This window comes from Ceratotherium simum, chromosome 2 (assembly GCF_057802395.1).
Source record: "Ceratotherium simum simum isolate JZ-2026a chromosome 2, ASM5780239v1, whole genome shotgun sequence".
In the NCBI taxonomy this organism is placed as follows: domain Eukaryota; kingdom Metazoa; phylum Chordata; class Mammalia; order Perissodactyla; family Rhinocerotidae; genus Ceratotherium; species Ceratotherium simum.
This window is the reverse complement of record NC_141901.1, coordinates 60,167,978-60,240,066: the sequence shown is the minus strand read 5'-3', so window position 1 is coordinate 60,240,066 and position 72,089 is coordinate 60,167,978. Positions and strand designations below refer to the sequence as shown.

General features: G+C 36.8%; 1 pseudogene; it reads right to left on the bottom strand.

The window, feature by feature from the left end:
- Window positions 1-20,486: 20,486 nt before the first annotated feature.
- LOC101409121 (BRISC complex subunit Abraxas 2 pseudogene) lies at window positions 20,487-44,925 on the bottom strand (annotated as a pseudogene).
- Window positions 44,926-72,089: the final 27,164 nt, after the last annotated feature.

The window sequence follows — 72,089 nt, the reverse complement described above, 5'->3', positions numbered from 1 at the left end:
TGGGATCCTGGGCACGCACCAATGCACCACTTGTCAAGCCATGCTGTGGCGGCGTCCCATATAAAGTGGAGGAAGATGGGCATGGATGTTAGCCCAGGGCCAGTCTTCCTCAGCAAAAAAGAGGAGGATTGGCAGATGTTAGCTCAGGGCTGATCTTCCTCACCAAAAAAAAAATTGGGTGAAGAATCAGGGTTGAATCCAATTCACTGGATAAACAACAGTAAGAGCAATAATAAAAATATGCTTTGACAGAATGGTTGCCATGGATCAGGCTCAGTCTCTGTGTGGATTGTATCATTTTCTCCCCACAGCAACCACTTGATGTAAATATACTTTACTTCTGTGGAAACTGAGTTTCAGAAATCTTAAGTAAACCGCCCAAAGTCACTTCCTCTTCCACTCGTACTTCACTGGGCTAGTGAGCCCCAGTTTTTAAAACAGTTAGCAAAATCCTGGCACTTTATACTTTATTTTGTGATGTTCTGTCTCTTCCCAACCCCACTTCCATCTCTCTGTCCGTCCCTAAACTGTAAAGTAATATGCGACACATCATATGTTTGTCTTTTAAAAATAGTTAGAGGTTTTTGTTTTGTGGTTTTTCTTTTAAATAACCCTGGAGCTCTAAAGAAGAAAAGAAATTCACTGGGAAATAGAAAAATCAGGGTGGGAAATGAACAGGAATAACTTTGCATATGTTGGATATGAAGAGAGTCAAATAAGTATTGTTCCATATTTGGTCTCAAATATCAGCCAAAGGGAACAAATGTATGCATTGGATGTCATGGGTAGCCCCATTAGTTTGACCCATTTTGTCTTGTCTTAAAATGCTTTATAGTCGCTATTGGTGATTATTACATAGTTAGATTTGGGATTTTTTGTGTTGTTCATTTTGTTATGTGTGTATTCTTAGTGAATGGTAAGTGGATACAGTAACCCTATGTTCTGATCTAGCAATTTCCCTGCATTTTTCATTTTGTAATAAAGTACTATTGTTAATAGTTGCAACGAAATAAGCCAGCATAGATCTGGAAGACCACCCCCCCCATTTTATTTTTCCTTCTGCTAGCATGATCACATCTGCTGGTTTGCAAAGTTTATACGTAGTAAATAGAAATCACACTTTAACACATGGTTAAACCTGAAAGATAACCAGAGATTACTGATTTTTCTTTCCCAGCTCTCTTTTGGGGCAATGTAACTAACACTACCTTTTCAAGGTAAGCATGCAGTGTACTCTCTGATAAAATGAAGTGCTCTCGCACACCAATGGCTAAGAGCAGCAAATTCTTTCCAGTCTTGGATAGAGGTTGAGAAGTAGTCTACGCTGCTACCCTTATGAGACATTTGGCGAAGCAGCTGTTGTGCAGGGGCTCATATAGTGACTTAAGAGATGTATGAAGCTACCAGACTCTCAGTTGGTCTGTAGTGTGCTGGATAGTAAAGACATGACAGTCATCAAAGTATACATCATAGAACAATGATCTCCTCAAATCTCTATGCGATCATTATTCCAGTGTTGGGAGAAGGTCACAACTACTGAGTCGAGGTCTCTAGTATTCTAACCATCTAAATAGACCCGTTCTCTCAGATAATGCTTCTCACTCTCAGTAACACCATTTATTGTGCCCATTGGTAACAAGAGATTGGGGTTCAGCTTCAATCTCCATCGTAAATGCCTCTGCTTGTAATGACCCAGGCCTCTCCTAGGCTAGAAGTATGACTGTGACATTCTTGCAGTCATCCTTCTCAAAAGGTGGAGCTCTTCGTGATCATACCTCCTGAACATGAAAGGCACACTCATGATGACTTCTCAGTGTTGACTCACACTCCATTTTTATTTTTGTGCTCTGAAGTCCTGGAGAGAACTTTGCCTTATTTTGAAGCCCCCAGTGTTTGTCTAAACTTTTTTTTTTTTTTTTGTGGGGAGATCAGCCCTGTGCTAACATCCGCCAATCCTCCTCTTTTTTTGCTGAGGAAGACGGCCCTGGGCTAACATCCGTGCCCATCTTCCTCCACTTTATATGGGACGCCGCCACAGCATGGCTTGCCAGCAGTGCGTCGGTGCGCGCCCGGGATCCGAACCAGTGAACCCCGAGCCGCCGCAGCGGAGCGCGCGCACTCAACTGCTTGCGCCACCGGGCCGGCCCCTGTCTAAACTTTGAGTAAAGATTGCTGCAAACTTTGGCCTACAGTAACTAGATTTTGCTAGATTTTAACAGATTCTCTAGCGTTCGGTTTGCTCTACCAGACAAATCTGTATTACCTCAAGATAAGAAATGTGAGGGAAAGAATAAAGCAGAGAAGAGATACAACATTCAGTTTTAGATGAAGTAGTCACAGAAGGTTTCACTGAAAAGATAATGTTAAAGAAAAAGCCTAACAGAAATGAGAAAGATACTAAGTAATGTTGGGGGAAGGAACCTTCCAGACTGAAGGAAGATTAAAATGCAAAGGCCCTGCAGCAAGAGCATGCCTGCTGAGTTCAAAGGAGAGCAGTGTGGTAAGAAATGGTGATGAAGGAGCAGGGGAGAAGGTCAGAAAGATAATGGAGAATAGATTGTTGACAGCACAACTGTCCAGTAGAAATATAATGTGAATCACATAGTAATTTTTAATTTTCCAGTAGCCATATTATAAAGTTAAAAATGGAACATGTGAAATTAATTTTAATAAGGTTATTTATTCCAATATATAAAAAGTATTATCATTTTAACCTGTAATCAATTAAAAAATATTGACATATTTTTGTACAGAGTTTTGAAATCTGATGTGTATTTTCTACTTAGAGCACATCTCAATTTGGACTCCACTTCTGGTGTGCTCAGCAGCCACGTGCGGTGGATGGCTACTGTGTGGACAGTGCAGACTAGAGTCTTGAAACTTTTCTAAGGCCTTTGGATTTTACTCTGAGATAGAAAGCTTTGTTGTTAGTGCCTTCGAATCGATTCCAACTCTTAGCGATGCTTTGTACAGCAGGGGGGAGCCATGCCCAGTCTTTTTCCTTCGTCCTCTCATCTCTGGTGCTATATCAGACAATGCTCAGCTGCTATTCATAGGGTTTTCATGGCCAGCTTTTTCAAAAATAGATGATCAAGTACTTCTTTTTGGTCTGGAAGCCCTGCTGAAACCTGTCCACCATGGGTGACCCTGCTGGTATTTGCAATACCAGTGGCATAGCTTTCAGCATCACAGCAACATGCAGCTGCCACAGTATGACAACTGACAGACAGGTGGTGTGGTTCTCTGACAGAGAAACAAACTGAGGTGGCGGAGGTGAGAATGCTGGATCTTAACCACTAGACCACCAGGGCTGGCTGGATAGAAAGCTACTGGAAGATTTTTAGAACAAAAAGTAGGCATGATTTAACTCCACATTTTACCAAGATCACTCTGACTACTGTATTAAAAGACTGAAGAGTGGAGACCATTGCAATATCCCACGTGAGATATGATAGTAGCTGAGGTGTCAATTGTGGAGGCTGTGAGGAGTGGTTGTGTCCTGGATATATTTTGAAAGTAGAGCTGACATAACTTGCTGGCAGATTGGTTGTCAGATGTGAAAGAAAATAGTCAAAATATAAATTGGGCCAGATACGTATATTTTTGAAAGCTTCTCTGATAATTCCAAAGTGCAATATTTGGTCAAGAATCTTTGGTCTGGTGGCAGCTCCTGTTTCTCTATACTGGTGTGATCCCCATTGCTTTGCTTTCTTGATGAATCTCTAGGCCTACAAAGGTATTTCTTTTGGATAGGGAAGTAGTGGGATTTGGAGCTGGAAAAATAGGTAAGGACTTCCAAGTACCTGAGAAGTCAGGCCATGGGTAATCAGTGAGTGTCTAGAAGCAGAGAGATTCTGTAGTTAGAACTATGATTTAGAGAATGTCAGTGAAGAGAAGCAGGAAGGCTGCTTTGGAGTCTATTTCAATGGCCCAGGTAAGAGGTTCCAAAGGCTTGAGCCATGGGGCTTTTGGGGTACTGATTATTTCTGTTTCTTGATCAGGATTCTGGTTACATGGGTATTGTCAGTGTCTGAAATTTATGGAGCTATACAATTATCATATATATAAAATTTCAATAAAAAGAAAAAAAAAAAAAGAAGTTGACTGATCTCTGTAAAATGTACCAGCATTCACCGAGCTCATAATGTAAAACCTAGAAGGCCAATGTTTTGAGTTACTATAATGAAATTGATGACTTATGTCATTGAGTCCTGATAGTGTAATTCACCCATCCTCACTACAGAGACACAAATCTTGAAGATTCAGGGTTCAGAGCTGGGCACTATTTTCTATGGAGATTGCTGAAAACTGTTATGACACAACTTTTTGTTGTAGTTTCCTTGAAATGTTTTAACACCTTAATAAAGTCTTGGCAATAAGGTTATTTTAAGATTACTTTTTAGGTCCTATTCTAGAATACCTATATTATAATTTTACTAAGAAAAAAAAAACCTTCTCAGCTTTTTGAGGAAAGCCACATTGCTATTCTCATGTAAAACTCACAGCATCTTGGTGAGATGCCGGATGCAGCACTTAGAGGATGTTGAAAAGTCGAAGATGACCTGGAAGATCCACACCTCGGAAGAATATTACATTCTTCCATTAACTGAAACAAATATGCAGGAGGAGGAATAGGACTGGGGAGGATAGTCATAGGTGCACTTTGAACATGTCAAGTTTGAGGTGATTCAGCCAACTGAGTTCACTCTGTATCTTAGAAGTCCTAGAGGATAAGACAGTCTGAGATATAAATATGCGGACCATTTCCCCTGGAGGGAGACTAAAACTGTGAACATCATTGAAAGCAACAAAGGAACAAGGAGGAGGAAAGAAGAAGACTGGATCAGGCAGGACCTTGTGGAGTATGATTGTTTAGAGAAGGAAAGAAGAAGAAGACAGTCTGAAGATGCAGAGAAGAAAAAATGTCCAAAGATCTAGAAAGACAGTCGGGAGAAAGTTTGAAAGAGTGTGTAACTAGCATTATAAAAATAATGCCAAACTATCCAAAATATTAAGACTGAGATTTGGAAACTTTATTTCTCTAATTTAAAGATCCTGAGGAATCTATTCAATAAATGAATGATTCACAAAGCCCGGCCCCATACCTCACTGCAAACTTGATGTGAGTAGGTAAAGTGAGGAGTTGATAAAAAAATGATACTTTGGGGGCCGGCCTGGTGGTGTAGTGGTTAAGTTCACATGCTCTACTTCAGTGGCCTGGGGTTCGAGGGTTCAGATCCCGGGTGTGGACCTACACACTGCTCATCAAGCCATGCTATGGCGGCATCCCATATACAAAATAGAGGAAGATTGGCACAGATGTTAGCTCAGCAACAATCTTCCTCAAGCAAAAAGAGGAATACTGGCAACAGATGTTAGCTCAGGGCCAATCTTCCTCACCAAAAATAAAAATTAAAAAAAAGATACTTTGTCCCATTGCTTTGATTTACATTAAGTCATAATATTAGTATATGCTTTATTCTGAGATAATATTAGAAGTGAGTGAAGGCTTGCAATAGAGAAATAACCATCTTCATCCTAGACATTCGAAGAAAAAATGAGTGAAGAAACATCAAAAGATGGAGAAGAGCAAGATTTGAGGAATCACTGCCAGATGGTCTTAACATTTTCAGTGATGTGATATGTAATGCCTGTTATTAAGGCCGTAGGTTGACATAGTAGCTTAGGGTTTTGAGACAGTTTGAAAAGATTTATAACTGCCTCAAAAGAGACTACAGGTGTATACAGGGATTGCTGAGCCATTTCTAAAGAATCCATAGAAAGTTAGACTGCAAAAATATATAGTGGAGTTTATTTTTTTTTAATATACTTTACTCTTTAGAGCAGCTTTGGGTTCACAGCAAAATTAAGTGGAAGTTACAGAGATTTCCCATATACCCTTTGCCCATAGAGGAGCCTTTTAACACACTTAAATGAGTTTGTTCTAGCATCACTCAACAACTATGGCTGGATAATATTTTACAAATAAAAGGAAATAAGGAATATAAAGGCCAAGCAATATAATTTCTAAGTTGAATTCCTTAGAAAGAAAATTCAGGATTCTAGTCTTGAAAGCGATATGGTTTGGTTTGGTTTGGTTTGGTTTGGTTTTGCTTTGTTTTGTTTTGTTGTTTGATAATGAGCTAGAAGGTATTAGTGAGTTGCTGAAGCAAAATGCTGGAAAAGTTAATGGAATTTAAGAGATTAGGTAACCAAGAGTCCAGGACTTTGGAAAAGATACTGATAGGGATTTTTTAAGTGATCAAAGATAACCACATAGAAGATGAATATATCTGCATACTATGTGCTTCAAAGAAGCTAGGGTATTATTCTGCAGATGAGTGTTGAAAACAGAAACAAAGATTGGGGAAGGTTGTGGAGCAAAGACTTCGAAGAGTGAGAGAGAGTAACAAACAAAACAAAAACCTTTCAGAGAAGCGAGAAGAATACCACCTAACTTCTTGCATTCAGAATTCTGGAGGTAGCATCTCCACCCCTATTGGAAAGGTTTTAAAGGAAAATGTCTCAACAAATTTGTTATATTTTAATAAAGACTATAATGGCTGAAGACGTATTTGGAGAATTTCTGTTGCCATCTCATTAGATATTTTTCTGAACTGTTTATTTGTAGGTTCCAAAGGTGAGTTTTAATGAATTTTTACATTCCACTTTCAATTCAGACAGGAAAGCCACATGTTGATAAACTTACTGACACTCAATCTGCTTATCACTGTTTATCTTCAAACCCCAAATTGCATATAAACAGAAAAACTAATCAACTGAAGCAGAAACACAGAATCAATTAGGTTAGTGCCTGGAAACTGAAAAAAGAGCAAACAAAATTAATTTCCATCAGTTTGGTAATAAAAAATCAAAAATATGTAATAACTCAAGATGACTATGCCAGAAAGTAGCTATGATTTGGCAAAGGATTTTTATATAAATGTTTAGAATCCTTCAAAACCATATTCATAGATGTATCTTGTTATCATTTTTAAATTATGTTTAGAATCACTGTTAAGATAGTTAAGACTATATGAAACAGGAAATTGAGCTTTTCAAACATACATCTATTTCTCTTTTGTGGCTGCAATCACATGTTGTAGATATTTCAAAACTTAAGGGCCGGCTCCGTGGCTTAGCGGTTAAGTGCGCGCGCTCTGATGCTGGCGGCCCGGGTTCGGATCCCGGGCACGCCCCAAGGCACCACTTCTCCGTCCAACCCGAGGCCGAGTCCCACGTATAGCAACTAGAAGGAGGCGAACCTATGACATACAACTATCTACTGGGGCTTTGGGGGGAAAAAATGAATAAATAAAATCTTAAAAAAAAAAAAACTTAAAAAAGAGAACAATAATAAAAATAGACGTTTATTGAGCATTTATTGTGTACTTTGTATACTTAAAAAAAAATCATTATAGTAGTCATTCAAAGCATGATGGACTTCACTGTATTAAACGACCTGCAGGTAAGAGAATCCTAGTGGTGGAGGGTTCTTCAAATTACTTTCAAAAGTGCCCTAAGGTAAAAGAGGAGATTGAAGACCTTAGCAAGCGAAGAGAGTACCAACACTTGATAACCTGGATAGAGCCAGTTGAGTAGGATTCTCAGGAGGTATTACATGCCACTTTCTGGGTGGGAGAGGAGAAACAGAAGCACAGATTCTAGGCAGGGAAAATAGGGAGATAATGGCCATGCCCCCTTCTGCCTGGCCACACAACTGGCAATGGGACGAAGCTATGGTTGGAGAAGCCTTGAATAAAGTTGGAAATTTTGATAATTACCTGGAACGGAACATATTAATTACTGAATCGATACTTTTTACTAGAATTTATTATTTAAAAGTGTCCAGAAAATTTATTGTGATTTTTCTTAAACTGCATCCCACAGATATAAGGGTACCAACAAAGTGGGCTCGCAAAGGCATTTAAAAAAAAGATGCAGCTGTGTTTTTATTTTAACCTATGCGTCTCCTGCGTTCAACACGACAGTTAAGTCTAGTCACTTAACATAGCATGCAAGGCCTATAAAAACTAGGCCCTGCTTGCCTCTCCCACGTCATGCATTTGCCAAACTATTCTTCTCTCCTATATTTTAGACGTATGTACAACTCCTAGATGCCAGGCAATTTTATGAGTCTGTCCTGTGTTCAAGATGATTGTTCTAATGAAAGTTTCCATATGGCATTGCTAAAATATAATTTTCAAAAAGCTAAAGACAAGACTCAAGTGCAAATATAAAATGGACACCTTAGAAAAGATTTCAACTCATTAATTAATGAGGGAACCAGTAAGATGTCAATACCATCTGAAAAGAAATAGGAAGAAAAGATATATCTCTCTCTTTATACATATGGATATATATGTATACATATATAGATATATAAAATGGACACTGGGCCTACACACACACACATACACACACACTCACACAATGCTTATTCAAGAAGCTGGAATAAGTTTGTATATATTCAAGTCTAATATCTCATCCCATAGGGCGACAAAATGCAATGTTTAGGGTTATCATTTGTACTGGATAGAAATAAATTCTATCTTTACTGAAAAAAATTCATCTTCATTCCTATAAATATGAATCATTTGTGTGACTCTTAGTTTTCTAAAAGTTAACTCTTAGCCCTTCAGAGTTGAAAATAGCTTAGTCAATAGGAAGTCAACCAAAGGTGGACAGCCTTGACCCACTAAACATCACTCAGCATTCCCCTGAAAGGACAACCAACAATTTCTTTTGCCCATTTCCATGTCTTGGACAATTTTTCTGAAACCACTAATTTTCTAGTAAACAGTAACTCATCTGTCAAGACACAGCCCAATTGCTGTCTCCTCTATGAAAATGTTTTGAATGCCTCCAGGAAAACTCTCAGTCCCATTTTACCCTCTGTGATTCCTCTATTACCTACATTGTACTTTAGATTGACAGGGTAGTCATTTTATGTCTTGTCTCTCTGCTCAATGACTAATAGTATTCCTGGCATATAGAACCCTAGTCAAGTGGCACTGTAATTAAGAAGTCCTGGTTTGAAGCCTGTTCCATCATTTAGTAACTGTATAACCTCAGGCCTGTTATTTAGCTGGTCAGAGTTTTATTGATCTCATCTTTTAAACGAGAATAATGTCTAACACAAAGTTTTATTGCGAGGAGTAAATGAGGTAAAATATATAAAACGTTGATTAAAATAGTCTCTCAATAAATAATACAGCAACGGTAGTAAAGATATCAAGAACATAGCAATTGGTGGAGGGAAGTGAAATTTAGATACACAAGGTTAAACTCATGAGCTCTGAGAATTTCTCAGAATGTGTGTTTTATGTGTGATTTGATATATTTCACTAGCCCATGGGAAGATCCTTAAATCTGAGTCAAAAATGTGACAGTTTCAAGTCCTACTGAATGCAGATGGGGAAAAAATACAAATCATTTACTTTATCAAATTATGTTCATCATAGTAATTCACAAAGCAATTCAAGTTATTTAAAAAATTTAGCTCCAAAACAATTTTCTATGTTTTTTGTTGTTGTTGTCGTCGTTACTTTAGCTTATAAACTACACAAAATAAATTTCCTGGAATTGTATAATTTTCAGACCATTCTACCCAGATATTATTAAATTTTTCAAAAGAAAAAACTCATAAAAATTTAATAATTACCTTTAGGAAAACATGGCTTAATCAGTGAGAACTTTTTATTTTAATGATTGTATGGAAAACACAATCTAGGCACGAGAAATGATGCAGGAGAAATGAGAAACACTCTGTTTCCCAGCAGGGTACTTATATTCATGTGAGTGTTCACACAGAAGAAAATACAGCACTGCTTGATCCAGAAAACCTGCTCTATTCATTTTCTTCCAAACCATCAGCCTTCTCATTTTGGAGGGAGAATGAACAAAAAAATAAGGAAGGTTTTTTTTTTTTCTTTTCAATTTTTTTAAACAATTTCCTTTTTTTTTTTTTTTTTTTGTGAGGAAGATCAGCCCTGAGCTAACATCCATGCCAATCCTCCTCTTTTTGCTGAGGAAGACCAGTCCTGAGCTAACATTTATTGCCAATCCTCCTCCTTTTTTCCCCCAAAGCCCCAGTAGATAGTTGTAAGTCATAGTTGCACATCCTGCTAGTTGCTGTATGTGGGACACGGCCTCAGCATGGCCGGACAAGCAGTGCGTTGGTACACGCGTGGGATCCGAACAGGCCGCCAGCAGCGGAGCGCGAGCACTTAACCGCTAAGCCACAGGGCCAACCCCTAAGTGTGTTTTAAAGACAGAAAAAATGGGAGCCTGAAATAAGACAACAAATCACCTGAATTCTTCACGGAGCTTTATCTTCAACCCAGCAGAACAACCACCACCAAAACAAGTGAAAAAATAACCTAAATATGTCCTCAAAAGAGGTGTGTCACTTCCACACAATAGTTCGATTCCTGAAAAGTTTTTTCTAAGTTGGATTTTTGTAAGTTGAGTCATGTTTTAAAAGCATTGGAACGACCAATGACTCAAAGGAATCCTTAGTTCAATCTGTTTTTATAATGCAAAAATTCAATGGCTTTTCCCTTTTTTCTATTTTATGAACTTGTATTTCATAGAACAGAACCAGGAGTTAGTTGATTAGGCTATTCGTTCTTTTAATATTGTACATTCTGACACCAGATTTGGAAGGTCAGTATATGACCATGAATTGTGTTATCACGAATAATAAATACATCTAACACATTGAGTACTTGCTTTGTGTCAGACAGTGTCCCAAGTGCTTTGTATAGATTGTCTCATTTGATCCTAGCAATTCAAAATGAGGTGCATCTTTTTATTACCTTGATTTTACAGAAAAAGAAGCAAAGATGAGGTAATTTGCCCAAATGAAGTGGTTGAGCCTGGATCAGATACAGTCAGTTTGATGCCAAAGCCAAAATCCTTAGCAGCTTTACCATCCAGCTTTCTCTATTTTAAAGAGTCTGCGAGAGCAGTCACTTGAATACATGAAAAAAATAATTTGTTCTTTAAATATCCAAAGACAAAGTTTCTCATTTTCATTGGCCCAGTATGAATAAGCTTAAGAAAAAAAGAACTATTTATTTCTCCTATAATCTTAAGAGGAATTTTAAATACCCTTCTTCGAGAGTGTGGAGGAAGTAATGCTTACTTTATTTTTAGTTTTTCATGAAAGGATTTGGGTTGGTTTGACTCTGAAAAGAAAATTGTTAAATCTATTAAATTCACCTACTACTGGTGGGTCCAATTTTCAGGCATACTACAACATTCCAGAGAGTAAATGATGAGATGAACATGTGCTTTCTCCAATAAAACTAACAAGTCACATAAAGGGGCCAGCTTGGTAGAGTTGTAGGATGCCTTATCAGGATGGCCCTGGTTTGTATCTCGTTTATTTCTCTCATCAGAATACTGCATAATTATACATTATCTAGTCAAAGGAATAAATTAGAAATCCTAAGGGGAACAAACTTCTTTCTTTAAAAATAATGACTAATTAACATAATCATCTCAGTATATCAATTAATAATCAAGAAATTTTGTTGAACCCAAAGGGGTTGCAAGAATGAGGTCAGATACCAGAAGAGGTGTGGGTGGGTAAGTAGCTTTTGGTGATTGTATGCAAATCCTTCCCAGCTGTTTAATTTCTCCCTTTACTAGCCCTTCTATGACATAGTAAGCAGGAGGCATATGACTGTCAGCATTGCTTTGACAACAGGTCTGTAATCTAGCAGAAGACAGTGAGAAATTATTGCAAGATGGATTGTAGTTATTGGAAGGATCAATTTGTTGTCTTGAAGAAGATCAGTGAAATTTAATCTTCCAGAATCCATATTTTAGGTGTTTTTTTACAGCTTAAAAGCGAAATGACTCACTTGTGGTTCCTAAGCCTATAGGTTATAACCTCTGACATTTTTAAACTTTGTGAAAAAAGTGAAAAGAAAAATGAAGCTAATAAGAGGACTTATAAATGGAATGGAACAATGAATAATATAAAGAATTTAAACGCCTGCTAAAAGACAGCGATTAATAGCATTAGTATGTGACTGAGTCTACCACGTGTAATGACCAAGCATTTTAAACTTCGGAGGATTAACATATTAAAATAAGAGCTAATCTAGCTATTTTAATTGCCTTGTCAATTATCCAATTATTTAAACTGGATAATTTATAAATCAGAGTTAGAACTAAACCCTTCTTTCAGAGTTGATCCAGGAATCTAAGATTAGTGGTTTAACTCAAGCAGTTCTGTTTGGCTGCTTTTGAAAATGTGGAATCTTCCAAACCACAAACTGCTTTTGTTGTCTAATAATTAGAACAGGTAAAAAGACTGTGTGTATGTAACTATGTGAGAAACCATTCTACTCCTCATTTCTCCAAAAAGAGATGAAACCTAAACAATTCCACAGCCTTTTTGTCATCTTAATTTACTCATTGACAATAAGTGCATTTTCTGTCTTCTTGCTAAATGTAATTCTCAAGCCTTAGAAACTAGCTTCTTTTCTCATGGCACAAAAGGCCATGTCACTTAGAAGACAATCATTAAGAGCAGAGTGGATGTTGCCCCTGCCCCCCAAGATTGATGAATCACAGTGAAGATGGCTTCACTGTAATCCATTATCTCCAACATAGCCCACAACATAACAAAAGCAAAAAGGAAAAACTAATGTCCTTTTCATGGATAAAATATTACCAGGTGAATCATCTTTTTTTTTCCTACATTACACATTCCAAAAAGAAAAGTGAAATTGGAGTGACATTGTATTCCAAAGTAATGCTAATGTATCTGCAATCAAGAAAGAAAAAAAGAAACAAGATTTTTTTTGTTATAATTACGGCCAATGCACATTGGGATTCTCAAGTTGGAATGTGCATTGTGGCATAATAAAATAAAAGTATTTTCTTTCATCATCACCATCAAAGTACATACAGCTAAGAAATCTGCCATTAGATAAAAGATTAGTAGTGAGGCTGATTTCACTGTTTACATGATTAAGTGCCCTTGTGTGGTCTAATGTATGTTGGAAGATGCATCAGTCTCTGAAGGTCAGACATTGAGAATACAAAGTAACAGAGAGGAAAAAGATAAAAGCTTGCCTGTGGCAATAACATTTCACAGGAAAAAAAAACATCTAGAAGTGACTATCATATTTATGGGACTAGAATCTATCCCTAAGTACCTTGTGAAAACTCACAGACAAAATGCAGTTATTAAAATGAAGAATGTCTTCAAATCTTTACAGAGAATATATTCTCTACATGACACAAAACAATTGTCAGTTAATTTTTATATAACCTAGAAGTATGTCATTGATCAGAAACAACAAGAAAAATACAATAGTGTATTGGTATCCCATTGCTTTTGTAACAAATTACCACAAACTTAGTGGCATGAAACAATGCAAATTTATTCTATTATAGTCTGGAGGTCTAAAGTTCAAAATCAGTGTGTCATCTGGTCTGTGTTCCTTCTAGAGGCCTTAGAGAGAAATATGTTTCCTTGCCTTTTTTAGCTTCTAGATGCTGCCTGCATTTCTTGGCCTGTGACCCCTTCCTCACATAACTCCAACTTCTTGAATCACTCCAACTTCTGTCTTTTGTCATCACATCTCCTATTCCCCATTCACCCTCTTGTCTCTTTCTCATAAGGACCATTATGATTATATTTAAGGCCCATCTAGATAACAGAGGGTAATCTCCCCATCTCAAAATCCTCCATTGAATCACATCTACAAAGTCCCATTTGATGTATCAAGTAACATATTCACAGGTTCCAGGGATTAAGATGTAGTCATCTGGAGGAGGGGAGGAGTAATATTTAGCCTACCACAGTGTACCCTCTGGCCTCCAAATATTCACATCCATCCCAAATGCAAAGTAAATTTACTCCATCCCAAAGTCCCCCAAACTGTCAAATCATTGCAGCATCAACTCAAGTCCAAAATCTCATTGTCTTATCAGTTCAAAAATCCCAAATCTCACCATTTAAGTCATCTAAATTAGGTTTGTGTGAGAGTCTAGGTTTAATACATCCTGGGACAAAATTTCTCTCCATCTGTGGACCTGTGAAACTAAAAATCAAATTATCTGCTCCCAAGCTACAATGGTGACAGGCATAGGGTAACCATTACAGATATTCTCACTCAAAAAGAGAGAAAACGAAAGGAAAAAAAGGAGTCATCAGTCCCAAACAATTTCAAAATCCAACTGGGTAAACCCATTGGGTTTCAAGGCCTGAGAATGATCTTCGCCGGCTGGGGACTCTGCTTTCTGGGCTAAAGACTCCACCCTTTGGGCTCACAGCTCCACCTTCTGGGCTCACAGTTCTGCCCTCTGGGCCTGCAACTACCTCTGAATCATCCTACCTTTTTCATGAAGGGTAGTACATGTTTGCAACTGAGTCATATTATTAGCCTATTTCCTTCCATAGAATTTTGGAAGTTTGAAAGCCTCCTTTCATTTCATCCTTTCTCGTTTTTTTCAGTCCAAGCTGACAGCGCTTCTGCTGGTATAACATTCCCAAAAATCTGTAAGTCTTCTGTGTATGTCTCTGGAATTCACTCCATTAGATAAGAGGCTCCTCCACAGATCTTTTGGGGATAATCTTATCTCCATTCCCTACTTCTGCTGACATGGCTGAGGGGGATCCATGAGTCACATGCTCAGTCTCTTCAAACAGCCCTCTGTGTGACTGAATATTATGACCTTTTGATCCATTGGAAACACTGGCAAAAGGTTATCTAGCCAAACCCTTGACTTTAGCTTCAGAGCAAGCTATCCTGATGGTGAATTTCCTAATTTTAGCATCTTTTGTAATCTGGATAGGCTGAGAGTTTCTCAAATCAAATTCTGTTTTTTGTTTGTTTGTTTGTTTGTTTTGCTTAAGAGGTCTCTCAATTTATCTCTTTCCTCTTGCATTTTACTATAAGCAGCAAGAAGAAACCCAGCTGCACCTTCAACACTTGCTTGAAAATCATCTCAGCTGAATATCCAAATTCATTTTTTACAAATTTTGCTTTCAACATAATGTAGAACATAATTCAACTAAATTTTCTGCCACTATATAACAGCAATATCTTTCTCTCCAGTTTCCAATAAACTGATCCTTATTTCCTTCTGAATGCTCAACAGAAGTACTTTTAACATTTATACAGCCATAAACACTCTGTTTCTGACTAGGTATTCTCTAAGATGATACAGGTTTTCTCTACTGTGTTTCTCACTTCCTTCTGAGCCCTCACCAGCAGCACCTTTAACATTCATATTTCTGCCAATAGTCTATTCAAGACAGTCTGGGCTTTTTCTATCATTCTTCTCAGACTTCTTCCAGCCTCTGCTCATACAATTTCAAAACCACTTCCACATTTTTAGGTATTTATTACAGCAGTACCCCACGTTCAGGTACCAAAATATGTGTTAGTTTCCTATGGCTGCTATAACAAATCACCACAAACTAAGTGACTTAAAACAACACAAAGTTATCCTATTATGGTTTTAAAGGTCAGAAGTCTAACATCAAGGTTTTGGCAGGGCTGTCTTCTTTCTAGAGGCTTCAGAGGAGAATTTGTTTCCTTGCCTTTTCCAACTTCTAGAGTCTGCCTGCATTCCTTGGCCAGTGACCCCTTACAACCCTAGTATTACCTCTTTCTTCCATCATCACATCTCCTACTTCCCACATTCTCCCTCTTATAAGGACAATTGTGGTTATATTTAGGACCCATTCAGATAATCCAGGATAATCTTCCCATCTGAGGATCCTTAATCATATCTCCAAAGACACTTTGCCATATAAGGTAACATATTCACAGGTTCTGGAGACCAGGATGTAGATATCTTTTGGCTGATGTTATTTAGCCTAGCATAGACAACCAAAGACAAAAGCTAAGTGGTAAAATAATTTATGATTTATGTTCCTTCATTCATTCAAGTATTCATTCATCATTATTAGTTCCTTCTACATGGAAAATATTGTATTTAGTGCTAGAGATACAAAGAGAAAAGTACAACTCCTATCCTAAGGAATTTAGTGCCTTACATGGAGAATGACAAGAAGACAAAAAATTGAAATCTGGTAGATGAATGAGAAAACACTGAACTCAGATTGAGGGAAAAGGATATGTCAAGGAAGTTTCCTAGGCGGGATCAGGACTGAGGTGTGAAGAAAAAGCTGGAATCAGTCAGCCAAATGATGGGCCATGAGGTGAGTTTAGGCAGAGGCAATGGCACGAGAAAGAAGTTTTCATTATATTTTCTGTCACGTGGTTTGATATTTCAGAGAAAACTATAAATAAAAGTTGTAATAAATGTTAGGCAGCCATTTCCTTTTCCTCTATTGATCTGCAATATTCAGTCTTAAACAAAAGTGTATATCAATTCCTGTCATTATCCATTGCTGATTAGACCGTGGTTAGACATGAGGACGAGCAAACCTTCGCTGGCTAACAATTACTCAGGTTTTCTCTCTTATATATTGAAACTAAGAGAAACACAGACTCAGGTCAGCTGATGGTAGGCACTAGAGCTGAAATACTATGATGTAGAGCAAAAGTATGCAAGAATCACCTGTAGCACTGTTTAAAAATATAAATTTAGAATATTGTGGCATAGTTTTGTATCTTGAATTCTCACATAAAAATGGATAAAGTAACTAGATAGCAAAAGCAAAACCACACAGCATTTACAACAAAACTATGTGACGAGATATCCCCACAAACCCCAATATATCCGCAGGTGGGGACAAATTGCCAACAGCCACAGGAACAGCATACCACCAACATGAGGTCTGATAGAAGCAATGTGGCATCTGAGAGATCTGAAAACGACAGAACTGCAAGTAGCCAACAGACATTCACTGGAACATGCAGTCGGCCAATCTGAGAACAACAGCTGAAACTGAGGGGTTTCCCCCCACAATAGCAGGTGCGTGAACTCCAGGGGTGCACAGCAAGATGGTCTGCAGTGCTGAAGCAGTTTGTCCCCTATGAACCCTCAAATTGACCCATGAGAGCTCCTTCTAGAACAGGAATCCACATTAACGAGAAACTACTAACTATGGGGTCAAAATAGATCAGGACAGAATAGCAGAAGCAAAGAAAGGAAAGAATCCAGTGGGGAAAGCTGGCAGAGCCATGAAATCCTAGAAAGCAAGCTACTATATATAATTTTTTTAAATTCTAAATAAATATACAAACACACACAGAGAAGAAAAAGCTCTGTGAAGCTAGTTAATTAGCTCTGTGAAGACAAGCTACCTAAACCACGACCCTTTCTAAAAGTTCGGGAAAAATAACCTCACCAAAAAATGAGCAAAATATAAGTATCAGACTGAAATTCTGTTCAAACCTCCACAGTTTACAAAAGAATTACACAGAGAGTTTGTTAAAAATACAGATATCTGGCTCCTCTCCCAGGAGGTCTTGGCTATCAATTACTCTGGTAACATCTGCACCCCACCCCCATATCCAAATCATTTCCTTTGTTATGCAAATATTCAAGTATTCCCTATCTTAATACCAACAATGAGCCTCTAATTACACTCTTTATATATGTATTTTACTAGTTTAATTTTCAAAAGATAGCATTTTTTCTACTTTTTATCTATATGTTCATTGTATCCTACTACATTTATATAGACTACATTTATCCTCTTAAAAAATGGCTTACTTCTCCAACTGTATCATGGTCTATTTTAATGAGAAAATATGAAAACAAAGGAACTAAGGTTAAATCTAGTCTAGATTAAATAGTGAATGAAATTGTATCTTTAAACATTCAAAGGGGTTACCAGTGAACTTAAATATATGTATATTAGAGGAGACAGAGTGAAAAATATTATTTAAGTGACAGATATAAGAAAATACATTGGGAAAACTGATTAACCTGATATACTTTGACTGTAAAGAACATAACAAAACATAAATAGAGAGAAGACAATTTCAATATTTGGGGTTTCAAAATTTCTATGACAAATGGCCTGTCAAACTTACTTCCTAGGTGATGACTAAAAGCATATCATCACTTGAAGAGTATTTTATTAAATTTTGTAGCTTATATTTTTGGATTATAGTTCAGCATGGTTTAGGTAGAGTGGCATGAATTGTATATAAAACCACCAATTTCAATATATTAAAACAAAGCACTGGGGAAATGGCAGGTTAATATGTAATCAAACAAGAAATTTCATCCGTGATAGTGTCAAATACATTTGTTACCAGGGAAATACTCAGGGCAGATGTTAAAACCAAATGATGACATGAAATGTTGCTTCCGACACTTAAATTATGCACTGAGGTTGATGAAACTGAGCATGACGAACATTCAAAAAAGTATTCAAGAATTTGATGCATCAAATGGATTTCTTACTATTGTATTTCCTATATCATTATACTCATTTTCATGAATACTCCTACAATTTCTGCAATTGCTATAAGCAGAGGAAAACATAGCTTTCATGTCGGATTTCTCTGTTATATTCAAAATAAATTTATAAAATAAATACAACAGTATGAAATGTATAGCATCTTGTTAGTATAAATCTTATGCTGGCAATTTTCATTCATAGCAACTAGGAACATTGTCAGTCACCTATGATGACCTTATCTACTGTATCAATAAGTTTAAATATACTAAGCATTATATCACAATCAGGATCTTCGACTCATGTCATACATTTAGCCTACTGTGTCACTAAAATCCTCTGATTTACAACTTCAATATACAATCTGGAAATCTAAATAAGAATTAACAACAACATTGTCCAATTTTACCACATCTCTACTTTACAAAGTGGTGTAGAGGCGATTAGCTAGGTACTTTGATCAATATTCATAGGCACACTTGTCCACTTTGACTATTATCCTAAAAATGTGTTGAAAATTTGCTTCTTTTCATTTTTATACTTATTTTTCTATGATTTTTAAGTGGAATATTTTGTTTTTTCATTTCTTATTTCTTTTACTTTTAATTTTATAAACTGAAGGTATAAACCTTGTGAGTTTAGTTTAATATTCCCTGAATTTAGAATTGGGCTACAACCAGATCAAAAAAGTTATTTTATCTCCCTCCAATGTGAGAAATGTTGATACGATCCCTATATTTGAAAAAAATAGATTATAGAAATAAAATAAAATATACATCCTGAGTATTTTTTTTACATGTGACTCATAGGTTTTGCTTTGGTTTTCCTAGATTTAAAATAAATCTTTATTCGTCAAGATTCCCAGTTTATTAAATATCTTTCCTCCACAAATAAAATTAACACTAGGATTTGTCAAAAGAGCCAAATGAATTATATCCCTTACATATAAACTGAACTAAATCCACTGTGTCTGGAATCTATTCATCATAAAATTCAGGTCTGGTACCTAACTCCTTTCCATTATCCACTGCCGTATGTCCTTCCTTTAAGACTCCGGAACAGAGACCGTAAATTGGCTAGTGCAACATAGCAGTCACCGTAGACCTTCAAAAAAAAAAATTTATTTTATGACATGCTTATTTGGGTGATTACTTACTGGTAATTAGCATAGCTACATTTTTTTAAAAGGCAGTCATTTTAAGTGCCAATACATATTAAGCTAGTAGAAAAAAGTTGAAACAAAGCCATCTCTTTGGATCTCACAAAGTCATTCGATAAGACAAGAGAAGGCATATCTGATATGTTCCAATCGGGATTCTTGGAATTATCAAAAACAATTTTCTGGCAAAGATGAACTTGGCTCATCATAGAAAGAAGGTTCTTTGAAGGCTGCTGCTAACTCACCTCTTTTTTTTTTTTTTTTTTTTTTTGTGAGGAGATCAGCCCTGTGCTAACATCTTCCAATCCTCCTCTTTTTTTGCTGAGGAAGACTGGCCCTGGGCTAACATCTGTGCCCATCTTCCTCCACTTTATATGGGACGCCGCCACAGCATGGCTTGACAAGCAGTGCGTCAGTGCGCGCCCGGGATCCGAACCAGCGAACCCCGGGCTGCCGCAGCAGAGCGCGTACACTTAACCGCTTGCGCCACCGGGCCGGCCCCTAACTCACCTCTTTTTGAAAAAGTAAATTTCAAAGCATGCTAGTGCAAGGGGTAAGCTTTTCATTTATAGACTAATTATAGAACATTTATAGACTACTTGTGCTTAGTCTCTAATTTCTAAATTATTTTAAAGAACAGAAATTTTACTTTGTCTAAATTTAACAGTATATCCATAAATCACACCAGAATTACGATAATTTGATTATCTTAATGATTCTGTCTTGAAACCTGCACTCTGTGTCTAAATGTGAAGATCCTCAGACATGAGGTTCCTGCAAGTTCTGTGCACAAAAACTCTCCTCTTGGGAGTCCAGAAGTCTGAGAAAGCAGTTCTCCCCCCAGATTAAGTTCTCAAATATTCTCTCAATAAGTAACTAAGAAAAACAGTGCTAAGTGGAGAGTTTCTTTTCTTTAGTTAAATCTGGGGAGTTCTGTGTGTTCTTGGAGCCCCCATGGAGATGTATCATGGATCATGAATTCCTTGAATGTGAGTATTCCCTATTAGAAATAGGGTCAATCAAATTTTCATAATCACTGTTGTCTGATTCTTCAACTCTGTCTCCAGGTACTCTTTGGGAAGGAAGAAGGTCTGCTCCACTTCCAGGCTACTTCAGTCTGGCACTGGTGGAAGCATAATTGGAAGAGCCCATGGCTTGAGGTAGAGGCATAAAGACACTATTTTCCATGCAAGAAAGGCTCAAAGTATGTTCTTGACTGTGTGAGTGAAAATCAGAATAAGAGGGAGGAGGACCAGAAGGCTCTGCATCTCCCAGTGTACTTCTATCTTCAGCTACAAACCCAACTAGGGCATCGAGGACAGAACACTGGTTCCAAACTTTGAGACAGCATCTGTCTTCTTAGCATCGCCTGCTGCAATCTTCTTTCTTGTTCTTTTTCATTTTCATCTGATTGATTTGTCTTCTTAATTTGTTCACTTCTGCCTGACAAGATTCAACAACTTGCTCACTGTTTTCTACATCTGCACACACTGCCTGCGTGAAGGGCATTATAAACCTGTAAATTGCCCTGATGTCTTTCATTACCCCATCCTTGTCAAAAAAAGTCAGTACCATGTTCTTTAATAACTTTGGCATAACTCTGAGAAGTATTTGGCACTGAAGGCACTTTTGTACTCTTGCTGACTAATATTGCCTAGATTGGGAATAGCAAAAGATTTCCTAAAGAGAGTATATTCTAAAGCATGAGTGGAATTGTTGGTGGTGGAGACGAAGGTGAAGAGAAAGAAGACAGGTTGGGCACATGGAGGATGCCAGTGAGTTGCTGAAGGATAACCCCCTCTCCTCGTGTTTCTGCTGTGTGTTTCACGGGAGTCTGTATCGCCAATAACTTTCTCTGATCTTTAAGACTCTCACCCAAATTCTCTTCGTTTGCTTGCATAGTCATAAAAACTAAAAAGTTTTGAGCAAAGCTGATGGTGATGGATTTCAATTACTTGCAGAAATTCTGTGTTACTGATTCTAAGGCACTGATGCTAAAGGTTTTATCTTGCCTTACCTCTCCCAATAAAAATCCTTCCTTGAACGGTCCCTTACAAATAGCAGTCCCCAAATATAGGCATGCTTAGGCTGGCACCTCAGTGAAGAGAGTCAATCTGATGCTGGCAGAAAGGGGCAGGGGGAAGTAGATGAAGCCCTGTCTGGCCCACACCTGTGCTTGGGACCCCTGAGTCATGACTAAGAGGGGGAGAAGCACTGAAGGACTGGTGGCTCCTGAGGACCTGTGTGTGGGGCCTGGAACAGTCTCCATAGATGTTTATATGAAGATTTTTACTATTTAAAATATATATTATATATTTTATCAATTCAATTTCAGATCTTTCATCTTTTTGTAGAGAATTTAAACCACTTAAAGTTATTGTTCTAATTGTTATTTAGATGTCATCTTTTATAACCCTGTTTTATGTTCTTATTTTACTGTTTTCTTCTTAATAGCATATTTAATCATTTTATAATGTATCACATGTTTTGAAATACTAGAATGGTCTTTTTCCATACTGCTTTTGAAAAAAGAAAAGATGACACTTTTATAGCTTCTCTCTTACCTTCTGACACTTCCCATATATCTTTGTTTTATCTTGAAGGTAGAGTCCATTAATTTTCACTTTTTTTCCCTTTTGTATCCTATTCTGTTCCAGCAGTTATACCAGTTAAGATTTCCCAGTACTAGCTCTCCTTTAATTTTGGTGTTCTGTATTCTAATTTATTTTTATTAGTCTTTTCCTGATCTTGATGATGATGTTTAATTAAATCTAATTGTTTCTTTTCAAAAACAACAGCCACGTTTAGTGGATAATCCATTATTGGTACAAAATTATACCTATACTTTGAGATTGTATTATTTAACTCTTCAGTGCTCATCATTGACCCCATGAGTCTTTTTGAAATATTTTTGGACATGTTAAGATATAACCTGCACAACATATACTTATACAAGACTGAAGAATGATCATGTTGGATAAAATCGGAACATTTACTAAGTGAACTAGATGCTAGGAAATGCAAAAAGAAAAAGCCATTGTTGCTGAGCTCAAAGTGTGAAATTCCACATTTTAAGATGCTAGATTACATCTGTCAATGCTTTATTCAGGGAAAGGTATTTGTATAAATTATTTAATCAGTATTTATTTAATATGTTATTTTATCGTATATTGGCATTAAAAATTAAAGTTAAAAATTGTGACTATCTTTTAGTAGTGCTTTACATTTATACATTTTACTTGGAACATACTAGGCCTTTTTTGAATATCTCTCAATTCCTAATCTTGGGAATTTATTTACTTTAGTTCTAGAATGTTTTCTTTTATTATGTCCTTGCTTATTTAGTCATTCTTCTTTGGTCTGTGTTCTACCGTGGGGACTCCTACTACCTACATAGCACTCTCTCATTCTCCATCTTCTGTTGTGATTATGTATGTACACTTTTAAAATTACGTCTGTCTTCCATTTCACTTATCTGGTTTCCTTCAAGGAAAATTTTATTACACTATATTAAATGTTTTCAATGCTGATTTTATTTTTTATATCTTAGAAGTCATTTTAGTATTTTCTGGGCTCATTATTAAGACCCAATTTCAGTTTACAGAGCATTGATATGAGTTATGTTTTTGCGAGGAAGATTAGCCCTGAGCTGCCATCCGATGCCAATCCTCCTCTTTTTTGCTGAGGAAAATCAGCCCTGGGCTAACATCCGTGCCCATCTTCCTCTACTTTATATGGGACGCCACCACAACATGGCTTGACAAGCGGTGTGTTTCCCTGTGCACCCGGGGTCCGAACCTGCGAACCCTGGGCCGCCATAGTGGAGTGCGTGCACTTAACCACTGCATCACTGGGCTGGCCCCTGGTATGAGCTGTTTTTATAGAAGTTTCTAGGAATTCATGCAAAAGTTCCTCTTTAGGTATTACCTTTAAAATTTTTGTAATTTCTCCTTTTTCTTTGATGCTTCAGAATATTTTGTTTGTTTCTTTGTTTTAAACTGAGAACAGATTTTCTTTAACACTCTCTATTAATTGGCTTGCTTACTTCTGGGGAATAGAATTTGAAACAGACTTAAAAGCCCAATGTTTAGAATTGAAGGATAGACTAGCTTAAGAAGTTCCCTTTTCTTGCTTTCAAAACTCAAATATTTGCAGAACACATTCCAGTATTTTTAAAAAATTACAATGCAATTCTTGATTTCATGTTGGCAGTTCTGTATCCTAAGAAAAGGATAAATCAATAACAGAAATGTACATGTAAATGCTTACTGAAAGTTATATGTTAGAATGTACATAGCAGAACTCCTTCTAATAGCCCCAAACTAGTAAACGAAAACAAATTTTCAGCAACAGTAGAATGAATAAATTGTAGTCCATCCATAAAATGGGATATTAAACAGTAGTACTAATGAATGTACTACTAATAATGAACGTACTCACATACATAATATCGAAAAGAATCCAGATACACAAAACTGAAATTCATCTATGGTGATGAGACGAGGGTAGTGTTCCCTTTAGTGAGGAGAGTTTTGACTGGGAGGGAGCACAAGGGGGACCACTTGGGAACTAGTAATGTTCTATTTCTTGGTTTGGAAAGTGGTTATATAAATAAGTTTGTGAAAATTTATTGAGAGATACATTTGTGATTTATGCGCCTCTTTGTATGTGTGTTATAAAAAATGAGTGGGATGCAGGAATAGCCACTCTGTATTTGTTTCTGCCACACATCTGTAACTAAGTATCTGTACCATCTGTAACTAACATGTTATCTGATGATAACATACATTATATGCTATAAACAAGAATAAGCGCTGTGCCATAAATGAAGAGAGGTCAAAGTAATTCTGATGAGAAATCACAAATGGCTTCATAAAGGAATCATTAGTGTAGAGGATTGATTGGGTACACAGAGAGACAAAACACAAGGAAATCAGTTAGGACACTATTGCAATACTCTAGGATCACATCTTAGTATTTAAGGGCTGAGCGCTGTGCCTTGGGCAGTTAGGGGATTCATAAATATTTGCTAAATGTGAACAATATTGGACTGAATGTTATCTTTGACAGTAAACTGAGTTACCACATAGGGGGAAAGAAAGCACAGGCTTTTCTCATCATTTATACTAATTATCTTTTTGGGAAATTCTGGACATAAGCATAGGTTTTTGGAGATTTGATTCTTATTAAATAAAAATACATTGGGTAAGGGGCCGGCCTGGTGGCATAGTGATTAAGTTCGAGTGCTCTGCTTTGGCGGCCCAGGGTTTGCAGGTTCGGATCCTGGGTGCGGACCTATGCACCTCTCATTAAGCCATGCTGCGGTGGCGTCCCACAAACAAAATAGAGGAAGATTGGCACAGATGTTAGCTCAGGGCCAATCTTCCTCACCAAGGAGAAAAGAAAAGTACATTGGGCAAAATTTTGTTTATTTAGTCACTAGCATGTTGGAAATATGGAAAGTGATAAACATCACAAAAGTGACAAAATACTTGCAAATTGCATGTTGTGAAGATTTCCAATTCAATGAACTCCTTATTGATTTATCTTTGCACTTATAATTTTTTTGATAAAGAAGCATAGCAACATTTTAGAAAGGCAGATGTAAGAAAATATGAAAGGAAGGAAAAATTATGTATACTTAAGCCTAAGGTGACCTTCCTACCATGGACTAAATCCATCCACTCATCCACTGAAACAGCACTTGCTATAGAAGGTCTAATTTCACTTTTAGCAGCATTATTCAAAGAACAAACACAAAAACCTAGCAAGTCCACTGAATGTGGACTTCATCAATCAGCTAGCAAACACAACCATGTGTAAAGCAAGTCAATGATTATTCCTATTGGGTCAGAAGGCAGAAAATCAAATGCAAAGCACCTCCGGTTTCCTTCAAGAGATGCAAGTTGTCTGAGGCCAACATCACTTTCCTCAAGCGTTCTTTCTCCCCACAAAAGAGACGATCAGTATCACAATTGTAGACAACTCTGTCATCTTCAAAGGGATTTGGAAAATGATGTCACAGCAACAGATAAACTGTGAAATATAAATGAGGGAGAAAGCAGATGTAGAATCAAAACAAGAAAAATATCTTTAAAAAAACTTCAAAATTAATTCTTACCTCATTTTGTAGCTGTGACAAATGAGAAACCATAGAAGGGAGATAAAGAAGGAGACAGTGGGGTGAAACTGTATGTAGGGAGACAGTTACATCATCGGAAAGCCATGCCCCATGTGCCATTCTCACCCTCTCCTCAGACTTCCCAGCTTTGGCACTTTATGCAAAGATGCACCTGCCTAGCGTATTTCCACAGATTTCCTCCACTCTCCACAGAAGCTTGGAGAACTCCCTGAAGAGAAATGGTGGCAGAAAAAGCCTCTGTTCACTCACCCACAGTGGGCAACCTGGTTAAATAAACTTGTTTTATTGCGATCTCCAATTGCAAGTAAACAAAATCAAACGGGGAGTATATGAAAAAATAGAATGGATAAATGTGGGAAAGAAAGATAACAACATGCGTATTTAGTGAAAAAATTCTAAAGTCTTATTATATTTGCATACCATAACAAAATTAATTTCTAGATTTTCAAGTCAAAACTGTACGGAATCACTGGCATTCCATAAACCAGAGCAAACCTCTGACTTGGTAGCATCAGTCACCCAACTAGGTTATGCAGAGCAGCTTGAAGACCATAGAGCTTCACTTGGTAGCTCACAGGATAATTCTCACTGTACCCTTCCTGCCCATATGAAGCAGAGATGTTAGGGCAGAAAGCCTCTAGGGTAATACGGTAATTTTTTGAACTGTCTCATTCCTAGGCTCCTGTACTCAGCTGGATTGAAAAAGAAAAGCCACATGAGCAGAGAGTGAGAGAGAAAAATGCTCAGATTTTTTTTGTTTTGGATGAAGGCCATGTACTTATATTTACCCCCAGTACCTAGAACAGGCCAAGGGAGTAAGTGCTCAGTATATATGGTATAGGAGGCAAGGCACCTAGCCTTGTTCATTAGACACTTGCTGTGTGACCTTAGGTACATCATTTCCCCTCCTCTCAACTTTAGTGTACCCCTCGTAAAGTGTGGTTGGTAATAATACTCGTCCTGGGATTGTTTCAAGAATGTAATTAGATAATGTCAGTGAAAGCACTTTGTGAACTCTAAAGTGCTCTGTAAATATAAGGGATAAAAGATTGGAAAGCTGCCTCTGGGTCGCTCCTTCTCAAATATGCCCAGATATTAACATTTTAGTGGTGAAAAAGGAGTGCTAATATTTCCCATTGGCATTTTTTTACTGCAGAAGTAAGTAATCTAAGTAGAAGGAATATATTTTTCCTTGAGACTCAATAAAGCTATTTTCATTTTAATTGGAAAATTGTGGCCTATAAACATTTTTATTTTCCTTGAATTGACCCTTTTGGAAAAAAAATTAAAATGTTGCTCACCACTTGTCTAATGGAAAAATCTGAAAGTCAGAGGAAGCCTGTGCTGGTCTTGTCATCACCTCCCTCTGTGTGACCTTGGACAAGTTACTGCTCTTCCCATCAGTCAGTTCAGTGCAACAAATATTTATACAGCCCCAAATGTATGCCAAGGTCAGTGGTAAGCTCAGCCTGAAGAACAAAGAAAAGAGCAAAAGACAGTCTTTTTCACCTAAGAAGTTTACAATTTAATAAACGTTTTCATCTCCCAAACAGAAGTGATAATCACCGTGCTACCCACCTTTCACGTTTGTTATGAGGATGCAAAGATAGCGTGGGAGAGGGCTTGGCAAAATTGAAAAGTGGTACATAAATGCAAAGTGGTATTCTTACTAGAAGTAAAGCCATCAGCAGCATATAGATGGTTACAGAGCACTTACAGAGAGAAGTGGAGAAGGGATGAATGTGTACAGAGCCTCCACTTCACATAGAGAGATCTACATATATTATTTCATCACACAGCAAACTGGTCAGGTGACTCTTAATCACTGCTTTTGACCAGTGGGGAAAATGAGACTCATATCAGTTAAAACAACTGGGCTAATAAATCAGAGCCACTATTCAAACCAAGGTCAGTCTGACTGTGAAGACTCTACAGAACAGTTGATGCAGATTGCACATTTCTTCAGAAATCCACACTTATTTTTGCCAGGGAAAGGAGTCACCAAAACTTAGCAAGCAGCAATAATCAGTTGCAGAAATGGCCAAGAACATATTTTTTCAATTTATTTTTTTCAAAAAAGTATTTGAAGGAAAAGAACAAGTTGAACTAACTTACTCAATATGACAACATAAAAGAATCAAAAAAGATATCATTATCTTTTCTTAACCCCCTAAAGATTACTTATGCATACAACAATTTTTCTTTAAAAGCATAAATCATGTTGTTTTCTGAATCCTTGAGTAGTTAGAGTGGATGGCAATAGTGCACGTTAGCATTCACATGGTTAAAAGAATCATTTTGAGAGGACTTTATGAAATCAAAATTTCTGTGATGCTTTCTGTGTGGATTAGCATACCAACTGAAATACAAAAGGTAGCTTAATGCCCAGATATATTAAAATCAACAGCTTAACTTCTAATATCCTCTCTCCAATCAGGTATGGATTTACAAAATATTTTACTATGGTTGTTATTTTTCTAGCTAAAACTGACAACTAAATCCACCAGCCTAAAAGATTGTTGAGTTATATTGGTATGATTTTCAAAATTTATTTTCAACACATATAGCAGAATAAGATAAACTCTGGGGGTATGCAAAAGCTGGAAACTGCTTAGAAGCAGCTAACAGGGGCATGTATAAATCAAGCAGCCTGGAATTATAAATATGTAATGACTATTTAGAAAAAACTTTAAAATGATTGAATCTCTTGCTGACCTAAATTGATATGAATTAACACTTCTTCCTCACAGCAGGAAGAGAACCAGTAATATTTATCTAGCATCTACTAAAAGCTAGACCCTGTGGTACATGCTTTTCGTATATTATCTCATTTACTTCCCACAAAAACCCTACGAAGTAAGTAAAATCATCTTTACATTCCAGCCAGATGATGGAACTTCCAGATGATAGAATTGAGATTTAGAATTCAAATAAAGGTCCAAAAGCACATAACTAATAAGTTGCAGAGCCAAGATTTATCTCCAAATCTATTTATTCCCACTTCAATGTCCTGTATCCCTCTTCCATGTTGGGTGCTTAGAAGGTCACATCTCTTCTGTGTGCCATTTGCCATAAAAGGCTTGAAAAGAATTCCCAGTATAGATTCATTCATTCATTTAACAAATAATTGTTAAGTACATGCTCTCTGCCAAGCCCAGTGATGGGCAACACAGTGGTGAAGGAAACATACATGGGCTTTCCTCTTATGGGGCTTAAAGTTTGAATTATTTTAGCTTTGAACCAGAGGCTTCTCAAAATACCCCCAAATTGAGAAGAAACTAAACTTTCACATAGTGAACCAGATGTATCTATCACTGGCTGGTGACTCAGGTTAAATAGTAAGCACACCTAACCCAGTTCTGTCATCTATAAAATGGAGATAATAAAAACTGTACTATTCATCTCAAGGGGTTATTATGAGGAATAAATAAGATAATGCATGTGAAATTACTATGAATATTCAAATACAGACAGATGCATATATAAATATATACATAAAAGGATTATTATTCTGCTTACTAAGGAAAGATAATACATTTTTAGCTTATAAAAAAAGCAATTATGTGACATGACAGCAAGTTTCTACAAGACTGCAAAGTTTTGAGGCTCCTGCTCATGTAGACATATGGATAATAAATTGGAAAAGGAATAACAGAAAAGAATAATTCATTAATGATTTCAATTATTTGATATTTGATATATAGTCTCAAGTCAACCTGGAGCAGCCTCATAAAGTTTAACTTTAGATTTTCTACCTGATGGATTAAGATTTAGCTAATCAACCTAAAGCCTTCCCGACACCGGGGTGGTGAATATGCACCAGGTTAACAGAAGGACTTAACACACAGAGATGCTCATTGTCCAGTGTGTCAGGCCCTGCGATGGGCAATGAAGATGGAACGGTGTGCAAGAGATGGGCCATATTCTCAGGGAACTTGTAGTCAACTGGGAGAGACAGAAAATAACCAGATGCTCTTCACTGCTGTTAGGTGTTAAAATAGGGAGATGCAGGGCACAACAGAGGCACAGTTTGAAGGCACTTAAATCCATCCTAGTGTTTAAGAAACCCCTAAACTCAGGACCAGGGGTAAAGGCCAGTACTTGGTGGTAGAAGAATGTTTCAAGCAGAGAGAAGGCTTTATGCAAACACATGGAAGCAAGAAGGAGCAGGAAACACTGGAGACTAGAACCTACCTCTTCCACGGTGGCTGGAGTATCATGTGCAGAGGATAAACTGGGGAAGTAGTTTGCAGCAAAATATGAGACTGGAGAAGTTAACAAGGGAGAGGGACACTGGGCATAAAGACTTTGGAGGTTGTATTAAGGAATGTGGAATTTCTCTTCATAGTAAGGGAACTGATATGAAGAGGCTTTGATTTTGAGTTTGACTTTGGCTTGGGGAGGGTGAGGAAGGTCACAATCAGACCTGCTTTTAAGAGACATCCCACTGGTTTCTGGGTGGACAATGAGTTGGTAAAGTTAAGCCAGGAGGCGGATTAGGAGGATGTTGAAATCTCTAAACTTAGAGATTTTACCGAGTTACCATGATCCATGACTGAAAATAAGTGAGTACCGTAAATATAAACCATGAGCAGAGTAAATAGTTGGCCAAAGAAATTAAACACTAATTGAAAAAAGTCAGCAGAGTACTGAACATGGTGAGGAGGAGGCATAGAGGTGAATAAAATTGTTTCCTTTGGCCTAGGATTATTGCACTTCTAAGTTTGACTAGATTATTCCCCCTCCACTCCCCCCACTGATCCTTTTTGTTCAGACTGGGGGAAAAGTGTGATTGGTACACTTTTAGTGAGTGAAATGCAACACCATCTGTGGGATGCTAAAGGCCAACCAGGTACAGCATTTACTTAGTAGGGGGCAAGGGTCTCATCCAACTGAGGGTTCATTTGTTACTCAGCCCTGTGTTTGTCATCACAACCATAGCATTCAGAGTATCTCTTCTCTGCAGACAATGCTGCTTTAGAGCAAGGAACTTTTCATCTCCCACTGGAAGATAGACTTATTTGTTTCAGTGGTATCATAATATTGAACAGCTGGTCATTGCTTCTCACTGTCTTGCTTCTCACATACTTCTGCTCTGTCAGCCACAAGTCCCATGGCTAAACACTGCAAAAACCAGAGGAAACATGTTCTAAAAGCAACCATGCTAGTAAACAAAACATATAGACCCTCTGGATATAAGTGAAAAATCCAACAATTCATTTTTCTATCCTTTTAAAACATAAATTCTAAAAAAAAAACGTTCTGCTGATATAAAGCCCCATATTTGAATGATCTGTCTCATATTTTCATAGTTATGATAGCCATCAATCTGATTTAAATCATGATAAAAAAAAAAAAGGTGTATCTTATTAGGGAGATCAGTTTTGCAACCAGAACATGGAAGTTAAATAAACTATTCAAAATTCACAGAGAAATTCGATAATTACTGGTACTTAAAGGCAGAACACCTAACTCCGAGATGACTTGCCAACTTCTAGACCAGGTCTAAAGGCTCTGAACTGGCCCCTTGATCAAACCATACAGTAGGCTCAACGGCAATCTGTTCAAAGTCAAAACCCCATATATAAATCTTCCCACTACTACCTTTTGTATCATCCGTGGACTTTTTATTGATATTGGGATGATAATAAAAATATAATAGTAATGACAAAAACAATAATAATTAAGCAGCTGTGGTATAACGGTTAATATTAAAATAACCACAGCAATGGTAGAGCAGCTGTAGCAAGGTGATTAAGCATGCACACCCCAGGTCACACTTTCTAGATGTAGTTTACTAGCTCCAACACTCCTGGACTATATGAGCTTAGGCAAGTTACTCTCTCTGTTCCTCTGTCTCCTTTTTTTTTTTTTAAATAACTTTGTCCTTCATATGTAAGAAAAAAAAGTGCAGGGGATTATAATAACACCATCTAATAGAGATTTATTATAAGGATTAAAAGAGATAATAAATATTAAGCACTTAGAAAATTATCTGGCATATAATAAACATTCAATAAGTGTTTCCTACAATCATTATTTTAAAAATATGTGCATGTATGTATAATATATTATTTTACTGTTAAAATATTAGTAGTAGTAGTAGTATTACTATCATTACCGTAACTATTTCCTGGCTCACAACAGCCCCATAAGGTAGGTGTTGAGTAAAGCTGTGTACACTCATGTGTCACTTGACAAGTTTAATACTTTCTGAGAAATGCATCCTTAGGCTATTTCATCATGGTGCAAACATCATAGAGTGTGCTTATACAAACCTAGATGGTATAGCCTACTATACACCTAGGATATAAGGTACTAATTTTATGCGACCACAGTCATCATATATGTGGTGTGTCATTAACCCGAATGTCATTATGAGGTGCATGACTGTAGTTACCCAGCTATTAAGGGACTGAGTCAGAATTTGAATCAGATATGCCCAATACCAAAGTCCATAAGGCCTCCTGTATTAGTTTCCTATTGCTGCTGTAACAAATTACCACAAACTTAGCAGCTTAAGCAACACAAATTTATTATTTTACAGTTTTGTAAGTCAGAGGTCTAGCATGGTCCTGACTGGGCTAAAGTCAAAGTCTGGCTGTATTCCTTTCTAGCTTTAGGGGGCAATCACTTTCCTTGCTCATTAGGTTGTTGGCAGAATTCAGTTCCTTGTGGTTGTCAGACTGAGGTCCCCATTTCCTTGCTGGCTGTCAGCTTGGGGCTGTTCTCAATTTCTAAAGGACAACCATTTTTTGCTTCATGGCTTCCTTTCTTCATTGTCAAATCGAGCAATGAAGGGTCAAGTCTCTCTCATGTCTCTAGTATCTCCTGCCTATTCTTCCATCATATTTCTCTGACTAGCTCTTCTGCCCTCCTCTTCTGCTTTTAAGGTCCCATGTGATTACATTGGGCCCACACAGATAATCCAAGGTAGTCTCCCTATCTTAACGACCATGACCTTAATTCCATCTTCCAGTTCTTTTTGCCATGAATGTAACATATTCAATGTTCCAGAGATCAGGCATCTCTGATCTGTGTCGGGGACCAGCTGGAGTATGAGTAGGTAAGCCTAAACAAGAATGTTTTCCTAGAATATAACTTCTAAATGTTTATCTCAAGGAAATAAGCAGAAATATACATGAAAAATTATGTATAAGGATACTATCAGAGCATTACTTACTTATAATAGCAAAGAACAATGAAGAAAAGGGCACATGTAACTAAAATTATTCCTTGTGTTTACAATGAATGTCTTATATAATTATTTTTTAATGTTTTTGGCCAAATATGTGAACAAGTTTTGGTATTGAAAACAAATAAATGAACAATCTATTCAAAGTGTTTTGAAAAGAAAATAAAAATCAAACTATTGAGATTATCCCAAGAAAAGAGATTTGAAAGTAATTTGAGAAAGATGTCCAAGCCATAGTGAACCCAGTAGAAAGCTGCTTTAAAATCTTTTGGAAGTATTCAAAGTACAAATATAGAATTATTGGGGAAAGAATAAACTAAGATAAAGGCTAAAATATAAATGTGAAACAAGCATATAAATACATCTAGTTTCATGAAGACTAGAGAAAACATGGAATTTAGAAAGATACTGTCATGAATTGAGTTAGATTTAGTCATTAGTTTTCATTTAGTGATTCAGAATTAACCACAATTTTTCATTTAATGAGTAAGATTTATGGTACTATACAAGAATGAAAATATTAGTAATTAGTAGAAAAGGCTTGGTAAAGACATATGATCACTCACTCAAAGACAATTCAGTATTGGAAATGAGGCATGATTACTTTACATCCAGAAGAAATTTATAATATTGAATTGATATTACCATTTAACTATAGGAAGAGAATGTAAATTTCACTCAGAGTTCACCCTGTGAGTAATGAACAATCAGCTGAGGAATAATTGCAGTCATAAAACATCATTATCCATACACTTTACCTCCCAGGGCATCTTTGCACAATATTGAATATGATAAGATTTGATCAGACATGGAGAAACGGTCACTTCTCACCGACATCTGAAAGGGCCTAATAGACAACTCCAGAAAGACACAAGATCATAAATGATCAGTTAACAAAGTACAAGAGACATAAGGTACATAAACTAAAGAGTATACGTTTCCCTTCCTTCAGGATGTTCACTCAGAAAGAATGGGCCTACAATTTTCACAGATTAAACACAAAGGCATTTTCCATGTGTAAAAACACAGGTATTTTGATCATTACCATCTTCCTCTGAAGAACATTTCATTTTCTCCATTATTCCCTTTCTAAAAATCTGCTTTTTAACAAAACCTTTCAATTCTGCCCAAAAAATTATTTCCTGTACTCTGCCACTTGGATATTGCTCACATGCTACAGCATTATATCCTGTGCGTGAACCTTCATATCCCAGGCCAAATTTATGTTTTCCAAGCCTTGAAGCAAGTGCTCTACTGCCCTATGGAAATAGTATACTACTGAAAAAAAGAGTAATTGATTTGAAAGCTTTTGAAATTTCTTAATCAGTATTTCCTTTTTTTTGAAGTAGTATTCAATGGAGGTCAAGATCCCTACCTGGATCTGCCCTCAGTCAGGTACTGTGTGAAGATGCTTAGGGAAGTTCAATGAAGGGAAAAGACAGGTTATCCCCCAAGCCCAGGAATATGACCTTTGGATTATTTGGAATCTTTTGAAGAGACGTAATAAGAACATTTCTTCTTTTCTTTTCTTTTTCCTTTTTCTCCGCAAAGCTCCAGCACATTGTTGTGTGGCATAGTCGTAGAGTTGTAGCTCCTCTATATGAGACGCCGCCTCAGCATGGCTTGATGAGTGGTAAGTAGGTCTGCGCCCAGGATCCAAACCGGCAAACTCGGGGCACTTGAAGCAGAGCACGCGAATTTAACTGCTACACCACCAGGCTGGCCCCAGAACATTTCTTAATCAGTATTTAATTATACGGCTGGAGAATTCATGTGGGTCATGCACAGGGAACTCTGTTAGGAGGCTCAAGAAGCTCTCCAATTAAAGTCCTACAGTAAAATTGAGCCTTGGTCTAGCGTCATCATGCAATATATATACAACCAAAAAGCCAAAGGACTAAAACGAAAAAGTGACAAACCAAAACATATGAAAATACATTTTTAAAACTACTTTTAAGCCCCAGAGATGCGAAGAAGGAAGAGACGACTGTTTCAATGACTGAGAATGTTAACAGATTCCTAGTCACTCTTTAGCCCCATCAGTTACGACATCAGCACTCTTCCCTGTCTGTTTCCTGTAGTACAGCCATTCATACTCAGCCTGCAAAGACTTCAGGGCTGGGAGATTTGTCACGTTTTCCGCATATTCCAAAGGGTTAGATACTGCTAGGAGACAGCACTAATAATAAAGTATGCTCTCATGAATCCACACTAATAACTAGAAAACCAACACAAACTGCAGAATTGGAGAGATTAACGAGAATGCAGAGACATACAATAAGCAAATCAGCCCTACTTCATCAAGCGAATGTTCTTTGCTGTACAATAACAAAGATAATTGAAGACTCTACTGGAAGGGAGCCTAGCAGTCTAATAAGTACTTGGCTGTGATTCAGTTGCCAATCAGAAACTGAGACATGACAAGTTCTGAAGCAGGGGATGCCTGATATGAGCAGTGGCTTTATTGTTTATTGATTTCAAATTTGGCTTAGAGGGTTACATTGAGTTAAAAAAAAAAAAAAAGAAAGAAAAGAGTCTGAGGGAAGGACCAATCAGCCACCATAAATTTAACTTAAGTTCTTTCATGATTTAAGTTAATTTTATTGGTTTCTCTGTAATCAAAATACTACTTTTTTTATATAACAAAAAGGAATGCAAATCAAAGCAATCAAACTATGGCAGTTTCCCGCTCATGCACTAGGCTGCCGACGTTTTCTAGTAATGGAATCTTACTAGTTGTGTACCCTTGAGCTAGTTTTCTCTCAGCTTTAGTACATTCTGCTGTAAAATGTGAATAGTAGTGCCCACCTTGTGGGGTTGTTGTGAGGATTAATTGAGATGCATTGTGGATTTATTTGGTAGCAAATAAAGATTGGACCTGTAGGATCAGTGATACCTTCCAGCATTTCTTTGCATGAGTTTATATGAATGAGAAATTTTATTTTTGGCTTCAAGAGGAAGGAAGAGGATGGTGTATGATGACCAGAAGCAGAGGAAATAAAGTCAAGGAAGTAGAAAATGATGTCTATTGTCCAGCCAGCTCAAGCTCTAGAAAAGCAGTGCAAGGCAGAAGATGAGGGGTCATTTTGACAAAGGATAGTGAGAGACCAAGTGTGCAGTCAGCCACACTTCAAGGCTCAGGGAACAGAGAGTTAGAAAGAGCAAAATTCTTCCCATTTTTCTATCAAACAAAGTGACTGCATCAAGCCAGTGTGTACAGCAGACGAGAAGCATCAGCTATGCCTGGGAGAGAGGTGAAAATTTTAAGACCACTGTTAGCAGTGGCCATGGTAAAATATCTCTCTCAAAACATTTTTGGGCAATAAATGCCCAAAAGAATGCTAACACAAAAGAATATGAGTAGACTTTTCTTGAACACATGAGAAAAATCTCTTAGAAATTCCACAGAGTAATGGAAAGGCTTGGCAGGGAAGTGGAGAGGGCTGCCAGAAGGAGCTAAAGAAACATTGAAATCTGGAGCTTAATGTACTTTGTACCTGCAGGTAACAGCACCTGGGTCATTTGAGTTACATGTTCTCCATATTTTTTTTTTTTTTTTTTTTTGCTTTTTACCCCAACTGAAGAGAAGCTCCTGGAGGACAGATGCCTATCTCAAATGTTTTGTATTTCCCACATTACCCAGCACCATGCTGGGCACAGGTTAGCTGTTTAATACACTCTTATTGACTTTCATAGTACATAGTTCAGAGGAATTGATCAATAAACAAATAAGTTGAGAGGATACTATAGAAAAAATTGACAAATAAGACATAAATAAATCACCAAGAACAGATGGCATCCAACCAAATGTTTTCAAAGCAGGCAGAGGACACTGGATCCCTGGCTGAAATGTTTAATCTTTCATTAAAGTTAGACACTGCACCAAACCATTGCCACATTGCCATCTCACTTTTAAAAAAGACTTGGAAAGTGACCTTGGACTTGGTTTGCTTCTACAGAGTTTAAAATTGGGAAATTATGTGATAAATATTAGTAATGAAATAAGCAGTTTTTAATTGTTTTTAGAAAGATAAAATGAGCCAAAAAATAGAATTAAATTTAACTAAGTGGTATTCATATTTTGAAGAACAGAGGACAAAGGGGAACCAATGGAAATAATTTATCTCAACTTTTAGAAAGTCTTGGGAAGGTTCCAGACCAAGAAATTCACCAGAAGATTAGAGAAAATGCTTACTCATAAAGAGAAAACTGACTTCAATAGAGGAAACAAAGGTAGGACTATATTGTTTTTCTTTATCTATATAAATGGTGACATTGAAGTTTATCAGGAATGGTGACAGGACAGATAGATTTAATATCTTCATGACTGATTTCAAAGAGGAGGCAAACAATTTTAAAGAATGAGCTTTTGGCAAATAGAGAAGAGAGGGAAGGACAGTTCAGATAGAGGAGACAATGTGTGCAAGGATGCAGAGACCTAATGCCCGTGTTGTATCAGGAAACAGCCTCTGCTCAGGTGAGGAAGACAGGGTAAGAGTGGAATCTGGGCCAGATCATGTAAGCCCTCACTTTGCCGGATGATTCTATCCAGTAGGCAACAAGGAAGTACAGTATTTCAAGCACAGAGTGGAGGTGACATTAAGCCTATTTTTAAGAAATAATTTCGCAAATAGAATTTGAAGAGAAGTCAGAGGAGATGCAGACGTGGACAAAGATTAGCAATAATTAGAAGGTAAAAGTGACAGGTTTTTGGTGCGTTTTCAGGTGGTGAGATAGAGCCAAAGAAGCATCCGATGTGTTAGAGCTTGAGAGAGTGAGGCACTAGATGAATAAATTGTACAGGAAGAGAGTAGGTAGAGTGAGCTATAATGAGTTTTGCACGTCACATTTAATTAAAGATAGAAATGTTCAATTGACAGAATATAGGTTAATAAAAAATTAACAATGTAGACATACAGACTTGTATAAGGGGTAGTTAAAATCTCAAGGATGTCTATTTTATACCAAATTTTTTTGAACAATTCTTATATACCACAGCATTGAGAACTTCTTTCCTGATCTATCATTCCGCCACTGTTAAGGCAGAATGTAGTATCTCCCCTCTGGGTTATTTGGATAACACTTTTACCATTCCCTCTGCTTCAGTTTGTTTACCCTCAAAATCATTTGCATCCTTGTAGTCCAGTGTGCTCTAGACCACTTGTTTCCCAAGTTGAGGAAACACTGTCTCCTGTCTCCCTCTGGGACATTTATATGGAAGATCAGCAGTCTCTGAGGGCCTGGATACCCTGAAGCTTGGAAATATGCTTAGCTTTATTTAACTCAGCATTTCCCAAATTTATTTGGCTATCGAAAATGCTTTATTTTTTATTTTTCTAAGTAAGATATTTAATGCCCAAGAAACTAACTTTGGACCTCAGTTCACTATATTCAGTAGTAAAAATGCCACTTTATTCCTATCACTCTTGGATTAAAAGGAAAATTTTCTACTCTTTTATGTCTTATAGAATCAAGGCCAAATGCACGGGTTTTTTACTCAACCTTCCAGAATCTAACTCAAATGTACCTTTTAAATCTAATTTTGTTCCTTTATGAATCTTACCCAGCTCTTCCCCTGGGACATGGCATTTTGAGAGACTACTTTGACACAGCTGTTTATCAATACCAAAGACATTCCAACAAGACCATTTTAACTAAGTGTTTTTGCTGTGGGTTATTTTGAAATAAACAAGTAAAAAAACCCCAAACTTTCAATTATTTCAATTCTGGAAAACATATATTTTTACCTCATCCTTCAGCCTCACTCCATCTGTAAACTCTACCACTTTACGATCAACCTAAGGTAGAGAGTGAAATAATATGCAGTCCAGGGATGTGTGAGGCAAGAAAGAGGTTGAAGAATGAAACGGTTTGAGAAACGTCTAGCAAACAAACCACATATAATTGGGATTCATGTCACCAGACTTATTTTTCTCATGGGAAACCATTAATCAATATAAAATAAGCATTTCCTTATGCTCTCCATGCTAACATATATTTTGTCTGACCTGTCTCTCAGTCTTTGATTTCTCACGTAAAAACATCATTTTGAAATGAAAGTAGATAGACCAGATAGTCAGCCTCATAACGATACTTTTTCTGTTTATATATATGGGAAACTGTTTTTGGTAAGCTTCCTGATTTAGCCAATGCTATTTCATTGAGAATATTTACTTGAAAAAGGAGGATTTATGGGGAAATAGGGCAAAGACTTGGGTCATAATATGATTACTTACCCCAGCATCAAATTACACAGAAAATTCTCAATGATATTCCTATTATTTCCTTTAATAATCAATGGCATACATATATTGTATTTTATTTTGTTAAATATTTTTATAGTGATGAAAAATCATCAAGTGTTAAGCTCGTAAATTGCTAACCTAGTATCGGTCATTTTCTTGTTATAAGAAAGTAATGCTTACTGAATAACAGGAAATGATGGTTAACAAAGAAGTCAGGATGTGTGTGTGTGTTGCAGCATGACTTACTAATAAAAATAAACATACATATGTAGTTCAAATGAGTCTGTGTTTTAAAACTCCTACCTTAGAGGTTCATCTTGGCCTTGTCACATCGATAAGAAACACAAATCCAACTCCAGTAGCCTTGAAAAAACTCATGCAATTCACTACTGGAGTACCTTGAAGAGGTGGCGGAGTAGGAGAAGCACATCACACAAAACACTCCAAATGTTCTAATCAGTCCTATTTACCCATTTAACTCCTCAAAAATCCTCTTTGCAAGACAGCTGCTACTCTCTAAATCTCTTTTCTTTCTCTGAACATCAGCCCCCTTTCCCTGACACCTTGCCTTCCTGAGAAGTTCTTTTTGTCCATGACTTACTACAACACCTTTCTTATGTAAATCAATCACACCTTTCCTTTCCTCCAATTCTTCTCTATTGTAGAGAGAGATATTGGAGATCTCTCTCTAATGGGAGATAAGTCCCATTATCTGATCAGCACAACTAGATCCAGAAGGTGAGTAGAGAAAACATAGGCTCTTCCTTTGCAGGCATAAGAGAAGAAAAGCCTCTGAATATTTGCCATGTGATATTTTTGTCACTGTCCTATCTATTTTGCCAGAACCATTTTGATGCAGCTGCATCAAAAAAACTGCAGCATCAAAATGGCCGTATCGAAATGTCCTGCTTTACATCCTGTTATCCTTAATGCACTTTGTACTCTAGCCAACTACTTTCAAATATTTATTCTGTTACATACGAGCTTCAGTTCAATTATTGTGGGCCCTGCCAATCCACAGCCACTGCAAGCTACTATACTTTCATTCAAAAGATATTTACTTAGGGCATGTGATTGCCAGAGATCTGGGGAGGGGAGACGCAAACAAGACAAGCATTAGTCTAGCTTTTAGCATACTTTACATTTCATTGAAGTGGAGTGGGAAAATAGAAGACAAACACACTCAAGTAAACAAACTAACAAGAAAACGTCAAATAGTGCAAAGAGTTGAAATTTAAAATTAAAATAGGCTTACATTACGGAGGTGAATAGGAAGCTGCTTTTGGTGTGTGGCCTCTCTCAGATCTGAATGACAGAAAGGAACCAGTCATGAGAACACGAGGAAAGTGCATCAGAGGAAGAAAAGGCTAGTGTGAGTAGACAGGAGTGAGTTGAATGTGTTTAGAGAACAGAAAAGAGACTCTAGAACTGCTGAAGATGAGGTACGAGAAAAGGCTAGATTAGAAGGCAAATGACAGGTCATGAAGGGCTTATTAAAACAGAAGTTTGGATTTTATCCCAAGCATAAGGAGGTACCATTGAAGGGTTTTGAACTGGGAATTTACATGAGCTCTTTTATATTTTCTAAGCATTTTCCCAATACTTTTCTAGATATAGAAATTATATCCATTCCTCAAAACTCAATTCAAGCATTCCACCACTATCATTAGGCTGTTCCTATATAAATACTGACCCAAATGTTTCTCCTTTTATGAATTCTATTAGAATATCAGGTTTTGGGACCAGATAGACTTGAAGGTCAAGTTTTGAAACTAGGTAGCCTTGGGTCCAAATCCCAATTCCACCACTTAAAACTATATGGCATTTAAAAATCTACATAAACTTTCTGAGTTACGGCTCAATTATCTCTAAAGGAAAGACTTGATTGGCCAGATTAGAATTACTGACCCATTCTACACCTATCGCTGTAATAGACAAGATGGAATACTTCAAACAATCCAGGTGTAAGAATACCTATCCACAGGAGGCCATAATGAACACGATGAGCCACACCTGAATCACTGGGCATGGGGTATGCAGTGGCTTTAATTGCGTCCTCCTAAAAGATATGTCCAAGTCCTAATTCTGGTACCTGTGAGTGTGATGTTATTTGGAAATAGGGTCTTTGCAGGGATAATGTTAAAGATCCCAAGAAGAGATTACCCGGAATTTAGGGTGGATCTTAAATCCAATGACTGTTGTCCTTATAGGAGAAAGGAGAGGGCGATTTGAGGCACAGAGACACAGAGAAGAAGGCCAGGTAAAGACAAAGGCAGAGAATGAAGTTCTGCTGCCACAAGCCAAGGAACACCAAGAACCACCAGAAGCTGGTAGAGGCAAAGGAAGGAGCATAGCCCAGCCGGCACCTTGATTTGGATTTCTGGCTTCCAGAATTGTAAGAAAATAAATTTCTGTTGTTTAAGCCACATAGTCTGTGGTATATTGTCATGGCAGCCCAAGTAAACTAATACAATTCCTGTTACTGTTTCCATAACTACTTACAATAACTGACATTTTTGTTCTTATACAGTACCAGGCACTGATAAAGGTATTACATATATTATTTAATGTATTTCATTAATTTCATTAATTTCCATTTAATTTCAACACAAAACCCATAAGGGAAGCACTATCATTAACCCCACTTTACAGACAGAGCAAACTAAAGAACAAATAAGCAACTTGCTCACATAAAGATTTGAGGATATAGGTTTGGATCCAGGCTATCCATCTCTAGACCTCTCAACGCCACAGGCTATCAAAAACAAAATACAACTGGACCACAGTGTTTAAAACTCAAAAGCTAGACAGTGTCTTTTGTTTTCCATGAGATCTAATGCCTCTCCTCCCTGTAGCCACATATTTCTGGGATATTCTTCTCCTGACAGATCAGGTTCCGTGGGAAGGAAGGCTATTTGCCCAGTTAACCTGCACCTCAAATTTTTTCTTCCCTTTTGCAAGCCCAGATTGTAAAAGTTACCATTCCCTCCATCAAAAAAGAAGGCTTTGGCCATTGTTTCTATGAAATAACCCCGCCTGATTTAGACATGGTTTTGCGGATGTGGAGTTTTACTCTTCCTCTTTTCTTTTTCCACACACACATCATGTTCTTGCTAACTTCAAAGTGTGGAGGTCAATTTAAATTCTCTTTCAGTTTGAGGCTGCACCCATCCTTCACCATGCACTGTTTCTTTTTTTCTTTTTCTTTTTGTTTCTTTTCAGGACTGAAAATGCTGCAAACGCATATATTATTAAGCTCTTCCTTGCACTTAAAACTATGCCGAGCCCTAGACTGACCAAAGAGACAGCATCACCGCCCTATAGAAACTGTAAATATATGTAAGAGTCGTATCTATATCTACAATCGGAAGGAAATACCTACCCAAATAAGTACAAACAGATTCTTCTATGCACTAAAAGGTCAGGTGGGCAGTTTATCAATGCTACTGCAGTTAGTGAAATTACTGCTTCTCATTTTAAATAGAAGCTAAACTCTATTGGTGCATAAGTTGTTTTGAAATGAGAATGTGCCCTTTCCTGTTTATTCCAGAGGCAGCAGTTTTATGAGTTCTGCTGTAACACTATATTTTTGCAAGGGACAATTATGACCATAAAGGGAATTGTGTGGTAAAAACTACAGAATCTGCCGTTAGGCAAGAAGATGACCTTTTTACTCAGCTGGCTTGCCAAATTTCAGCAGGTTCTTAGCATTTGGGAGAGATTTATGGCCACTAAAGGAAGCCTGACTGCCAACCATAAGACTGAAAGTCCTTATTTCCTTAAAAAAAATCTATGTGCAAACAGTAACAACTTGTGATTCACATTGGTTCAAGAGCTCTCTATTCACTAGCGCTTTTCTCCTGAGCATTGAGACTTGAGTTTCTTCCACTCTATACTCCATGCTCTGCCCCTCCACTCAAGGCTATTTCCTCCCCTAAATCCCTCAAGAGTACACTCATTTAGTGATTGTCTACATACACACTTGGAAAAGTTAAATTTGCAAGAGCAGAATTTCCCAGGAGGAAACTCTACTTCAGACTAGAAGGAATAGGCCTGGAAATTTCCAAGTCTGCTTATCAAGAAGCTCTTGGGGATATACCATAAATAACTTATTTCATTCTGATAACCAGGAAGAAAGAACATTAGGGGACCAGTCAAGGTGATGGAAGGGCCTATATTACGCATCCTTCTGGCTTGAAGCAGGCATTGATTACGTTGACAATAAACACAAGTTGATCCCTTTGCTAATGTAAGAGGTTAAAAGGCATGAAGAAAAGGCTGGCCCCGTGGCTTGGGGGTTAAGTGTGTGCGCTCCGCTTCTGGCGGCCCTGGTTCGGATCCCGGGCTCTCACCGACGCACTGCTTCTCCGGCCATGCTGAGGCTGCGTCCCACATACAGCAACTAGAAGGAGGTGCAACTGTGACATACAACTATCTACTGGGGCTTTGGGGGAAAAAAAAGGAGGAGGATTGGCAATAGATGTTAGCTCAGAGCCGGTCTTCCTCAGCAGAAAGAAGAGGATTAGCATGGATGTTAGCTCAGGGCTGATCTCCCTCACACACAAAAAAAAAAAAGGCATGAAGAAAGACAACATAATTAAGATCTCCATCAAAATAAATTCCAAAAAAGTCAAAAACTCAATTCTTTAAATATTAAAAAAGATATTTGATTAAAATGGGTATATTGACAGATAATCTTGGAATGATATTTTCATAAGCAACACAATACTACAAAATACAAAAAACACTACTATTTATTAAAAATTAAAGGTTTCCAATGGCTATTTTTTCTTAAAGTATAAAGACTAACTTAAAACAATATTTGCAGCACATGTAAATTTTAAAAGAATTTACAAAACAATAGTGAGAAAGAGACAGACTGTCCAGTAAAAATAATAAACAAAGGATATGACCAAGTATTATGGGTTGAACTGGGCCCTAATCCAATATCTAGTGTCCTTATAAGACTAGGAAAACTTGGGTTCACAGACACACAGATTAGATGACATTAAAGAAGGAGGCCCAGATTGAAGTTAATGCTGCCACAAACCAAGAAATGCCTGGAGATACCAGAAGCTGGAAGAGACAAGAAAGGATCCTACCCCAGAGCCTTCAGAGGGAGCGTGGCTTAGCCAACCCTTGATTTCAGACTTGATTTCAGACTTCTGACCTCCACAACTGTGAGAAAATAAATTTCTGTTGTTTTAAGGTGCCCAGTTTTGGTAATTTGTTACAGCAGTACACCAAGCAAATGATATAAAAACAAACACAAATGATCAATAAAATATTAAAATTCAATTTGAGCATCCTTTTATGAATTATTGGCCATTTGTAATTTTGCCTCTATCTTTGCTACCATATATCCCATTCTCCACAGAGCAGCCAGAATGTTCTATTTAAAAAGTACCTTAGATTAAATCAGACTCCTGTGAAAAAACAATGTCTGCTATGTTAGGATCTGTTTGGTTACAAGTAACGACAAACCCAAACATCAGAGGCTTAAACAAATAACATCACTTAACAGGGGACTAGAGGTATGCAGGTCAGGGACTCGACAGTGTCAGGAAGGACTCAGCTGCTATAAAGCCATGAATCTACTCCTCCATTCTCAGATTAATATGACACTATTTCCTACCCCTTCTTTACTTATCCCACTACTCTATTTTCTGCAACTCAAGGTCGTCAAACCATAACCACCAAAATCCCCTAATTACCCAAACTCTTCTCAAAATGTTTCCTTCCCTTCATTGTTTGAATGGTTACCTGCTCTTCTTGGAAGACTCGGCTTCCTTTGCAGTCACTCTTAAGTAATGACTGTGTTTCTTTCATGCTTCTCATGCTCTGAGCCTGGAGAGTATCAGATGTCCTCCTTGATGCACATTAGTGCTTCATGACCATTTTCCTCCCTTCTCCCTTAAAACGCCCAGCTTTGGGGCCGGCCCCGTGGCTTAGCAGTTAAGTGCACGGGCTCCGCTGTTGGCGGCCTGGGTTCGGATCCTGGGTGCGCACTGACGCACCGCTTCTCCGGCCATGCTGAGGCCGCGTCCCATGTACAGCAACTAGAAGGATGTGCAGCTATGACATACAACTATCTACTGGGGCTTTGGGGGGAAAAAATAAATAAATAAAATTATAAAAAAAATATATATATATATAACTTCTAAAAAAAAAAAAAAACGCCCAGCTTTGAATTTTGAATTGTGAATTTTGAAACTATCCCACTAGCTACTCCTCCATGCTGCAGTCATCCACAGGTCCTCACTATAATTCTTTAAAGATTTTAGCTCCTGAATTACGGTCACCTTCTCTGATGTCATTTCTGTCATAATTCTTGGTAATTTAATTATCCATTCATATGATCCTTCCGGTCTCCTTGCCTCTTGATTCCTTAACCTCTCCTCCTCCAAGTTAATCTTCTACTCTGCTTTAGCCACCTGATATCATGGTTTATTCCTTAAACATCAACATTATTAATAATTACATCCTATTCATAAACTCAATTTCAGGCATCTGCTCACTAAAGATAGTCTTCTATTATTCCATCTTAGTGTCTCATTTCCATGGGACTTTAATCCATTAAGTGTACTTTTTCCCTGGCCCTCAATTCTTCTCAGTTCCTGACTTCCATCTTCATCAAACTTAAATTCCACAGTTATATTCATTATAATCACACTCGTATAAAATCATGATCCCCAACATCAAATGACCCTTAGTGTTTTCGAATAACCCTACATTTCCCTGGTCTATTCAGTTTTCCATATTCCTAGATAACTATTTCACACTTTTCACACTTTTCTCAAATGAACGTCTCTCAGCATCCCCTTCTCTCCTAAACTCAAATCTAATATTCTCAACTGCTTTACTAGACATCTCTGGTTGACTGTCCAATAGGTATCACAATTTTAAAATATCTAAAACTAAACACTGCATCTATTATTGAAAATCTGTTCAGCTGCAGAATTCTCACCACAATGAGTGGTAACTCCATTCTTCCCATTTCCATAGGCCAAATACGTATTGCATAAAAATTAATTTAAAAAATTTGGGAGGCTTCTTTGTCAGCTCATGGTTTCAAGATAGCTACCATAGTGTCAGACATTACCAGAATATTCAAAGCCAGAAAATGATGGTGAAAAAACTTGTCCAAATCTTGCCTTTTGTAAGGGAGCAAAAACATTTACTAAATTGCCTCTCTGTGGCTCACATCTCCTTATGTATTATTGGCTAAACTAGTTTACATTGCCAACTCTAGATGCAAGGAAGACTGGGAACTTGAGAATTGAGTTTCTCTGACTTGTTTAGACCAATTACAACTCATCCCTTGGTCCTGGGAACCTTTCCTATCTTATCTTTTAATCCTTACTTGGACTTTAATATGTCAGTTATAAAATTGGGATCTTGATTACTTCGATCTCTTCTCGCATATTTGTTTGACGTAACTAGCGTTTTCTGTCATGTTTCTTAAATAAAATTCATTCCTGAATAGGACATTTTGCACTAGCTGTTCCCTCTTCCTGGTAGCTCTTCCCTCTTTCTTCATGTGACTGGCTCCTTCCTGTCTTTTAAATTTGAGTTTAAAAAACACTTTCTCATATAAGGATTTCCAGTCTAGCCAAAGTAAAATCACCAACTAATCAACGATTATCACATAACCCTATTTTAATGTCTTGCATAATTTTACCACTTTATGATATTTTTGTTAGTTGATTTATTTCTAGTTCTCTCACTCCAACCCAAGCCCATCCTAGAACTGGAATGCAAATCCTTGAGAGTAGTAACTTTGTTGGTATTGTTTACAGTCTATCCAGAAAACATAGATTAAAAATCAGCTATATAATAGGTCCTCAATTAATATTTATTGAATTAAAATATATTAAAACAATAAGACACAATTTCTTGTCTAAGAGATGAACATAAATAAAAATTTCAATATCTAGTATTAGCAAGTGTATAAGGAAATAGGAAGTGTACACTTTTGGTAGTAGTACAAATTAGAACAATATGTATAGAAGGTAACAGAGAAACACATGTAAAATTGCATTATGTTAAAATTATGAACTTCTTTAGTCACAAGATATTATTACGAGAATGTAAAGGTAAGTCACAGAGCGGAAGAGATACTTGCAATGCATATAATTACCAAAGGCTTTATGATTATCATGAAAAAAAGTCATTCAACAAAAGCTTACCAGCAGATATCGCATATGTAGAAATTAGCAGAAAATAACTTTAAAGAAACTATAATAAATATGTTAAAGGATTTATAGCAAAAGATGGACAGAATGGGTGAAGAAATAAAGAATCTCAATAGAGACATGGAAATTATAGAAAAAGAACATAGTGGCATATTAGAACAAAAAATGTTCTATTTGGGGGGACTTTGGCTATCTGTTATGATGAAGTAAAAAGGGCCAGATTTAACTGCCACTTTAAATAACCAAAACACCAGACAAAATACGTGAATCAATGGTTTTTAGACTTTCAATAATAGATGTCACAAGACAGTGATGAAAGACGAAAGACACTGAAAGAAGGGAAGCAAATGAGGTTAGACGGTTGTCTTAACAGACTAGCTAGAACATGTCCAGGCCACAGCCCAGGGAAGGGGACCATAAACACAGCCTGGTGGTCTCCCTGAACTGAACAGACATTGGCGAGAATTCAGGATGGGAAAGGCAGCTAAAGTATACAGGGAAGAGCAGTAGAGAAGATAGAGCTGCACAGAGAGAATTTGGGAAAACTTGAGCATATTCCCCATGAGTATTCATCTGAGTACTAATTAGTGCAAGAGTGACAAACAAGTCACAGGAAACGAACTATAGAAAGAATTCCTGGGGTTAACACAAGACTAGATATAGCACATGTCCCAACAGACAATAGCAAACCTCATAATACATAGACCTGAAGTGTACTCAGGAGGGTATTCCTTCATTAATGGATCAAGACTAAAGACCGCTCTAATCTAACCCAACAAGGCTTAAAAACAAGCCTTGAAAGGATCAACCTGTTTCAAAGGAAACTTGACTATAACTCAGAAAAAAACTCAAGTATATATAAAAAAATACAAAATATCCAGCACCCAAAAAGATAGAATTCAGAATATGTGGCATGCAATCAAAAATTATCAGGCACGCAAATAAGCAGGGAAACATGATGCATAATGATGAGATAAATTAATCAATAGAAATGCCACTGAAGTGACAAAAATAATGGATTTAAAAGACAAGGAGAGCCACCCTGATGGCCTAGTGGTTAAAGTTCGGCAGTCTCCCCTCTTCAGCGGACCGAGTTCCTTTCCCCTTCATGGAACCAAACTACCCATCTGTCACTTGCCATGCTGTGTTGGTGGCTCACATAGAAGAACTAAAAGGACTTAGAACTAGAATATACAACCATGCACTGGGGCATTGGGGAGAAAAAAAAGAGAGGGGAAAAAAAAGACAAGGCTATTTAAGGATAAATTGAACTATATTTGAGGTGTTCAAGAAAGTAAAAGAAGCATGCAAGAAAGTTGAGGAAGCACAAATGAGCATGTTAAGTAGAGTCATGAAAGTTTGTAAAAATTGAACTTCAAGAGATGATATAAACAATATCTAAGATTAAAAATATACTGGATGTGGGGCCAGCCCAGTGGCATAGTGATTAAGTTCGCACACTCTGCTTCAGCTGCCCAGGGTTCACAGGCTCAGATCCTGGGCATGGACCTACACACCACTCAACAAGCCATGCTGTGGCAGCATTCCACATACAAAATGGACGAAGATGGGCACAGATTTTAGCTCAAGGCTAATATTCCTCACCTATATGTATATACACATATATATATACTGGAAGTGACTAACAATAGATTAAACACTGTAGAAGAAAACAATGGAGAACACGAAAATACAACATTAGAAACTATTGGAAAGGAAACATTGAGAGAAAAAAATCCTAAGAAAATGAACAAAACATCAGTGAGATGTGGGACAACTTTAATGGGTCTAAGATATGTGTAACTGGAATCCCAAAATGGGGAGTGGAGAATAGGAAAAAGAATATTTGAAGGCATATTGGCCAAAATTTTTCCAAACTTGATGAAAACTATAAACACATATTCAAGAAGCTCAATGAACCCAAATCATGAGAAAACTGCACATATGCACATCACAATCAAATTGCTTAAAACCAGTGACAAAGAAAAAAATGTTAAAATCAGCTAGACACATACCACAAAAGGGAATAAAAATAAAAATAACAGTATATTTCTCCTAAGAAGAACTGCAAAAGCCAAGAAATAATGGAGCAATATGTTTATAAACAACAAAAAACAAAACTATCAACATGGAATTCTATACTTCCCCACAAAAAATTTTTAAAAACAATTATATATATATAATACATATAATTATATATAAATAATAATTATAATATGTATAATGTAATATATAATATATAGACTAATGTTTATATACAATTATATATACATATAGTCTTCTTTCTTTTTTCTTAAACTTTCTTAATTTCTGTAAGCATACCTCTGAAGGAAGAGTTTCCTCTAAAGAAGAAAATTGATGAGACAGAAAATCACAATAAAGAAGTTTTCCGGTATTCTTAAGATAAAAAAAATACAGGGATGATCTGAAGCAAAACTGAAATTACTTGACTTAGTAAAAATGCTGTTTTACCCACTTGCCTGTAGTTCCGTAAGAGTAGAAAACAAGTCTGTATTTATTGTCCTATCCCCATTGCCTAGCACAACGGCTGGTACACAGTAAGAATACAATTCTGAATCAATAAAATTAACTTTGGGTATGGCCTGAACTGTGTTTATGCCATTGTACAAACAATGGGTGAAAAATTGGGGGCTTGACATTTTAACACAAGCAGGCAAATATAGTTTTATACATAATAGCATAGTTTGGTGCTATGGAGCTGACTACTAACATGTCAACAAAAGGAGATATCTCAAGTAAATACCTCTTATAGAAAGGGAAGTGGCAATACTTAACAAGAAGTGTATGTGTGTACATATCACAAATCTAAGGATAAAAACCTAGTGGTTGTAGGAGAGTGCTAGGATGGTTTGCTGATGATTCCTTAAAGCGAAGCAAGAGAGAAACGACACTTTCCTAATCTATACTACAAAAGGAGCAAAGAGGAAGGGATTGAGTGTTTGTGAAAGACTACTTCTAGAAGATTCATTTGACTAAAAGCAGAATATTAGGAAAAGTTTTGATGTGTCTCTGATAATATCTACACTCATACGAACAAGTAATACCCACTCTACACAAAGTCTTCCAGCAAATAGAAGAGGAAGGAACATTTCCCAACTCTTTTTGTGAATTCTCAACTTGTCAGCTTCCGCTACTTTGAAACCTGAAAAAAGATATTACAGGAAAAGGAAACTACTATCCTTCATAAATATAGATTCAAATATACTCAACAAATTATTAGCAAATTGCAGCCACCATGACCAAGTGGGGTTTATCCCAGGGATGTAAGTTTGATTTAGCATTTGAAAATCAATTTAATTCACCATATTAACAGACTAATGAATAAAAATCATATGATCATTTCAACAAATGCAGAAAAAACACTTAATGAAATGCGGCATTCGTTAATGACATGGAATAGGTCTCAGCAATCTAAGACTTAAAGGAAACTTCCTTAACCTGATTAATGGAATTTACAAAAAAAAAATCTATAGCTAACATCACATTTAATAGCGAAATAAAGAGCATTTCTCCCTAAGACCAGGAACAAGTCAAGGATTTCTTCTCTCATCCCTCCTATTCACCATTTAAAAATTGTACAAAAGATACGCACAAACACTTCAACAAAGAGGTTATATGGATGAAAAATATGCACATGAAAAGATGCTCAACATCATCAGTCATTAGGAGAATGCAACTGAACGCACAATGAAATACCACTGCACATATATAAAAATGGCTAAAATAAAAAATATATCTGATAATACCAAGGCCTGGTGAGAATACAGAGCAGCTGGAACTCTCACATCAACTGTGGGAATGCAAAGTGCAGTACTTTTCAAAACAGTTTAGTAGTTTCTTACAAAGTTAAATCTATATTTACCATGAAATCATATAATCTCCACCCTCTGGTATTTAATCAAGAGGGAAAAAATATATGTCCATACAAAAAAAAGTTCACAACCATTTATAGTGGCTTTATTATAATCATCCCAAACTGGAAATATTCCAAATGCTTACCATTTGGAAATGGATAACTCTGCTATATACATAAAATGGAATACTGCTCAGCAATAAAACTCAAGGAACTATACACGTAAAAAGGTGAATTACACAGTATGAAAATTTTACTAGTTATCTATTGCTGCCTAGCAAAGTATCCCAAAACTTAAGTTGGCTTAGAACAACAAACACTTATTATCTCACAATTTTTGGGGGTCAGAAATCCAGGCTCGGTTTGGCTGGGTGCCTCTGGCTCAGAGTGTCTCACAAGGCTGCAGTCAAGTCGTGGGCTGGGGCTACAGTCACCCCAAGATTCAACGGAGGTAGAATCCACTTCCAGGTCCACTCAGGTGGCTGTTGTCACAACTGAATTCTGTTGACCAGGGCGTTCCAGGTGGATCTCTGCATAGGGTAGCTCACAGCACAATACCTGGCTTTCCATAAAATGAACAAACAAGAGATGGAGAAAGGGCAGCCTGAGATAGAAGCCAAGGTGTTATTTAGCCTAACCTTGGAAATGGCATCCCATCACTTTTGCCTTATTCTACTAATTAGAAACAAGTCACCACATCCAACCTTCACATGAGGGGAGGAGATTACACAAAGACATGATGAATACCAGGGGGTAGATCACTGGGGGCCATTCTACAGCCTGCTCACTACACAAATTATACCCCAATAAGCTTGACTTTAAAAAAAAAAGGATTAGAGATAGGACTAAAGTAAAAGTACTAGTTAAGGGCAGCTAAGGCAAGGAAATTAAAGTAGAACAGAATTTGTCAACAAGGTAAGCCTGAGTTGCGTGCTTACACGTCAAGAGCAATCTCTCTATCAGGAAGATCAAATAGCTGAAAAGGCAGTGGGGAGAATGGGAAGGGACAGGGCTTTGTTGATTAGACACAAATGGGAGTTTAAATGCAAGACTTGAGACAAGCAATGAAGACAGCGGTCTCAGGACTTGGAGAGACAAAAGATGGTGCCAGTTGTTAATACTAATCTCTCCGGGAAGAACTTCAATTCAAAGAGCAAAGCAAAAAAAACAAAACCTATTTAGTAAATCAGGTGACAAAATTATGAGTTAACAAATGTTAAATTCCCAAGCCTCAAATATAGGATTTTTAGAGTTTACTATGGGGTCTCAATTCCCTCAGGATTGGCATGTGATGGGGACAGGAGCCAAGCAGATCATTACAGAGACCTGATTTGACAGCAATGCATGTGAAGAAACTCTGAAAAGCTTTAGCTTACCACAAGTTCAATATGTGCCAGCAGTGAAATTAATTTGCTTGAAAGGTCACTTCAATATTAGGCTGTGTTCAAAAACTACCATGTGCATTCAAGGGACATTCCCATGTACCTTTATGGCAAAATCATACCAGACTTAAATTCTTTGACATACAGTTTCTCTGTCAGTGATATTGATCTTTAATGTTTAAATGATACAATAAAAATTTTAATAGGGAATTAAAACCTAAAATGGAAGATGGGTAAAGAGAATTTAATGGAACATGTAGCATGCACACACACAGAGAACATAAAAATATATAAATGTATTTTACATATTAACATATAATTATTACACTTACATATGTTATAATAATATAATATATATTTTATCTAGTATATATATAAAACATTTCAAATACTCTACCCCATTGCCAAAACATACCCAGATTCTTTCCTGGAGTAGTGGCTAATCTTCAGAGAGAAGTAAGAATTCTAGTTCATGTCATTTTGCAGGTTGGGAAACGCTAAAGACTTCAGTGGAAAGCAATTATCGTTCTGTTCTGCCAAGCCTACTCCTTTAAAGGCAGGACTGTACATATAAAGTTGAAGGGGAAGATCACGATTTATTTTTCATATGTATGTAAATAATAGACAAGAAGAAGAAGAACTATTTACTATCGTGTTCCCCTTTGTGTAAGTGTGTTTAAATATCCCGTTAATTTGGATGCGTTTTCATTGATGATTCCTAATAGAAAAATTTGATTTTCATGTATGACTTCAATGAGAAATAGAGCCATTTGGCTCTGGAAGGTTTTTTGAGTCACTCTTGTTATCTCTTTTCTTAGAATGTAAGATCCAAGGGATTAGGAACCATATGTGCCTTGTTTACCAGCCACTAGAAGAAAGCCTGCTACATGGTAGGTATTCAATATTTGCTTCAGAACTGGGTGGTAGCCTACTTACTTTTTCTATTCTCTGATTGTGGCAGTGTGTATTCTTGTTGGTATAAATGGTCTTGTCTCAAGTGTTACCATGTTAAATTTTTTTCCAAAAAAAAATAAATAGTCCCAGAACGCAAAAAGTTTTCTTGCATAATTATCCATAAAGTCAACCCAGCCCTTTCAAACAATCTGGAGAAGACTGGAGGGGTGGAGGAAACAGTTACAATGATTTTTCTGAAGACATAAAGACTCCATTAAAAAAAAAAAAAAAAAAAGCTGAGCAAATATGCATGAAGCCAGTTACCAAAAAGCAGAGCTTACTCTGAGAAAAATAAAAGATGAAATTCAATCGAATTATATATTAGACCCAAGAAACTGTAGCTTGAAGAAAACTGCGATAATTGACTAGGTGTTTTAGTTAAGAACACTAATGAAAAAAGAATTTAAAACCTTTGGTCTCTATAATGATAACATATAAATAAAAAGAGCAAGCATTAATTTTTGGCCAGAATTTACACATATGACCATACGGGTGTGCAGTGTACAACTGCAGGGTACAACCTGTATATTTGAACATGACTGATAAATCACTATTTACCAAGCAGAGAGTAATTTGCATACAACATTTTATTTAGTGTTTGCAACAATCCCACTAGCATGACATTACAATCTCCATTTAACATATGGGGAAATCGAGGCATACAGAGATTAGATGGTATCCCCAAGATCCTACAGCTGGCAAACAGTGGGGCTGAAATTAAAACCAACATCTGTTTAACTCCTAAGCCCAATTCTCTTTTCATTTAGCATCTCTATCTGAAATACTACTATCCAATCAATTCAGTGATTTAGTCCTATATTTATTTGATAAATAGAATTTCTTGATCTGATTTCATTTCTACAAAATTATACTAAAAGTTAGTTATAAATGTAAACAAAGATTTAGGTAAAATGATATTCATCATGATATTGCTTAAAAAGTAAAATAATGATAGCCAAGAGAAAAATAAGCAACCTACAATTCTAAAATAGGCAAGTAGTTAAAAATTATGAAATACAAGCATAGTCTCAAATATTAATGACAGGGAAAGTGTTCACCAAGCATATAATCTTAAGTGTTTATATGTACTAAGAAGTTCACAAAGTAGCACCACAGTAAACTTAGAACTTTAATCTCTTTTTCCTTATGCACTGCATTCATGAAATTCTGTTCAACTTCTGAATTTTTAAAAATGTTCCTGTATGATTCTAAATTTCACATGGTTCCAGATCAATGTAGCAAAATATGTCCCTCTTTCCCCCAAAAGATGATTTCAATAACAGAAGAAATGTAAATATAAAAATAATCCATAGTTTTGATGGAAAACCAAGAAGAGGCTATCCATTGATCAACACTGATAAATAATCTGAAAATATAAAGGTGATTGCACTAGATTAAGGACAGAACCTTAGAGCACCAGAAAACATGCAACCCCATCAGCAAAATAGGATAACTTCTGAATAAAATAGAATTACCTCTAGGGAACCTGGACCAAGGTCTAGATTCATCACTACAGGATGGAGAGAGACTAAGCCAAGAAGTAGTCAACAAGGTTATTCATTCAAGACAAATCCAGTATTCCATGTGCCTGTCTGTGATGTTTGTTCTCAGTGAACACCGTGCAACTAACTCTTGAAAAAGTGTAGAATATGTTCCTTGATAGAGTTCAAGAATAGACTTTGCAGCCAGAGAAAGAATTAAGGGAGTTCCTTAGGTAACTTCAGCTGGTAGTATTTGTACCAGAGAATCAGCAAAAGCTGCAAAACTAGCTTTGTTCACTTCCAGAAGGCTGGTTGTTAAACATGTGCCAGAATACCACATACAGCTGCAAGGGAGGCTAGAAAATGAAGGGTATTCTTTTTCTTTTTTTTTAGCTGAGCACCTTACCATCCCATATTCTCTTGGCAAAAAAGGTGGAGGAGGAAATGGTAGAAAACTCACAGTAACTAATGTAAGGATAGATTTGACTTTAGTTTTCAGAAATGAAAAAACTGATTTCTAAAATAATTTCAAATCTCTACACAAAGAATGAGTTGAAGAACAAATAATACTTAAAACAGAAGTAGTAATCTATAAAGATATACCTATTTTTTCCACAGTGTAGTGCAAAATAAAAAATAATGTAAAACTATAAAGAAAATTTACAAGACACGGAAGGTTGATCTGAAAGATCCAATATCTATCAAATAGAAATTGCACAAGCAGTGTAAGTGCTCTACAAACAGAGAATAGAAATAATGGAAGAAGAGAACAGATCAAATACTTAATGCAGAAATACTTAATACAGAAAATGTTCCCTTAGAGACACATATCTAGGATAGATCTTTGTGAAATCTGGAAAATCAAAGAATAAAGAGAAATTCATATCATATTCAGGATAAGAAACATAAGTTACTTACATTAGATTGAGAATCAGACTAGAAATACCCGAGATTTGCTAAAGAGTGGGAAATGGACACACTTTTAACTATGGATGGAGTGTAAATTGGGGGCAATTTAAACTGTTAAATGTACATATCCTTTAAGGGGTCAATTGATTATCCTAGTATCTATCATCCACAAATATTGGCACAAATGTACAAGGAGATACGTAAAAAGATTGCTGTACCATGTACAGCAGCAAAAACTAGACTCAGCCTGGAGGTTTATCACTTAAGAATAACTCTAGTAAATTTTAATATTTTCATATTATAAAAATCTATGTAGGCAATCAAAGGAATAGTTATACCTGAATGTACTGCTATGGATGGATTCTACTATATGTTGTTAAGTGAGGAGCAAGTTGCAGAACAATGGAGAGAATTTGTACACAGGAAGTGCGGAGGACACAGAAGAAATTGTTAATGGTAACTAATCTTAGAATTGGTAAAAGGAGATGAGAACTTCCACTCTTTATTTTATACATTTGTTTAATATTTGATTTTCTCACAAGGAGCAAGCTCTTCTCTTATAATTTTTTAAAAGTTATACTAAAGTATATTCATGAATAAAAGCTAGATTTCCAAGCATAAAAATAGTCCAAAACTGATGGGAAAAATATAATAATAAAGAGCTTATGCCCTTATGAGTTATAATATTCATATTTAGGCAGAAGTCATGATGTTTGATAAATTTGACTCTAAGAAGATAATCGATAAGTATTCAAAACACTCTTATCAGTGACTACAATTGTGAAACTGTGAATACCACTTAAGTATCTAACAATAATGGATTGATTAAAATAATTACTATGTATAGGTAGATAAAAATTTAGATATGTAGATATCCACATATAGGCATAGAAATTTGTTATTTTTTTACATTTTTAAGGAGACTACAGTATATTTCGTATGCTTCCATTTATGAAAGAAAGAAAGTATGTACATAGAAATGTGCCTGGAAATACATTAAGTTCACTCCAGAAATATTTATTAAGTATCTATTACAGAAGGGCAGCATTGTATAGTGGTTACAAGCACCCACTCTGCAGCCACATAGGTTGAGGGAATCCTGCGTCTGCCACTTCCCAGCTGTGTGGACTTGGGCAAAACTACATATGCTCTCTTGGTGGTAAAGAGAGCTACGAAGAAAAATGCAACGGGGTAAGAAGAACAGGGAGTGATGGGGTGGGGACTGGTATTTCTGTTGTAGTGTTTATGGGAGGCCATGCTGAGGTCTTAAGAAGAAAAGTGTAAGAGATGAAGGAGTAGATAGTAAACACCCCAAATATCCAGCGACTAGAATTCCAAGCAAAGGAAACTGCGAGTGCAAAAGCCTGAGGTTGAGGAGCTCTTGGAGTGTTCCAGGAGAAGCAAGAGGCCAGAGTGGCCATAGCAGCGTGAATTACATGTAACTCTTGGGAGTGGAATTCATAGGAGCTAGTTTTCTCTTCATACTTGAAACAGTTCTATTGTTTGGATTTTTACAATTAGCAAGAAGTACTTTTACAATGGAAAATAGCAAAAATATTTACATTTGGAAAAAAGAAAATAACAAATGACTCTCTTTTTGATTACTCTCTCCAAGGAGTTTTATTAGTGCTCAGTTTCTTAAAAATACACACTCATTCTAAGCAAAATCCCAAGCCCTCTGCTTCTTCAGGCTTTCATGAGAGGGTTTAGCAGTGAAGAGGGTGTGCTCACCATTTTCTTTGGGACAGTGCTGTTTTGCTTTGTTTTTTGCTGAGGAGGATTCGCCCTGAGCTAACATCCGTTGCCCATCTTCCTCTATTTTGTATGTGGGATGCTTCCACAGCACAGCTGACGAGGAGAGTAGATCCACGCCCAGGATCCGGCCTGCAAACCCGGGCTGCCGAAGCAGAGCTTGCGGAACTTGAACCACCCAGCCACGAGCTGGCCCCAGGACAATGCTGTTTTAAAACTTCACTCTTCCCCTTGCCTCCACCCTCCAACCATGTTTGATTAGAAACCATTTTTAACTTTAAATGACTTTTTTTAAATTGGCATTTCCCTCATGTGCCAAAAATAATGAGCATATATTTTAAAAGTAGGAAATGAATTTGATAAAATATTTTGAGTGGCTGGAAATGTTTTCAGTAGTTCATTAACTGCAAAATAATTCCCTCCTGAATGCCAGAGATCCTGTGCAAGATGTTGCCTGGGGCTAAATAATATGTGTTCACCTTTTAATCACACTGACAGAAGGGAAATGGAAAGCAAGTCCTCCGGTATTCAACACGCAGTCTTTGTTTTAACAGAGAGGAGCTGAAGCGGGCGTAGTACAAAGTATCAGATAATTCAAAAAATGTTTATGGTTTTGTTGGGGGTGAATATAGCTTTACTACATAAGTATTTCCAATAATCTTAGCATGTACTCCCATTCAAATAATGAAACATTGTAAAATGTTTCATTTGACACATTGTAAAAACCTGATGCAGGGGGGCAGTCGTTTTCTTATTCCTCTTGTCTATTTCTGCCTGATCTTCAAGCCAGTGATTGACAGCGTTCCTTCCTAGACTATATATTCATGATTTTCAAGAGCAAGGGCTTAAAAAAGATTATAGCTTTCTTTGGTCGGGTTAGTTCACAACTTTACCAGTACAGGAGGGACACTGTTTATTGAACTACTGTACAAGTCTCTGACTTCATAGCTGCACTATAAGCAAGTTGAGGGCAGGAAATAGTGTCATATTTACATTTTTATCCTGAGCAACTAGCACAGTGCTTGGCAGATAATAAGTGTCTAATATTTGTTTGTTGAAATTAAAAGATAATTCTGACTCATAGTAACTTTATACTTCACATTGTAATAAAATAAATGTGCAATTTTATTCCAATAGCAATTTTCTTTTGACTCTATTTCTGATTCTCCGACAGGCCAGGCAAGAAGGTCAGCAAGGATGCACTATAATTGCCGAAATTTGTTTTTTTTATTAATGAGTATCATTCTGGTCTAAATTTATATTTTCAGTTTCATATCCTTAATGTTTAAAAATTTGTTTTTTTAAAGATGAAGCCAAAAGCAATTACAATGAAAGATCATTAATAATTCCAAGAGGTTTGTTCATTGTTTGGTTTTTACACTATTACGTAAACCTGAAGTTTTTGGTTTTGTTTTGCTTGGGGAAAAAAAATGTGAAGGAGAGTTCTAGAGATTTAACAGGATTAAGTGAATTATCCATTCTATGTGCCCTTTCCACCCCTAAACTCACCCTCAGTTCTATGATGATGATTAATCCTCCTATGAAAGCAACAGAAACCAGAGAGAGGAGTACTTAAAGCAAATTATCAGCACTTCTATTTGCAATATGTCTTGCAGAGCATTGCAGAGAATATGTGTCTTCTGCCACCTCCACCTCTTTTCCTACCTATGGTCCATTAAAACACTCTAGTATGGCAGTCAGGCACACACCAATGGCTACCTTCAGAGTTACTTCTATATATTCTTTTTGTTTCTTGAAATCCCCTCCCCTGAGAAAAATTACAAGGTAGAGGTAAAGGCAATAATCAACAGCCTCTGGCTGCATTGTTGAGGAGATTTTTCTTCTTCCAATACACTCCGCAAAACGCAGACCACTAGTCACTACTAGTAAATGGCATCTCGCTCTTTGCCTCGTCCTATACTTTTCTGCCTTTCTTTACTGAGTCTTTGTTTTTCACATGCCTCAAACAGCTATATCTGCTTCCCTGCAGTGATCGGAAGATTTTATAGTCCCTATCCTTTTATCAAGAACTTTCATTTGGTATGTGAACAAAAAAATCCCCTCCAACCATGCAGAAGTCATGAGCCTCCTAACACTTCCAGTCTCACATACACTGCTGCGTGCCGCAGCCCTGGATTTTATTTTTGAAAGACTGCCTTCCCGTATCAGGTAGGCTACACAGTGACATCCACTAAAACAGCAGTTGAAGTCTTTTTTTTAGATCTAGAACCTCATTCATCACCTGCCAGCAGTTTAAAGTTTTTAAATGATACTATACTGTATCATAGTCTTTAGGAATGTTCTATTTATGACACATTGCTTTCACTCAACGCAGTTTTGTGGGTGGGTGCATCATAGCAGGACTGAAGCAGAAGAGAAAGTTCGTTAAATAATCCTTTCGCACTTTATAATATATGCACCTAATAAACGCATTGAAAGATTTAAAATATTCCAGGGAGGACATATTCATAGAGGCAGTTTGACATATAATTTCAGCAATTATAAAAATATATTTATCAAAGGCAGACAACCAATCTGTGTACTTCAAGGGAAAATACTTTATTTAAACTTTGACTTCACTTCTTATTCATCATTATAGCCAAAGTTCTAACGTTTCATTTCTACTGCAGACTCACAACCATTTACTTTGTCTCTACTATATTCTGCTTAAAAATGTGTATATTTATGTATATACACACATATATATATATCAAGTTTATAGCAAACATTAGGTGAAAATTAAATTGAAAATGTGTTAAATAATGAAATAGTTAAATGAAACAAGTTATTAAACTGGACTATCTTTTTGAATAATTAATTTGACAGTATAACGTAATAATGATTAACCTACTTTCAAATATTTATATCTTGTTTGTCTATCCAATAATGATTAACCTACTTTCAAATATTTATATCTTTGTCTTTCCTCACCAATGAGGTTAATGTATATGTTAAAGAATGTCTTATAAGGTGGTACATTATATACTTTGTTAGTGTTATTAGCAAAAACCTGGCATTTAAAGCTACCAGACCTTCTAGATCTAACATAGAGAAAAAGGTCTCCATGGTATTACTGTGTTTTGTTTCAACCTCTTCCTTTTTAGAGAGAGGATCCTGGACAGATGATCTGGCCCAGTTCCAAACCCAGCATGGAGCTCTATAAGCGGACAATGGTTGTGCCGAGTGGTGTGTATGTGCACATGCGTGCACATGTGTGTGTGTGTAAACTGAAACAACTGTGTCGTGAAATAAGCCAGAAAGGCTCTGGAGCACCCATCATCTGGTAGTGATTTGGTGGTCTTCCTCGAGGGATTATGTCTGGGTTACAGCTCTAGTGCCAGGAAAGACCGTACAAGTCAGCCACACCGTTTAGCATCAATGGGAGCAGCTGCAGAATTAAGCAAAAGCATTTCTTTGGATTGTCTGATTTTCGCTGGCTTCATCAGGGCCTCTGGCTTATTTCACAGCAGCAGCAGTGTCGCAGCGTGTTTTGGAGCAGCCAGCATCTTGTTGCAATTGCGGATTCCTCAAGCTCTAAATTGACACATCTACAAGCTGGCTTTAGGAATGAAATAAGAGCAAGTAGACCATGAGGAGAACAATGCCCTTAAGCCAATGGCAAATCCTAGTGAGGGATGCAGATGTGAGCTGTCAGCGACCAGTGCTCCTGGAAGCTGGGTGAGTGAAAGCGTCTGTACTGAAGAGAGGATCTGAGCAAAACATCACAACATCCACTATAATCCACCTCTTACACTCTTACACTGCTCACTCCCTTCTAACGGAAAGATTGGCTCAATCACTGGTTTGTGTTGTTTCTTAAGGAAACTTAGAAGAAAGTTAGTCGAATGAACTACAGTTTCTCTCTTGGCAGCCACAACCAATACCTATCCTCTTTTAGCAGGGGAGGCATGATGGCACTTTGGATCCAGTTATCAGTGTCAAATAAAATGTTATGCCCAATAGTTCTTTAAATGTCTGGGCATTCCCCTTTCTCCAGGATATGTTTACCTGAGCAAGTAGCCATAATTCCTTTTGGGAAAGGACTGGGGGAATCATTACCATACATACTTGCTATGGTATTTCAGGATCTTTCCCCATGAGGTCTCTTTGTTCTCCAGTCTATGGGTTCCAAGTAAGAGAACTAAGCAAAGAATGTAAACCTTTATTAGGATGTTTGTCTTCTGTCTGCAGGTTATACATTCCAATTCATTTTGATTGCATAAATTAAGTGACACCCTTATTGACTGCGCATATATCTGGCTCCTATGGAAACTATCAACCATCTTCCTAGCACTGTGTGGACCAGCCAGGTCCCCTGGCTGACACTCCAATCTTGTCATTTATTACAATAGTTGTACCCACATTGCTTCTGGTATTTGATGCTGCCTTCTCTTTTGGGATCCCATCATACCCAATGCTACTAGGGAACCTGGTTCTGAAATAGTGTCTTTTAATCTTAGCCCTGGCCTACAGAAAAGACCTACCACTGAGCTTCTCAATGATGCTAGGACCATTCTAACCAGCATATTTTTTATCATGTCGGTAAATAGCATGCCCTTCAGGCTCCCCATGGATCATGGTCAGCTGGTGTGTTTTCCTACCTTATATAATTTATCTAGAATTCCCACTTCTCTCAGCATTTTGATCCCTTCCTCCACTATCTGGCAAGAGCATTTCTACTTAATATACCATAGGCCATCACTTTTCCCAGCTTCCAAGAGCCCTCCATACAGCATGGTAGCACTAAATGTCTTGTGTTGGGCTTTAAATTCTTATTTTGGGAGAGCATTGCCATATCAATAAACTTTCCCTTATTAAACTTTATATTCCAACTCCCTTGATTTAGCAACTTCAAGATCCAGTTCCATATGTACTTTCACAACTCCCGCCAGTTAAGTATTGGCTAGATCCTGGAGCTCCATCAGCAGATAGTCTCTTTCCTCTATTAGTGGGCTCAGAACAACCCTTACGTTCTTGTGAGACAGAACTCTCTGCATCATCCTCCAGCAAGGGGGTTTGCTTGACTTTACTAGGGAGGAGTTTTCTGTTTCTGCAAGCCCAGAGAAGTGTTCTAGGTTCCATGGTCTTAAGTGCATAACATCAGATATCTCTATCCCAGTTTCAAGGTCCCAATCCTCAATCGGAGTCTTTACTTTGCTACAGGAAACTTCTGTGATTGAGAATTCAACCTTCTCTAGAGTTCCACTACCCTCGTGATTAAGCCTTGGTTTCATCCTCAGCTTTGTCTACCTTCTGGCTGCAGGAGATGAGAGTCTCTATATATGCTGCCAAGGAAAGCAGCTAACATTCACACTTTACATTCAATTAACTATTAATGGATCTCAGCTTGGTTTTCTCCAATACATCATTGTTACCTAGAAACAGCCATTTGATTTGATAGTCTTTATAATTATTAATTTCCTTGTACCTCTCAAACACTTGACATTGCAATCATTGATGAATTCCTCTCTACCCCGTTCACCACCATTAAATTCTTAACAATTACACCACCACAATATGACAGGAGCTATACTCGCTGTCAGTTGACCAACAGATGATGCAGTTCCCAAATCCCATTCTAGAGTCTGCTTTTTAGGTTACTTCCAGTATTAACTCTTTCAGGTTAAGTCTCCTGTATATAGAAGCTGATAAGATGTGTGTGCAAGAGATTATAGGTGAGTACACTTGGGAACAACACCTGGAAGGAAGGGAAGGAAGCAGCACTGGCAGAGGGATAAGTTGAAGTTCATTGTAGTTGCAACAGAGGCCTCGGGCCTCAGATAATTCTACAGAGAGTTCAGGAGCTGAGATGGTACTTCAGAGTTTCCCAGGCTTCGTTCCTCCTACATCAACCAGACTATGGATGCAGGCTGCTTCAAAGGAAGGAGTACACCATTAGCTGAGGGCAGTTGAAGGAATGCAACCATGAGCTGCCTGGCACCACCAGCTTTGAGTGCCCCTGCCCCGCAGGGAGTATTCTAGATGATAACACTGTAGTGCTTGTTACACAAAGTTCTTTCAACTATCAAAATAAAATGGAAAGATAAAGCAAATATTCAGATAAAATTATAGAATAAATATTACATTGAACATTTTCTGAATCACAGAAAAGAGTAAAGGAAAGAGAAAGGGAGGGATGGGGTACATCTTTATATACCTATTCTCACAAGGCATCATGCCTTACACATAGTATATATGCTGAGGAACAAATGAATGAAAAACGGGGCTACCCTTTCCACTCTATAAAAATAGCACGTGCGTATATTGTTTAGACTATAAACACCTTCAAGAAACTCTGCCTCACTCATACTTACCATCATTCATGAAGATAGAAGCTCTGATTGGTTCCCTGTAAACTTTCCTGAAAATCATCTCACAGCAACAGCTAATTTGTGTTGGTATATTTCATATTTGGCAGGAAATTTGCTCTCTTTAACCAACACAATGCAGACAATTGGGCTTTACTTCTTTTGAAATCAAAAGTGAGGTGTATGAAATATATTTAGTAAACTTATTATTTTGTAGCTTTCATTAGTCTATACCTAGTAATGTTAAAGGTGCCTTAAAATCAGTAATTAAATAATTAAATACGTGCTTTGAAATCACTTTTTATTTATTTGGGGGTTTTTTTGGTGAGGAAGATTGGCCCTGAGCTAACATCTGTTGCCAATCTTCCTCTTTTTGCTTGAGGAAGATTGCCCCTGAGCTAACATCTGTGCCAATCTTCCTCTATTTTTTGTGTATGTGACACCACCACAGCATGGCTTGATGAGCAGTGTGTAGGTCCATGCCCAGGATCCGAACCCATGACCCAGGTCGCTGAAGTGGAGTGCGCAAACTTAACCACTACACCACCGGACTGGCCCCATCAAAATAACTTTTTAAATATTCAACCTATTACCATGATTTATATTAATAATATTTACTGCACACTTCTAGCCAAAAAGACTTTATATTTTTTCTTAATATTCATTTCAGATTAGACTTTTTTTTCTGTTTTCAGGTATATTAAAACTTTAAAGCATGATAAATCTTCAAGTAAGTTTAGATTTTTTAATTGTCTTTAGGAGCATTTTACGTTATATAAAATGTAATATGATTTTATATATCTTTATATAATTACACAATTTTAATATATAAATAATTATAAATAATGTAAAAATATACATAAATCATTTTATACTTTTTTATTTTCAGAAAGTTTAATGATGCTACTGTAATAAATCATAGTATTTAATTAAAAGGAGCTATGTAACTCTAAACATAAAATACCTACCTACCTACAAGCTATATCAAATAGTCCTAAGTAAAGACTTCCAAAACAATTTCACATCCTTTCTAATAGAAAGATTATTTTGATTAGAAGTGTCATTTATAGACTAGTAAAATATTAAAGGTTTGCTCTGCAAACCTTTTTGAACAGCTGTTATCTGGTCAAAGCATTGTGCTAGATGCTGTGAAAATAAAGCAATGAATAAGATCTTTTATCTGTCTTCATGAATGTTATAACATATTGAATTAAGAGATTATGAAAATAATATATCATAATACAAAATAAAATAAGTAAAATAAAGTTAGTATAAGCAAAGAGAAATGGTCAAATTATTCCAATCATAGGGATGAGGGAAGACTTTATATTAACGTCTATCATAACATTTATCCCAGAGTACTGTTTCCTTCTCTGTCTCTCTCACTAAGCTGTGAATTTATGAGTGGAATTGAAAGTTCATCTCATTATTTCCTGTGCCTATCACAGAGCTCTGAGCTAGCAGATGAGCTTTTAGGTGACTTAAACGTGTAAATTATCTACCCCTTGAATGATGAGTACCAGTTCCGCAGAGAGTTTTCCAAGAAGAGAGGGAGGTGTTAGCTTGTCCACACAAGTTAACTGGTGTATGTTTAATGTTCACCCTGAGGAATGTAGAGGCAAATGTTTCAGAAGTAATAGGTTGATGGCATATTGTAGAATGCCTTGAATGCCATACACCAGAATTTGATATTTACTCCTTTTGTAGGTAAAGCATTGAGAATTGTCTTCATAATAACATAATCTGAGAATTCATCAGGCTATTTGGTTACTTAAATCACATCCTTTATTTCATCTGGATTCCCATGATTAACCTTTTAAACTCAGTCTTGGAAGAGAAGATAAGCGAGCCAAAGGGAACCAAAGAAATGGACTAGTTTTGCTCCTAATTTAGATAAACCATTTCTAGAAACAAGGGATTGAGGAAATTGGAATATATTTTTTAAACCATATCTTTATTAAATACCTACTATCTTACAGGTAAAAATTACATTCCTTGAATATGTTTCTAATTTAAAGAATTCCTTGTATGTTGCTCCAATTAGCAATTCCTCATAAATACTACCTCTATGGTTAATTGCATCCCACAAATCTAATCTTATTGGAAAAAGATTGCATTAGCTAAAGTGAATTCAAATGTGTTCAGTAATTATTTAACATTTATCTAACTCAGAACTCAAAACTGGAACTCAGAACTGTTGATGGTAACATCTCAGAGGTTGAAGGTAACCACTGAACATCAAGTTTCTCTCTTCATCCTGAAGAAGTTAACAATTCCGCCCCACCCTAGTCCAAGTGAGAATTTATCACAAATTTGAAACCAGAGGCCTTTACCAGATGATAGATTTTACTATATAGGCACTAAAGGGTAAAAATGAACAGCTTTGTAAAATTAAACTGCTTTAAAAACATACCAGAGACTTCAGGTTTCAGCTCCAACATGTAAAAAGCTTGGAAGAAAAAAGAAAAAGCTTGACACACTGAAAAATCAATTTTTCTTGGATTCATCAAAAAATATTTTGTAGGGCAAAGAGTCATCACAAAATCTGGAGAGAAAAGAGAATCCATAGGGTCACAGGTGAGATCTGCTTACCTGGAGCAGAAGCCACTGGAGCCATAAATGGTAGGAACACTTAAACTAATTTTGATGAATTGCTAGAGACTGAATGTGAGCTAGTGTCAGTGTGAGAAAGTCTTGGGAGCTGCAGGCTTAAGGGGACCTTGTACTCTCACGGGACTTTCTGCCTGGAATCCCACCAGATTCTCACAGCAAAAATCTGAGAATGATCCCCTCTGGTTCTAGCAGGAAGAGGATGAGAGTAATTATTGTAAAATCTCCCTACTTTCCAGGAGGAAAGACTTTACCAGACCGTGTCTCAGAACCGTGGGGGCAAAGTCATTCCTCTCACTCTAACCACGTCTGGCATTCCTGTCTCAACTGCGAGAGTGAGAGAAGGAAATTATTTAAGAAGAAACATGTGTGAACATCACAGCCAGAATATGAGCCCACCAAAAGATTGAGATTCACTTGGAAGATTATAGTGATTTTATGTGTGCATGGAAAGGCAAAAGGCATAGAATAGCCAAGACAACACTGAAAAAGAAGAACAGAATTGGAGGACTCAATTTATTCAATTTTAAGATTTCACCATATAAGGCCATAGTAGTCAAGAAGCCATGGTATTGGTGAAAAAAAGACACAGAGATCAAAAGAACAGAATAGAGAGCCCAGAAATAGACCCATACAAGTATAATCAACTGATTTTGACAAAGGTGCAAAGGCAATTCACAGAAGAAAGGAGAATCTTTTCAACAAATGGGGCTGGAACTGTTGGATAGCCACATGCAAAAAAAAAAATGAACCTAGACACAACCTTACCACTTATATAAAAATTGACTGAAAATGGATCATCGATCTAAAAAGATTCTAGAAGAAAACATAGGGGGAAATTTGGGTTACCTTGGGTTTGGTGGTGAGTTTTTGGATACAACACTGAAAACATGATCCATAAAAGAAAAAACAGAGAAGTTGGGTTTTGTTAAAAACAATTGCTCTGTGAGAGACAAATGGAGAAAATATTTGTAAATCGCATATATGGTCAAGGACCACATCCAGAATATACAAAGATCTTTTAAAACTTAGCAATAAAACACAAAACACTCAATGAAAAATACGGGCAAAAAAAATCTCACTACCTCACTAAAGAACATATATAGACGACAATAACATGAAAAGATGTTCAATATCATTTGTCACTAGAGAAATGGAAATTAAGCCACAATAAGATACATTATACACCTATTATAATGGCTAGAATTCAAAGATTTTACAATACCAGTTGCTGGCAAAAATACGGAGCAACAAAATCTCTCGTTCATTGCTGGTGAGAACATAAAATGGCACAGCCACTTTGAAAGACAGTTTGGAAGTTGCTAATCAAGCTAAACCTAGTCTTAGCATACAGTCCCACAATTGTGCTCCTAGTTATTTATCCAACTGCTTTGAAAATGATATTCACGCAAAATCTGCACGTAAAAGTTTATAGCAACTTTATCCATAATTGCCAAAAATTAGAACAAAACAAGATGTCCTTCAATAGGTGAATGGATAAACAAACTGTGATAAATCCATACCATGGAATATTATTCCATGATAAAAGGAAATGAGCTATCAAGCCACAAAAACACATGGATGAATCTGAAATACATATTGCTAAATGAAAGAAGCTAGTCTGAAAAAGTTACATCCTATATGATTCCAGTTATATGACATTAGGCCGGATAAAAAGGAAAAAACAAAGAAAGAAAGGAAAAAGATGCATGGTTCCCAGGAGTCTGGGATGGGAAAGAGTTGAATAGGTGTAGCACAGGACTTTTTCAGGCAGTGAAAGTATTTGGTATGATATTGTAAGGGTAAATACATGACATTTTGCATTTGTTAAAATTCCTATAATTTTACAGCACAATGAGTAAACATTATGGGATGCAAATTAAAAATATATATTTAGAAAGTTAAGGGATCCTAGGATGGAATGTAGACAGTGATAGAAGAACCAGAATGTATTAGAACTGTATGAAACAACCTCACTGAAGGGGTTGCGGACAAAAACGCTAACCTAATAACTTCAGAAATGAATGAAATCTATAACACTAAAAGCAAAAGTAACTAGGAACTAGGAACTAGTACATAGCATTATTCTCTATTTGGTAAAGTTATTTCCCACTGGCATATGGGTTAGCAATTCTGAAAGCCATAGATACTGGAATTGAACTGTTAAGGTAAATGGACTGCAGGTGGTGGGAATCAGGTTTCTCACTGTCGGCGTCCGAGTATAAGCCAGGGGAGGAGGTTAGAATGATCCATGTGATAAAAGATTAGAGTTAGAGACTCTAATGAACTCATGTTTAGTTTAATATAGATACAGGTGGATAGAAATATTTGTAGATGTGTGTGTATAAATGGGTTAGTATACGTACATACATACATCTACTTAGTCTGTCAGCTTAGCAGGCCTAGAAGCAATAAGAACCCAGGAGGAATGAGCACACTCAGTGCACAGATCTTGGTTTCTTACACCATTCTCCACTAAAAAGAACAGAGCTCCTTGAGGAAGGGTTGATTCTAGGAACGGTCAGGAAATACAAGATGAGCCTAGAGCATGTTGCAGTGCCAGAAAATAAGAAGTGCTCAAAAGGGAAAAAAATGACGGGGTTATATAAAAGAGGGCTGAGAACCAACTAAAAGAGCTCCCAATGGTCAAAACTGGAACAATTTGAGCAAAAAAAATTTATAAAGTATGGACTTGAGTTAATGATGATGATGAGGAGGAGGATGATGTATCAATATCGGTTCATTAATTGTGACAAATGTACCCACCAATCCTAACTGTTAATAATAGGGGAATTGGATATGGGGTATACAAGAACCATCTTCAGTCTTTTTGCAATAGTTCTATAAATCTGAAACTGTTCTAAAACAAGTTTATTTTTAAAAACCACACACTCTCCAGAGCTAAATATGTGTTTATGATTTGAAATATCTATGGATAGGTAACAATATCACAGCCCAAAGATCATTGAAAGGTCTTATCCTCAACGTTTCAAGTCTATTAACTGCAAGATGCTTCAAGTACATGGTCTAAGTCAATTTTATGCCAAAAGACAAGCCCTACAACCTTCCCAAAATAATTTATAAAACAAATTTTTATCGATAAAGACAAAACTAACGTTTTGTATTTTCTTTCAGATTAAATTTCACATTGCTTTTAATCTTCATTGCTTGTATACAAAATCCATTGCAGGTTTCAGAATAAAATTCACTTAGACAAGTAAATGACTTTTGTGCTGTATATTTCCATACATCAATAGCATCATTTGCATGCTAAAGAAATGAAATTTTTTTCTTCTGTGGTCACCAAGGATTAATTTAAGGAATTGAATAGAGTTTGGATTGCCTTCTGAGAGAGAGAAGGTTAAAAGGTACATTTTGCTAAATATTTAAAATTTTTAACCTTTGTAGTATAGATCTCTATGATTTAAAAAAATGGTGGGTACTAAAAGCACAGTTGTATCTTGCCTGAAATTTTTCATTTTTAAATTCAGAGATAATCTACATGATTCTTTGAATTAATACACACTATTTTCTAATAATGTTATAATTCCGCTATGGAAGAATTTCCAGATCTGTTTATCAGATTTCCTATGATTCTGTTTTATCAAACCTGGGTGCATAGAGCAGGAAGTTTTACACGTGTGCAAGCAGCATTACAAGTCTCTTATATGTCTTTCTTCTGCAGTAACACATGGAATCACCTTAGAATTCACTGTTTCCATTCCTAAATGAATAGCCTTCATAGTTCTATTTAATTTTTAATTTTGTCACTTGTGGAAAAATTAAGAATTATCTTTTAATTTGTGTTGTTGGAACTTTTGTATCAATTTGTTAGTTGACGTCTGGTATTCCCATCATGAACTGTCAAACATAGAGGCAGCCCATGTACTAGAGGTTTTGTGAAGCAATGGACACTATATATTGCATCAGATCATTTCTTTTATTAAATACAATCTCTTCCCATCATAAACATATCACAGCAAATCTATCAAATATGAAAGATGATTGAGGCATCTCTAAATATCTAAGGTAGTGGTCTGAGAAAAACTGATTAAAACAATCTCTTGGTAAGAAGGAAGAAAAATCAGTTTTAAGTGGGAAATTACCTTATAATATGTGTTCTATATTCTTGATATCAGCGGAGAATATCTCGACTTCAGCATATAATAATAAAAGATAAGAATTTAAAGTAATATATTTTCTTGAATCATGAAATTTAATGCAACCCATAATGTTTCTGTTTGGTATTTCATTTACCATTTAGAAAAAAAGCGGACTCTTTTTGAGGTTTAGAATTAAATGAACTTTCCATACATAAATATACTTTATTTTTTTATTATCTTTAGACTTTTACGTTATAAAAATATTCATGTCAACACATCTGAAAGATAAAGTATTAAAAAATTGTCTTTTAAAAGACTGACTGGGAGTCAGCCCAGTTGCGTAGCTGCTAAGTTCATGCGCTCCGCTGCGGCGGCCCGGGGTTTGCAGGTTCGGATCCCAGGCGCTGACCGCCACACTGCTCATCAAGCCATGCTGTGTTGGCATCCCATATAAAGTAGAGGAAGATGGGCACGGATGTTAGCCCAGGGCCAGTCTTCCTCAGCAAAAAGAGGAGGATTGGCAACAGTTATTAGCTCAGGGCTAACCTTCCTCACAAAAAAAAAAATAAATAAAAGACTGTCTACACAACATATTGTAGTTGCTTACTACCCACAGTCACAGGTCTTTCCATTACCATCACTCTAGTCCTTTTCCAGGAGCCTTTGGACAGGAACCTGAAGCCCTGAACTGCTGGCAAGCCTTTGCATTCCAGCCAGATGGAAGTTGATTCTAGAAAGATTACTGTTCATATAAAAGCTGACATCTGACAAGCAATTTCTATTGTCTGCTCTCTTTTCTTATGTATGGGTCATATTTGTCTGTTCTTTGCATGTGTCACAATTTTTTGTTGAAAACTGGACATTTTAGGTAATATATTGTAGCAATTCTGGCTATTGATTTCCATCCCCCTCTCCAGGGCTTGTTTTTACTGTTCGTTGCTTGTTTATTTGTTTACTGACTTAGCTAGAATATTTTGGTGAAGTCTATTATGGCCGCTGTGTGAAACCTCTGATTTTGCTCCTCCTAAGATTTCACCTTTGGTCTGTGAACAATCACCATGAGATGGCAGTTGTTTTAAAAGAGCTCTCTTTGTCTCTTCACTTGATTTCTCAATTAAGATGTCTGCCTCTATTGGTATCACACCCAGCTCTTAGACTCTACTAATTATTGACTGATTGCTCTATTGTTTTTGACAATATTTGTGGGCGTGAATTACTCCACAGTCTGGTCCAATTAAATTTAGACAGGGATCATTTTTAAGGCAAGTCTTGGAGGTTTGTTCTGACTCTAGGAGGGCTTTTCTTAGCTATTTCCCTGTTTGTCTCTGGTAAACCAGCTGGCCTATGGTTTAGCTTGGTGATCTCATAGAGCTAACAGCCTTCTCTTAATTGTTTATAACTTAAATCCCCATTATATTTTTTCCC